Source organism: Anser brachyrhynchus (assembly GCF_964034855.1).
Source record: "Anser brachyrhynchus genome assembly, chromosome: 1".
NCBI lineage: Eukaryota > Metazoa > Chordata > Aves > Anseriformes > Anatidae > Anser > Anser brachyrhynchus.
In genome coordinates, this window is record NC_137694.1 from 156,461,535 (window position 1) to 156,533,332 (window position 71,798).

Consider the following 71,798-nt stretch of genomic DNA (forward strand, 5'->3'; position numbering starts at 1 on the left):
GCATCAGCAGTTTTTGATATATTTGGAGTCAGAAACAACATTTAAAACTGCAAAGCTTCCAGAAATCACAAAGGGGAATAAAAGAGAGTATGAGTTCACATGTTTCAGCAACTCATATTTCATATTTGCAACTCAAACTTTCCCTGACTTTATGACAGAAACAAGAAGAGTGACTACAGTTATGATGGATTTTTTTTATGACAGATTTTAAAATAGATTATTTATTTATTTATTTATTTATTTATTTTGTCATTGACAAGGATTAGGGAAAGAAATAGGAGAAAATGGATGCAAGAGGTGCAGTGCCAGAATATAGCCCAACACAGAGCTGTGATATGCATCTGGCCTGCCACAGGTTTGCCTGAGTCTGGGTTAGCTCTATTACAACTGTACAGCAGCATTGTAACATACAAAAAAAATATTTCATCATAGTTGTTTGCTTTTGAAATGTGAACTTTTAGCAACTTGATTCACTCATGAATCTAATATGAGTTGGTCTGATCTATGTTATGGAACACTTGTCTAACTTACACGTCCACTTAAATGTGCTTTACCTTTCTTAAGGCAGGTTTAATTGACTTTCCTTAAGTCTTTTAAAATTCCTTTTGCTAAATGGAAACAAAGAAAAACTCTATTTTGAGGCAGATTTATTTGGAAAAAAATAATGAGCCAGTGGTATGGGGTATCATTTCTGTAAGGTAGATCATATTGGAAGATGGTACTATTTACAGCCTTAACTAATGCAAAATGCTATTCCAAATACTGCTGAAGTGCAGTGGGTTTTCACAGAAAGTCTGGTAACTATTTATACAAATCTAGCAACAATATGTAATCATTTTATACTTGTCAGAGAGCCAAGGGAATCCCACCAGTGTTTGAAACTGCAGGAGGAATATGCCTATTCCCTATCTCAAATGAATTTGATCCAGAGCACTGAAGTCAACGCAGCTACTCCGGGAGGAAAAATCTAGGCTTTGAAATAAAGAGAAGTCAGGAATTTGAATTTTCTTGCTCTCCAGCTGATTGCTCTCCAAGAGCACTGTACCCTTTCTAAAATCCACATGTGGGACCCAAAAAGTGACAGTGCCTAAAACCTGCCTACATCTCGGTGCTGTCTGAGTTGCAAGATGCTTCTTTCCTGTGGGCTGGTAGTGGTTTTGTTGGCAATGCACAGCAGCAGGCCCAGCCGTGATCAAACGGGAGGTGCAGAGCACTGGAGATCGGGTTGCATTGAGTGATGAAAGCAGAGGCGTGCTACATCAGCAGATACTAATGGAGAAGGGGCACAGCCTTCTCACATCCCCCCAGCCCCCTAACCTCCTGGGAACGTCAGTTGCTGGCCATGAGTTACTAATCATTTTCTAACCAACATTCAGTTTATGAAACAATTTCATACTGTTGCCAATATGGCCTCTATGACATGTATCAGAGATTTTGGGGTTTTATTTTCAATGGTAGACAAAAATATATATATATATATATATATATAACCACTAGGTATCTTTTTAGATAATTAAGAATTGCAAAAAGGGGTAATCTTCTGGTAATTCTCAGCTAGCCCTTTCCAGCCCACGAGTACAGTTTCAAAATGGTCTTGCTGGCTTTGGGGCTTGCTATTTGTCTTGGCTGTCAGCTGCATCCTGGTACCCAGGGTCCATTGGAAAGCGCTGCTTGCCCTAAGTGCTGGTCCCTGTCATTGTCTGCAATCCCGAGAAGTGGGCTGGCAAGCTGTGCATCTCTCATTTGGAGAGGAATTTGGCATGTCTGAACGAGGCTGACCCATCTGAACGCCTACCGCTCTTCATGCAGCCAAAACGATTATTTTACATCCATCTCCTTTTCACTTAAAGCACAAGGTCAGCAGATCCCTATTTATTTTAGAAGCAAGAGAGCTGGTGCAAGCAGCTGATCTTCCCGTAGGGCTGGAAGCTGCCAGCTAGCTCCCTTTACCAGCTTTTAGCAAGGTATGCAATGAAGGCAAACAGCACGGACATCATGTCTCTTCAGGTGTCCTTTTGCTACCCAGGTCCATCAAAGAGCTTTCAGCTGCAGACTTAGGTATCATCTTTAGATGATCGAAGTATTACGTTGGAATCCACAAGTGAGGAAAAATTGAATATGGCTTTCATTAGCAAAAACATAGGGACAATGGTTTTTGGCATGCAGATCTCTGTACTATCTCATTCTGGACTGTTTTACAAAGAATGACCACTGAAAAAAGCTACGTTGGCTAAAACTTTGCCAGTGAACACTCCTGTTGAATTTCTCCTACTACCCTTCACTGTTCATACTTAGCAAGGAGCAACCAAGTAACGTACAAGTACAAAGTGTCAGTTTTCAAGGTCCTAAAATGATTTGACCTGAAATGTGACAACTGAACTGGCAATTAACAATTGGATGAATAACGTCCATGTGGCAACTAGCGATTTCTGTTCAACAGGAACCAAATTGCTACCCTGGTACCCACTAACAGTCCTGATACACAGGAACACCAAATGTCTTAAATCTTTCTGTCTGAGTTGGGAAACTACCTCACCTTTTTTTTCTTTTTTCTTTATTTTTTTCTCCTGATTTCAAAGATTAATGGTTTTGACAGCTTTGATTTTTCAAGGCCAGCATAGTATACTTTATTTCTCTTTTTGTGCAGCTTTTAAACTTAAAGAGAACATTTAAATAAGTGCATGGCTGACAATTGCACCCAGTCAGGGTTGCCTTAGAGGGATAAGACACACAGAGGAATCCCAGGCAATGTCCGGTACCCATTTATTCCTTAATCCCACAATGCAAGTCTGTCTCAGATAGGTACCTGGATGAACACAGATGCTTGTTGACAACCACAAGCTGGTTGACAGTATTCAAAGCACCACAGAAAACTTTAAGAAAAATACAGTACCGATTTTCAGTATTTTTTGAGGAAAAGACTGGATCTGCAGATGAAATTAGGCACTAGAGTGTTCTGTGTTCCTCTGAATACCTAATATAAGATGTTTTAATGTTCATTGCAGATGAAGTGGTATCCAGGCTGCCATTATACCATATAATCACCAAGGAAGCAACTGGCTTCATTTTACAAGGACTGTGTGTAAATTGTAACATCACAAATGACGCATCAAAAGAACCTGCAGTGAAAGCCTGATTAATGGCAACTCTTCGTTAATGGCAAAAAAATATCTTCCTGCTTTGCATTGGAAAGTCATGCATGGACAATCTTTCCAAAAGTCTGCAGAGGTCAGATATTTTAGGAAGCAAATTATAAAAAAGATTTTACAAACTACCATGTGAAAATATTGACTGCCATAAATCTCTTCCAACACCCAGTGTTGTATACCTGCAATGAATAAACTGCATAGTCATTCATGGGCTCCGAGCTGATGTTGTAAAAATGAGTAATGACATAGTAGCTGTGCTATACTTTATATACGATAATGAAACATTAATCTTGGGGAAAACAATCCTTCAAATCTGTAAGCTTTGAAGAAAACCTGCATGCATTGCATTTTTTTTTTTTTAATATTGAATTTACTAAGAAGTCAGTCGGACGCTGCAATGGCATGGGGACAGACAAAACAATTTCTCTTCTGCCAGCTGAAAGGGTTTTATGGGGACATTGCATATATGAACTGCTTTGTTGAACTGTTAGCACTAATGCCAGTTTTAGGTGCACAGAGAGAGGGTGGCTGTTCTTTTTCATGATGTCTGGATAACTTTCATGAAAGAGACACTCCTTAAACAACTATCACGCACAGCATTTAGGATGTAAAATGCTATTTCAGCAGTTAATTTAAATGTGATGTGGTGTCCTACAAATTCAAATGGTTGATTCTGGTTTCCACAAAGGATCTTTGTCAGAATATAAATTATAATGTATCGTACAATATATTTTAATACAATAGTCGATATTCATTGTTCTTCTAAAAACTATCGTGCCCCACCAACATTGTCGTAAAAGCTGCATTACCTCTGAGGTTTGTCAGCCTTTTAAGGTCACCTCTCTTTAAATCTGAAAATGGTTGCTCACATTCAAGTCTTCCTGCCAGGAGGACTCCATTCATTAACTTGCATTTATATGGATGGCTATTTTACTGTTTCTTTAACTGAACTTTTATGTTGGCTGCCTGCTGCGTACTGAGTGCTGTGAGCATTTCAGAAAGTAGGTGCATGCTGTGAAGGCAGCCCTCCCTGTAAATAATGTTCCAATTAATACGATAATTATACAGCACTGCAGTATTTTATTGGTGTGCTCTGTTACTGCAGTGTTGGTCATAGCACAGGAGTTAAGATAGCATCAACGTTTGCTTATAAGCCGTCTCCGTCTCCAGAAGCTCAGAAATTCATACAACTCTGAAAACTTGACATAGCAAAGAAGCAGAAAGTCTTTTTTTTTTTACAGTGCTCTTATAGAAAACGGTTTATAGATTATTTGAGTAAAATTAAAATGAGAAGAGAGGATTTGTTTTAGAGTCTTTTTATATGAAATGCTTTCTACTTTACGAGTAGTAAGAGTAAAAACAGAATGCGAATATATCTTCAGTTACATTTTAAAAGTTTACTATAACTCTCCAAAGGCATTTTAAACTGAAATTTCAGAGGTCATTAGTCTGTTATATAAATGGGTCCTGGAACCACTGTAGAAGGAAGTGTGTAAGGTCCAGACACAACCCATAAAGACCTGGGCAGGGTTTAGCTGCCTGACACAGAAGATCCTGCACACCCCCTGCTGCACTGTTATGTACCCCTGAGGTATAGGCACTTTTAATTTTCTAGTTTAAAATTCCCCGAGAGCCTAGGTTTGTGCTTCTGGACCCAGATATTGTTTCTGCCTCAACAACTTGGTACCTACCTCGCGTCTTATCCCAAAAGAGCTGCAGGAAGTGATGGGTCCTTTGCCCTCTGGGCCCTGACACTGTAAGGAAGGCTCAGACTGTGTCCTCCCTTGTGATAGTGCACAAAGGGCTAACAAAATCTGCTTTGTTTTACAATATACGAGAAGAAGACAATGTCTGTTTCCAATAAGACAGCTTTCTACTAAAATCATTAGGAAGCTAATGGAAGAGGGAGGATATCCAGGGTGAGGCCAAGAAATAAATGGAAAAAAGAAAGCAGAAAGGACAGATCTTACTGCAAAGTCAGTGGCAAAACCTCTGTCACACAGAGGTGACAGTCCTGGGTCTCTGCATAAAATGCAGAGATGGTTTTCCATCCTATTTCTCTGTAAGTAAGCTAATACATGCATGTATATAGTTAATTAAAATGTTGTGAGAAGCCTATAATGTGTATTTTAGATGTAATCAACATTAAAATTACTATTTTAAATAGTATCAGCATCAGTTTTCTATGCTTCTGCTGCAATTTAACCATTCATTATGAATAGTTTCATTCTGCAGGATGCAGAATGTCTCTTTGCTGTATTTGCACAAATTCCAGAGCAAAGGAGGTTTAATACTTGGTAGGGATCCTTCAGCTCTGTGACAATATTTAATAAGTATCAGTTTCGCTTGTCTTGTGCACATATGTGGTTATGCATTTTTCAGATTATCAGTTTCAAAATCCTGCTCCTTTGTGCTCTTATCAGCTCTCACAGAGTTATTGCAGGTTATTTACCATGGCTTAGTTTTTACAGTATGAAGTACAGAATACAAACTTCAGGGGCTTTTCTAATCTACTTGATGTAAAATCCACTGGAGAAAAAACCTGTCCTCAGCTCCATTTACCCGATAAGGTGAAGCTGTTTTTAAGCCGACCATCAGCTGAAGGACATGAATTTGTGCTACTGTTGCCAAAGGATGGGAAAGGAAAAAAAAAAGTTCTTGTGCCTGCATTCATTTTTTAGGAGCACTCCAAGGACAGTTACTAAAAACAAGCTATGACCTTCACTACAAATTCAATTGGCCTTAGTGTGGCCTTGTGTGAGCTTGGGGGTCCACACCCAAGCTGGGTATCCAGTCTCCCATTATAGCCCAAACTGGCCCAGTTAGTGGTGTTTTAAGCTCAAAACGAAATACTTACCTTAGGATGAGGTGACTGCACACTATGCACCACTGACTGCATTGACCAGCTTTCCATTTCCCATAAGAACAACCTAGATTATCTGTTTAGCTGTACTGAGGTGAAGTCAATCCTGACTTCAGCATTCTTGCTGAATTCAGAGCAAGGGCAGAGTGGAAAGTCATCTTGTGATAGGTGTGTGTTTATGCATTATTTCTTTTTTAAACGGGATCACTATGATAAAATCATAAGGGAAAAAAAAAAAAAGCTCTACATTTATTGCAGATACAAAAAACAAATGAATAAACAAAAACAAAACAAAACAAAAAAAAACAGGGAAGTGGAAGTGTTTGGACAGCGCTCTCAGACATATTGCCTGATTTTGTGTGGTCCTGTGCAAACCCAGGAGTTGAACTCAATGATTCTTGTGGGTCCCTTCCAATCTGGGATACTCTATGACTCTATGGACTAGCAAATGGAAAAAAATCCAGCTACAAACTCCTACTGGGCTGTATGGCAAGGCAAGTCCAGAATAGTGAAAAACATCAACCACGCCTTCTCTGGTTCTTCATATCAGCCAGAGTGAATACCACTTGAGTTAGTCACCTTTCGGTATCTGGATGCCCAGCTCAGGATATCAGTGCTGCAGCACAGGCAGGCTGTGCTATACATACCTGCAGGTTCATAGCAGTACTTCGGTCTGAATAAGGAGTTTACATCACTCATCTTCCAGAGATGCCAGCACATGGTCCTGGCACAGCACAAATAAGAGTATAAGCAGAAGCAGAAACGGTTTTCATTGTCTGTGCAGAACAGCAACGCTAAGCACACCACAGCTAATCTGCATGCAGGGTATTTCATGTGCTGCCTTTTGTCCCTCTGTTTTCACAGGGCTGTTGTCAGAGCAGCACAGAGCCCTCAGCTAGCAGTTATGTCCTTTCTCACTTTAATCTGGTTGACTCAACTGCAGAATAATGTCACATGCATGACAACAATTTTTTGTCAGTTAAAACATTAATTTGTGAGGCTACATATGAAGATCTGTCAATGGAGAGTGGGAAACACTAGCATGAGACTAAGAGAAATCAGGGACCATTTACAAATTGCTGATAATGAGTTTAGTGTACCAATGCATGCAAAATATAAACAAAGATTTTTATTAGGCTTTTTGGGGGGGATGCAGATGTTCCCTCTGCTGGGCACCCTGCGTAGTGCACTGGTCTCAGTGGTTTCACTAGGGCATGGACCAGAGGAAAGGCAATTGTGGGGTTAAGAAACAGAGGAAACATAATGCAGCAGGAGACAAATAGACCTCAATGACGTGATCTTCCTCCAGTGGAAACATTTCTCACCCTATTACATTGCCTCTTCTAATAACACTGCTGTTGGTGGTTCTGGCAGAAGCCGGGTTTCCCTTGATCACGGTTGTGAGAAGGTGTGGAGGAAAGGGAGTGGGAGCATTTCCATGTGTGCATGGCCATGGGGAAGAGGGCAGTGGGGATGGAGCCAGGAGCCAGGGTGTCCTGCAGGCTGTTAGGAGAGACAAATGTCCTTCCTCTGGCATTCAGGTGAAAAAATATTGCAACAGAGAAAGTAGGGATGGATGAATGAGCCAAGCTTCCAGCACCAACCAGGAGTCTGTGGAGAGCAAAGACTGCTCTGTCCTTGTCACACCAAAAACCCGGCTGTCCTGCAGTCAGGGCACTAATGACTAACAAGGGTTATCCCTGGCAGCTGGGACTCAAACACTATTTTGGGTGCCAACCAACCATCACATCATGAAACAATTTTACGGAGGGGTGTCACGCACAGATCCCACTGCCTGTTATGGAGATTGATGTGGCTGGGAGCATTGAGCAGAACGGCTATTTTTGTGCTGTTCCTCTTACACAGACGAACAGCTGGCTCTGCACTCCGACAACCACCAAGGAATTTCCCGCATGGTTTAGGAGCGAGGCATCATTTGCACAAGAGAAATGCTGCGTGGGTTATTGTGATGCCCTGATCAGGTTGTCAAGATCCGTAAATTTGTTTTGGTAGTGGAGAAGCAACAGCACCAGGAGAAACAGTAAGAGAACCAAGAGTTGTATATCTATCTTATAAATACATAGATATTAAATGTCATATTGTTAGGTTTCACCAAGCACCTTGCTTTGTCTGTTGCATTATTTTTCCATTTCAGTGTTACAGCATTATTCTGGAAGCACTTACTACGAAATCTATATGCTCACAGTAAAGTTTTTAAGGAAATCCCAGTCTTCTGATGAGCTTTGTGAAGAGAAACTCTTCTATTAGGTCATAAATGGTTATTCTCCAGTGCTTTCCTTTGCACAGACTTTTCTGTGAGCCAAAGGCTTTCCCAAGAAAGTGGGCGTAAATGAGAGTGAAGAGTGATCACCATAACGCTATTCATAATGACCATAAAATTAAGTCTTGTCAAGTGACAGCATTACCTCACGGTAAGACAAATTCTTTGTTCGGAAAAAAATAATTTGTATATGAAAAATTGAGACTAACAACTGAAGCACAATGGCTGATAGGAAAGAGATGACTTGCTTTACAAGGTTTAGAGCATTTATCGCAGCTCTGAAAGCTCAGTAGGACCATTTGTGTGCCTAACCAGTGGCCCAAAACATAAGATGTTTGCAAACCTCGTAATGTTTTTAGCAGTTCCATTTCAGGCTGTTGAAAACCATTAGTAATGCACCACTATAACTAGTTAAAAGAAAAACATGCTGTTCAAACAAATCCCCATTAAACTGTCATCTTTTTTTTTATACTTCTTTTATTGCTATTATGGGGATTTGTGTGTGTGTGTTGTTTTTTTTTTATCATCATTATTTTCTCCATTTTTTCCATTAGCAAGAGGTAGAAAGCGACTGCACAAGTGGACTTTTTTCATGATCTGAATTGTGTACAAGTCGAGCACTGTGCACAGAACATGGAAATAATGCATAGCAGTGCCTTTTTTGTTTGCAATTAAGCAACACAGAGTTGTAAAGCAGTTCGGCTCCAGCTCATGCAACTATCAAAATGACAGCTTATGCCTGCTTCTTGCTTATAGGCAAGTAACCTTCACCTGGGCCAAATAAAGTACAGCGATTAAAGCCCATGCATTAACAGCAAATAAATGTCAAGGTGGAAGACTATGAAGTTTGTTAGATTGAGATAATGAATGGCGTCATAATGAAGCTTTTCATATTTAAACCATAAATGCAAACAAAACGACACAAAAATGCTGAGCAGGCTGCCAGAGCAGTAACTTTAAAAGTGGGGAACGGAGACTTTACTTTCCTCCCCTGTGGTGACAACCTCCCTGGGGTCCCCAGATACCTCCTCTCCACAGGACAGGGGACGAGGTGTATGGGCTTCCCCACCGTAAAAAAAACAAGCAGGACGCACAGAAGGGATGACTGTAGGGTGAGGATGGCTTGGGCTGTACTGCCCAGAGGGAAGGCAGAGTTTGGCAGGAGAGCGAGGGAGGAAATCCAACCCTTCTCCCAGGTGCCCAGCAAAGGACAAGAAGTGACATGGCCACCGGTGGCTGCAAGGAAAAAAATCTCCATAAAGGTGGCTAAGCATTGAAGCTGCCCAGGGATGTGGTGAATCCCTGGAAATTTCCAAAATTAGATTTGGACTACAGTGGTGTACAGTATTCCAGTTTTCCCTACAAAGTAAGGGACACCAGCTGCACCTTGGTCTTTTGTGCTATCCTTGCATCTGGCAGTGCTAGTATGAAAAAGATGATGATTAAAAATACTGTGCCTTACAGCGACGTGACACTTGCAAATATTTCTGGTGCTGAGCTGGCCTCAGCTACCCAGTCCTCCACGGTGCCTACTGACAAGCTGGAGTATGAAGGTCAGAATATCCCATAATATCCCATGCACCACGCAGTATACACCCTGCATTTTAGCTTCTGCCAAGTCACTTGCTCGTGACTGCAGGGGGAAGCAAATGAGTGCCCTTGGCAGCTATTTGGCTTTTGCTGTGATGCAGTTCTTAATCACATGCTAGACATATCATCTGATACAACAAGCTTTTCTTAAGCCAATCTTTTTTTTTTTTTTTTTTGGCGGGGGGGGGTAGATTTCTATTTTGTGGTTCTCCCAGTCTTAACAGTCATTTCAGTGCTTATCTCACTTCAGGGAATCTTTAGCACAGTGTTAGCTCTACCTTTTGAATTTTTGCCTTAATACAATTGACTAAGGTTTTAACAGATAAATTATTTGTATAATAGTAACAGCTCACAGTTACTTTTTTTAGTATGTCCTTTTCACCGGAGCAAAAATGTCTAGGACAGTTTTTCACCAGAAGCACCCTCCTGAAAAAGTTTCGTGTGTAAGCCAGAGTTTGGCAAACAAGGCTAGTGATTAAAACCAATATTTTTGGATATAATCTGAAGATATCTTTTTGGTAAACACTGTTTTTACCTTGAAAATATTAAAGTTTAAGAAATCCACTGACAATTATTGTTAAGACATGATACTTAAAGCTCACACAGTACAAGAAAGAAATTAAACCCTTATGTCAGGAACATCAACTTCCACTGAAATGTATAAAGCTGGTCAACAATTTCATCAGTGATTTGAAAACACTGTTTAAAAATAATCAATTTCAGCATTAAAAGATCATCTACTCCTGAAAAGAAAGCAAATAAACAAAGTACTTTCCATCTGTAATTGTGCAGGGGGAATACAGGACAAAATACCTTTCTGTCATAAGTATATACTTACACATATACATGCACATACACACCTGGTTGACTTTTCTAAACTACCATTTAGGTAAAGTGATTGGGGAAAGATACAGAAATTCGGCCAGTCTATAGCCCAAGAGAGGTCCTTTTGGCATGCCGATGCATACTCTTTTACTTCATAGTTATGATCCTTCAAAAATCGTGTTATTTTCACTACAATACATACATATGTATTGCTTTGTACAGCCTAGCCATGCATTGACCGTGAGGGGCTGAAGTGCACAGGCATGTAGCTAACAGTATAGCTTACTTCTCCTTCAGCTGTCACTCTCCCAGCAAGGTACAGAGCAGACTTGTGTAGATGACAGCAGGTAGGGCAAGACTGATTACAAACATCAGGGTAAGCATCCACATTCATATCTGTAGGAGCACAGACAGCTGCAATGAGAGGGGGGAAAAGACTCTTCAGCAGTGACTTTAATGTCCACATTTACAGTTTGGGAAGCTTTCTCTTTGAGGTCCTTGCAAGGAATGAAGATACAACGTGAATTATTATTTCTAGATTTGGGTAATATTTTCTGAGAAAACAGTTAACAAAAATAGTGGGTTTGTTATTCCCAAACCCGTACCAATTTTGCCCTGTTCTTCTGTCTGCAATCAGGACCAGGGGTGGAACTGGGGGCTGTGTTCATAAAACCTGTGGATAATTTTTCACCAGCCCCTGTCTTGGTGTCTCTCCCTTGGGAAGTGGGGAAGCTGGGTTTAACTTCTGGGTTTTAAACCTGAATATCCTGCACCTCAGGAGCATTCTTTGCCAACCTTTTAATTAGGTACAGAGAAGTGAGCAAGGGAAATGCTCTCAAACCCTTTGCTGATGGTCCTTGACCTCGAGTAATTGGGCATCCAGTGGAGCAAGGAAAAGACTCGATTACCCCTGTTCCCAGGTGAGCAGCCAGACCTCCCAAGCGAGCAGCTGCAATCATTCTTGCTTGGTTTCCCAAAGACTTTTTAACAACATGGAGCTGTGCCATGGGAGAGACTGACAAACAGCCAACCTTAGAAAATCCCACGTTCTGCAGATTAGCGTCTGCCCTGAGCAGCGTGGTTTCAAATATTGTTCAGATAGCTGGGGGAAATGAATATAACTCTTCCTTGGGACGTGCAACTCTGCTGCATCAGCCATTGGGTAAAAGCTAGCAAGAGCAGGACAGCTTTTGGTGGGGCCTTTTGGTGCTATAACATTTACTTTTTTTCTGTTCAAGGGACTGATCTTCTTAGAAAGTTTTTAAAATATGTTTTATTAATGTATCTTATGTATTAATTAATTATACTATATATTAATTTTAACCACGTCATTATTTTATATAATAATTCATTACATTATATATTATCTATTTTATTTGTATGTTAATATATTTTTTATTAACGGTGAATTTTTTGTTTGGATGTTTTTTTGTTGTTGTTTGGGTTTTGATGATGTTTAATCTGTTTTCTGTGTTCAGTGCTGAAGACAAAGTGAAGACAAGAAGTACCTGTTCTGGGATGGAGCTGGTGATACTAGAACCAGGTCTTCAGCAGGTTAATGGCAGGATCTTTTCCAGGGGTGATGGAAGGGCCTGCAGCGTCCCATCTCCTCTCAGGAAAAGTCATGATCTTTACCTTAGTACCTCAGCCATTCAGCAGTTGAGGATGAGCTTCACTGGAGCATCCTGAAAGTAAGGACAGATATTCTTACTGTGAACTGCTGCAGAGTGGAAAGTCATTGTAAATGGGAGATGGCAAGGACAAGGAATTTGCAATAGTCTGAGGAGCTGCTTTATGCTCTATATTAACATCCTAAAAGGGAGCATGCATTTGTCAGGAATATTACCCTCTGGCATGATAAATATTACTGGATGGTGTTCATAGAGGCATTACACAGTGTAATGTAAAATACTTCACAAAATAAGAAATATAAAGGAAAAGCCTGGGATGATGTTTTATAATCAGATGTTTGATCCAAAGTATGCCTACAAAGACCAACCGTTAACCTAGCAATGCCAAGCCCACCATTAAACCATGTCACTAAGCACTACATCTACACATTTTTTGAAGACCTTCAGGGATGGTGACTCAACTACTTCCCTGGGCAGCCTGTTCCAATACCTCACAACACAGTGAAGAAAGTTTTCCTAATATCCAACCTAAACCTCCCCAGCACAACTTGAGGCCGTTTCCTCTTGTGCTATCACTTTTTTCTTGGGAGAAGAGACCGAGCAACCAACCTGACTTTGTGCTGGCCGTCCTGGGCCATCAATGACCTCCCTGCTAGGAAGGGATGGTGAGACCTTGTGACCATAGCACCCGGGGCAGCAAAGAAGTGGGTGCCTCAGATAATCACATAGGGTTAAGCTGTCATCTTGCTGGTTCTTAAATAAACCCCTATAGTGCACTGTAGGCTGTTGTTTACTGTGTGTCACCTGTGACAGCTTCTTATTTTCACATAATAGTTTTCAGCCAAATAAAATTCCCAGATAACATAAGTGGATGGATCCCTGAGGTTTCCCTTTGTGTTACGCGAGCCTCTTGGTTTAATTAGACTTGTACACTTGCCAACAATTTATTTTCTCCTGATGCACTACTGTCTTCTTGCAGAACCTCTGGGGTGGATGCGACTTGCTGTTATGAAAGAAGCTGTGCATTGAATTCCTCTGGAGAAATTACAGAACTGCCAAACTGACATACATCCTTACATCCTCTTCACTACGATTATTAATAATGCTGCCAATGTGATTAATCTTATATTTTCAAAGATCCTTTTAAAAACAAGCATTTAACGCTTGACTGAAATCAACAGAGACCTCAGAGTGGGTACAGGGTGGGATTCAGTATGTGCCAGATGTGCAACAGTGAAATGTCTTGCCTTCAGTATCTCCCTCAAGTGATGTCCCAGTTGTGTAACTCCCCCATCCTCAACAGACATTAATAATAATAATAAAAAAATGGTTTCTCCTTCTGTAAACACCTTCTGGTCCTGTACAGTTCAACTGAGCTTCTAGGGACCCAGACACAACTGGAAGAATGTACATAGCTGGTATATCAAAACATTTTTTTTGTCTTTTTTTTTTCCTCTGGGAAAATCCCTTATGCTATGTGAAAATTCTTTAAAAATGGTCACTATTTAAGAGAGCATGATTTTTGTAAGAGACCACCAGCCCAAACTCCAATAGATGTCAGCTGTTACTGTGATTTCCACACATCTCTAAAAAGTGTTATTTTCTGTGAGGTACACCAAGAGCTGTCTCCCCTGTGAGAGCATCTGATATTTTTGTTCAGGGAACTTGGTTTGTACTCACTTAGGAAAAAAAAAAAAAAGAGAGAAAAAAAGACAAAATAGCACGTGCTCACATAGTTTACAACTTTACAGACATTTTACTCCTGTCTGGGCACAGGTCCAGTCTCCCAGTACACTAAAGGGGACTCTGAACAAGTTATTCAAAAATAAGTCATGCATAGCAACACACACGACTGTAGTATGAATTCCTCTGTAGCTTTTGAAAAGCTACACACCTTGGTGCTTGGGAGATAAGTGCAATAAGTGGTTGCACAGCTGCCAGGTGAGTCTTGAGAGCTCCTGAGCAGAGAGGAGTGTGGAATTTGCCCTCACAGCCCAGGCTGGCAACCTTTCATTGCAAGACAATACACTGTCAAAGATAGCAGGGCAGTTTTGACTTGCTCTTCGTATGTAACAGGGATGGCAAAGAATTTCTCCTCCAGCCTTGCAGTACCCAAATTTATCAAGTTCTCACTGGCTTCTGTATCAAGACGGCAAGAAGAAGAATTGTGGTTCTGCACAACTCAACAGTCCCCAAACACACATTTCAAAGATTGTGCTCAAGGAAAATAATAAATAAAAAAGTGTAACAACAACAAAAAACCCACAGGAATATACCTTTCTTTAGAGATCCAGAACAAAGTGTGAGTACAACAGAAAACCATAGGGTTTTCTATGTAGATATCTTCTTACCTGAAAATAAAGCTTTCAGGTGCAGCTAAAGGTTTCAGCTTTATGAGCAGCAGGCACTTTTTTCCCTCCCCATACACACTTTCATAAAGGATTCTTCCTTCCAGCGGAGAAACAGATCTCTATATGTTAGGCAAGAGTGACATCTGCTGTTCATCACGAAGAGCAGAGCTGATGTACAGCTGTCCCACTGACCACCTCCTGGTTTTTAAGGATGAGTGCAAGTAGACTCTACATTTCTGCTCTCAGGTCTTCAGTCCACATTGCCAATTACAACGAGTGAGAGTCAGTATTTTAGTAAATACCAGTAAATCACCCACACTTCAGATTGTTGAACAGAAATGACATCTGGAGCTGTTAGTACCAAAGTTAGGAGGTTTACGTATAAAGAACACTTCTAGCAACTCAAAATCAACAAAGCAAGAAGGCGGAAGCTCTCTGGAGCTGGGGATACATAACCAGCCAGCCCAATCCTCCTTCATTTTGAGACGGAGTCCACAGAGGGTGGGAAACTGGGCTGAGAAATCAAACTCAAGTCAAAAACACAATTTGCACAGTGAGGCATTTTGATACTGAAGACAGAATATGACCTAATCTGTGAACACAGGTGTCAAAGCTGCCCCACCAGGACATTTGTGTGCTCCTAGCCTTGTGCCACAATGCAATAAGAAAAAGGAAGGCCTCAAAGAAAGCATTCTTGGTGAACAGAAGCTTGATAAAAGTTTATCAGAAATTAAATGAAACATTAGAAAAATGTTTCAAACCACAAAGTCAAATGAATAATTTTGTGACACAAATTTCTGTTAAAATCCAGGCTGAGTTCTGCATGTGAATAGTAGGGGTATCCAAGTATGCATGTATGTACGCAGCCATACATGTCTAAGTCGTAAGTATAAAAAAGGACTATAAAGGTCTGCACTATCTTGAGAACTGATAAAACTGAAGAATTAAGCAATTTCACATAACTTCATCTCTGCAGTCACGATGACTCCTGGCAAATAAGGATTGTACAGACGAGCCTGGTTGGTAAACAGGGCTCCCTAGCTGTGGGAAAGGGTTGGCTAAGGTCTAGAATAGTTTTGCTGTATCGTGATTTGTCTTCCTTGCAACAACAAGAAACTGCTTGCTCTTGAAGTTTTGGGTCTTTGATCTTACCCTTGATTTTTACAGCTTGCGGTCTTCATAGGATCGTAAGATTCTAGAATCCATCACGTTGGAAGGGACTTCAGAAGGTCTCTAGTGCAATTCCCTGCCCAGAGAAGGGTCAGCGCTGATTTCTGGCCAGATTGCTCAGAGTCAAGCCGTGACTTGAAAATGTCCAAGGGTGACACCTGCACATCCTTGGAGGGCAGACTCTCTAGTGCCTGCCTGTCTTTAAGGAGAAAAGGTTTTTCATTATATTCTCTCACTGTGCTCTGCAAATTCTTCTTCCCACAGAGTTTGACTGGATGACATTTTTGGTTTTAAACTGCATGAAGTCAGCAACAGAGGGAATAAGGGAAAACACAGCCCTTTGTGAACACCAGCAACATGCCCGTGGGCCAGCCAAGCATGCAATCTGCAGATGCCAGCACACTGTCTCAGGCACTAAGAAATGCTTGACAAGAGGTGACCACCACGCCTAGACCTTTACCAACATTTGCTCTTTGCTTAGCGTGCTTGATGTTTGGGTAATTGGTTTCTGTGCTGGACAAGTGCATCATATGCAAGAGTTTCATTCCTGTCCTCCTGCTAGAGGATATAAGGGCAAATGTGATCCATAGCAATATTGCCCTCCTTCCTGGAGCTAGTCTCACACAGCAAGAGATTATGTGGGCTTCCTGAGCCTCATCTTCCTCACTTCCCAGCCAGCTCCATGCCTCAGTTCCCTGCCCCTCTACTGGCCACCACCCTCTCCTTCTTGCCCTGGTCTTGTTTTGCCTAAACAGGACTTCTGCAGCTAAAGAAAAGCAGCAGGGTGCTTCCCTAACTACCAAGAACTGTGCATGTAAGCAACTCACACCACAACCCAATAAAGGGAAGGGTAATGAGGAAATAACTGCAGTGAGCTGCAGAATGATCTGCCAGTAACACCCACCCTGAAAGATAAGAGAAATCCTCAGCAGGGTGTAGCACAAACAGTGAAGGAGAGGGAATTCCTCAATGCTATACCAGACATGGGTTGAAAAAAAAAAAAAAATCAAACTCTTGAAAACTGAAATGAAAGAAGAGAATTAAACTCAGAAGCATGAACTTTTAGTTAAGATACACTCAGTGCCCAAGTGGGATATATGAGATAACCCATCCCTGAAATAAGTTCTGCAGTAGTCACCTAATTTGCCATAGCACTACAATCCCGCTGAACTTAAATAAAGAAAAAGTGCTACAAATAAAACATACCAAAGACTAATGTACCAATTACTCATCCTGTTGTGCAAGCTTCCACAGGTATTTCTGGCATTTTATTTATTTATTTTCACTCCAGTAAACAGCTACAAAACACATGGGAAAATTGCTTGAGAAGGGGCGTACATTTTTGGAGTACATGCCTGGCTCACAAAGCTGCTATGCCCAGGAAGGGTGTGGATCCATCCAGCATGCATCCATCTGCCCTGCTATGTCCTGCAGGCACACCACTTCTCCCGTGGGGGAAAACATGTCATACCAAGAGAAAAAGAGAGGCACTGGCATCGAATTTTGGCAGTCTGGTGTTCCACTGAGTGCAGGAAGGAAGTATTCAGTGGACGAAAGGGGAATGAATGGCCAGAAGATTGAGTGGTGTAGGTGCTGTAGTGGCAAAAATTGCCACAGAGCAGCTTTCAGCAGAGCTTTTACAAGAGAGACAAAATCTGGGAATTTTATGCAGAGCCAAAGGAAAAGGAAAGTTTTTCCCAAGGGAAAAGCTGTGGGTGTGAACAAAAATTTACAAGTGTGTTGGGCATGTTTTTAAATCACCTTGATGACAAAATCAATGAACACATTTTAGTGGAAGGCCTTTAAAATGTCTCCAATGAAAGCATGAAAACTTTTTTGTTGGAAAAAGAGACAGAGGGGGCCAACGCAGGAGGAAGGAAGCATGCAGCCAGCGAAGCCAGGAGAAGAGATTTATTAGAGGAATCAAGGGCAATTACTAACCAACCCCTACTGAAGTCCATAACACTTTTGAAAGTTTCCCTCTCGGTCAATCTGAAACCTGGCAAAGATAGTTAAATAACATCTGTGAAATCTTTAGATATAAGGACACCCTGCCCCACCCCCAGTAAATAAATAAATAAATAATCATGGTTATTTCAAAGTAATTTAAAGTTCTTATAACCAGATAAAAATGGTTCATAACTGTATGTAGGGAAATTGTACATTGGATCATGTGAAACTCATGTAAAAATATATGCTAAAGAACACCTAAATTTAAGGAAAGGATCCAAGCTAACTAAATTATTTAAGAAAAACTTTTCACAGAGAAACAATTAGATTTTCCTGGGAGAGACAGCAGGGTGGTCCCTGACATTTTACGGGAGCAGGAGGCAATGGATGATGACTGGATCACCTTAAGCTATTTCACCATGACATATTTTGGACGCAAGATGAAGACAATGTAGCTCAGCATACATACCTGAAAAGCAGGAGAGATGCTTTGACAAGGCCTATGTTATGGGGCCTTTCCTCACTGGCATTGCATGACAGGGGTTGCAATGCTACATGATTTCACTGCTCTGTAAGATAAAAGTGGGCAGAATAATTCATTCCTCGCTGTTGCTGATGCAGCGGCACAATAATTTTTTTGATCCTTTGACTCCATTCATTGTGATCTGTCTTCCCTCTGCCTTTCTCACCCTTGGCAGTGGTTTCCTAACACAGGACAGCTATTTGCATTCCTGTCTTTCCACCATGGCATTGGACAGAAAGATTTTCTCCATTTCTGGGATTTTTGAGAGGACAGGCATACAATGATTGTCTCTCCTTTCCTCCCTCTCCCTCTGGCAGGATGCCTACAGTCACCACTTGGCGCTCTAGTCATAGAAAGAAGAAATATGTATGAGATCAGTGGATGAAGGGACAGAGAGCCCCCAAAACGTGATTTCCTGACTGCTGCAGGAGCACACCGGGGCTTGTGGGGTCAAGAGAGCAGAAGAGGCCACCTCCAGTACCCCTCTGCAGTATCCTATGGGGTAGCTTGGGCAGAGCTGACTTGTGCTTGCACACCAGGGATGCCTGGGATTTCTGGAAGTCTGGTACCACAGGCAGAGACATGGCTGCAACCACATTGCCCTGAATGCAGATGGAGGTCAGAGGACCTCATGTTCTACCTAATAAAGCTGATGTGGAAAAAAAAAAAAAAAGAATAGGCTGGAGAAGCTCAGGTGTATGGTGGAATGATCTAAAGCTACCTAATAAGGAAGATATATGAAAAATGATTGGATTACAATGTTTATATCCTTTAACAAAAACAATGCAGCCATTGCTAAATGGCCTACTTCTTACAGCAGAGATAGGCATGAAGGTAAAAGTCTGAAAGCAGAAGCTAGACAGAGTCATATAAAAATCTAAGCACTTGATTTCAACTGTAGGCATGACCCACCTTTAGAACAATCTATCAAAAGAATAAGAGGATTTTTCTTCTCTCTCCAAATCAAGATTGCCTTTTACTAAAAACGAACAAATAAACAAAAATCAACAAAAAAGAAACAAGCAAACACCCACACTGCCAAACAGAAGTTACTGGGAATTCAGAGCAAAAACTCATGGCAATGGGTATATACAAGAATCAAACTGAGTTTTCTAGAGTTTCTTCTGTCCTCTGAAACCTGTGAAAGTCTCCCATGAATTTGCATGATGGTATCATCTCACCCTGCTCTGCGACTGTACCAATATTTATGCAAGAAACTCTTGGTGTTGATTTAAAAATTCTAATAATTGAAGAATCTACCATATTACTAAGAGGATTTGTTTTAGTAGCTACCCACCCTCGTGAAGAAACACTTGTGCTTTGCTGTCAGCCTGGATTGGCACTGCTCTAGCTATGCTGATGCCAGGAGTCTCTTCCCATGGATGTAAGCATGGCTGTCATCCATTCCTGTTTAAACCTGCTTTTGAATAAACCAACCAGAGCAAATCCCTAAAGCCTCGAAAGTCTCTCTAGATATGCCACATCTCCCACTCATTCCCAAAGCTCTTTTCCAGCTCCTCACAATTTTTCAAAATCTCTCTGAAGTACAAACACTAAGCTCAAAACACAGTATTCAAGAAATGATCCAGCTGAATATAGTTTGAAATATAATGCTACAGCAATTCCCACTCTTACTCAAGTATACCATACAAGAACAGACAAAATAGCAAAAATCAAAATATCAAACAATTAATTAAAAAATAAAAATACTGAGCAATGAACTTGACTTCCTTTATCTATTATATAGATTAAAATACATATATAGATACATTTATAAAGCACTGAAAGTCCTTTATCTGTATGTGTGGGGAAACAGAGAGCATTCCTGGGAACATTCAGCTGCATGCCCCTGGTGTCTCCCTGAGTCCCCATGTGCCCTTTGCAAAGGGCATATTTGCATTTTGCAGAATAGTTTTCATGATGTATAGTAACAAAATTAGTACCATGGAGCAGCTAGTTGTAGAGTAAAAAGTGGTTTCAACTCTTTCTATAATAGAAGAAAAATGGTGGTTCACACCAACTATTATTTAGAGATATGTTGAAAGCTGACAGTTTATTTCTGAACGTTTGTTTTTAGGAATCCAAAATTAACATCCACATTCAGGACTGATGTGGCCAGACTTACACTAGAAAGAATAACGTAGAACAGGATGTGTATGACCAGTAAGTTGAAAGTCATTCATGTGAAGATATCATATACTGAAAACACTGTATAAAAGTAAAGAAACAGGACAATTATGCAACCATTCAAAATGTAGTATTTGCTAAGTAATTTGAGCCCTGATTCACCATTACATTATGCAGTACTTAATTGCTTGTGCTTCCAAGTTCACATCTCTTATCATCATGAGAAAGTAAATAATAGCTTCAAATAAGCAATGCTTCCAGATCTGAAATTAAGCTCAGTGTTGGAAAACATTCAAGTTCTTTTCAGCCTCATCTAAACATTTCCCTCTCAAGATAATAACTTTCCTACCTGTTCACATAAGTTTGCAAATATTTAATTCAAAATCAAATCTGGAATGCTTAGGCTTTTGAAAGTGTTTTCTTCTTCATGGAAAGGGAAAAAGAGAGAGAGAAACTTGAAACTAGAGCAATGATCACTGATTTGAAACAAGATGACAGTCAACGGAGCCCAATTATCCCAAGTAACAAAAACAATTGTAAAGGAAGGGGAAGGAGACCAAGCAAAATGTGTAACTACTGACTCTGCAGGAAATGTCATAGTCTCAGGTAGCACCACACCAGAAAGCTAAGTCATCCCATAAAAACTTTAACTATCTCCTCCCACACTGTAATTAACCTGGCACTTCTGGGCAAGCCCATGTTCCTTGCAGTTCAACGTGCAAGGGAAGTAAAACATTTGTCCTTGGGTGCCCTAGAAGTTGTCTTTGCTCTTCCTCCCTCTTGAAAGTAAGAGGATATTTCTGCTAGCCCCTTCTTGAGGGTTGGCCACTATGTTAAAGGAAATACACATCTTTCTTCTGCTTTATTGCCTGGATAGTTGGGACCTTTAAAATGCTCCAGATCTCACAGCAGGCTGGGTATTTTTGCAAACAATATGAGACTTTGACTTCCTTCCTAGGCTTCTTCATTCCTCTGATGACCCTCTGGACAAGTCCTGCCAGCAGAAATGTCTATTACCCCTGTGGCATGGTTCTGGCAGGACAGTTGTCTGCCAGTCCTGCAATCCCTTTCTCCAGCAAAGCCCTCCTCCAGCTGGGTTGCCCCCACAAGCATACCAGGAGCAACTGCACGTGGTCTTGGACACCTCTCCCAGCTGCAAGATCCTGCATGTGCCCAGCTTGCAGAATCCCTGCCATCTCTCAGGTCCCTCTCTGCAGGAGAGGCAGCTGATCCCACTGAGCTCCCAGTTTGGGGAGCAAGGGCAGCTTCACCCTTTTTGAAAGGCCAGGGCTTGGTCCTGCTCTCAGCGTCCACCAAAACCCCTGCAGGGCAGCTCCTGCCAGCTCAAACCCCTGCTCTCACTCCTTCTCCCCCCACACCTTCCACCTCCCCTATTCTGGGACCAGGGGAGCAGATACTCCGTCATGTGGGCTTAGCAGGAGCGTTCCTTCTCTCCACCCAGACTGCCTCCCTCCAAGAGGTCTGGAAGCACCCGAAACAAACCGCTCCAGCCACACCGGACAGGTTACAGGCAGTCCCAACTGATGTGATCATAGGCTCCCTGCATCCTGTGCAGGCGGCAGAGGACAGCCGACACGGGGACGTGACAGCCAGCCTGCAAATAGGCGTGAGGGGTCAGAGCTGCCCATGCTGCCTTCACCTGGCAGAGACCTGCGAACGGAGGCCAAGCCTCCCCACAACCCACCCCTTAGCCACGGGGATTTACTGCAGCCCTGCAGACAGCCCCACTGCACCAGACCGATGCATTTACAGGCATTCTCTGCCAGCTGGAGTAGGATATTTAAGGATCCAGCTATGAAGAGAAGAAGAGATTGTGCCGAGGATTTACAGGTAAAACATGCATTTTGATTTAAAAGTGTGAACTTGGACAGAGGACAGAGCAGGGGGAAACAAGCAAAGGGTTAGAGGGTGATGAAAGCATGGAACAAATTAAACTTATCTGGAATGCATCCAAAGCTCAAGTAAAATCCACATACTCTTTCCATGTGGAGATACCTCACTGAATTATACAGACTAAGGGAAGGAGGACTCACATCTTCATCCTTAAATATGTAATTTGTGACTTTTAGATCCCAGCCGGTAGAAGAATCAAACAGTGTGAGCCAAATCCCATTTAATTTATTCAGCAACACATCTGTGTGAAATATAGTCCAATTACAGGCATTAGGTTACTTTGCCATGGCTGCAGCCATTTGGCTTTTATTTCCAGCAGGCTCTAATTAAATTATCACAATGCAGGAGCAGACAAGTTTCCCTTATACGTGACTGCAATTAAAGACATGCAATCACAACATTTTTTAAAGTGACTCCAATCAATTGGTTACAGTAAAGAGTACTATGTAATGGAGCAGTGGCTCCACTGTTAGGACTGAGAGAGTTTCTATTTCAATAATCTAGTTCCCTTTTATTTTGAGTTCTGCTCTTGGATAATTTATTTAAAGTTCATTATGTGTCTACAGCATATATCATTTGCCCTCAGCTTAGGCTGCAGAAGTCCCATTACAGCCAATTACTTAGTGTGATAAAATCTGCCACAGCACAAACTGCTGCTTAATTAGATTTAAGTTTTGTCTAAATTCTATTTGTAATTCAGACAGCGAAATAATAAGGCCAACAGCAAAGACTCACTGTCTCCTCTCACTGGTCACTAGCGACCTGTTGTGTTGGGTGTAATCTCAGCACAGTTCGGAAATGATCTCCTGCAGTGCTTTTCTTGTAATATTTGTCCCCACCTTGGGTGTCCCTAGCCAGCCTGGGGGTGGCCTGGACTGTGGCCCAAACCTTTTCCTGTCAGATACCTCAGCCACAGCGAAAGGGATGGCTCTGAAAACTTCTGGGAAAGTGGTCATTAGGGACTGCAGCGGCTGAGTGCTGCGATCGTGCCCTTTGGTGGTCGTAGGTATTTGCCCTACGGTCCTTATGCATTTGCAGCAGCAGCACACCGGTAGGCAGGGAAAAAAGCTGCTGACAAAATGTTAATCCTACAAATCCGCAAAGAAAGCACAATGTTGGATGTTGCAGGGAGCAGCACCCGGCCATGCCCTTCAGCTCGGTTAATAGCTGTGCACTGTAAACACCGCATGGTGTACAGGGCTCATGCTTCCTGGGGAGACAGCGCGCCGCAGCCTGCTGCTGCGGGATGGGGCCTTTACTGCTAATCTGGTTAAACATTAGCCATACCAGCTTCAGCCTGGTTTGGGGACAATGGTGTCACTGCATTTCTTCTAACTGGCTTTCTTTTACACATTACCCTCGCCTTCCCCTACACAAAGTGCATCTCTCTGCTCGGGGTGTAACAGGGGCTCACAGACAGCACTGGCTTTGCTCAGGCTGTCTTGTTCTTCTCACATGGCTGGATGGGACTGGGATGCCAGCCTGGAAAGCACTAGCGTGGAAATTGCTGCAAACCTGAATTTGAGCCACGAATTTACCCAAACCTTCCCCTGCACTATCCCCTGCCATGAAAGGAGGTTTGAAGCTGCTCTGTTCTTTATAAACAAATGCCAATGTTTGGTATGCATCTCCTCAAGCCCCAGCTTCAGTTTTTAAAGAATTTTAAATGCATTTGAACCAAATGTTCCACACAAATTTGGATTAAACTCCTGCAATCTGTCTCTGTGAGATCTCACAAATGAATGAGGGTAGAAGTAACATAAAGAAAATTCAGAGTGGAACCAGAAATGGAAGTTATGATTAAGTAGGATCCCTTTTAATAGACAAAGGCCAGAGTAATTTTAGGATGGGCACCATCCCATAACAGGTTGACTACCTCAGGAAATAATTACAGTAGAGATTTATTCAATTTTCTCCCATCTAAACAGCTTTACAATAAAACAGGCATTCACACAAGTACATTTACTGGGCACAATATTAGCAGTTATTTCCTAGGTGCTTCAGTGGCCCTGTATTTTCTACTGGACTGATATTATGTACTGACTATTTTTACATCCCTTGAATCCTGCACAGGTCCCAGAATGTATCTTGAGAATGACTGCTTTGCAAGGTTGGATGTGTTTATTCTGATGTTTCAGAAAAATACTAAGACTACCGTCTAAGAAACACACCATTTATATTTTTTTTATTATTATTATTTTTTAGGAATAGACATAGCAGCTAATGAAAAGCCTAAAAATATTGCAATTTCTTTGAGATATTAATCTTGTTAATGAAATAATAATAATAATAATAAAAAGAAATATTTCTGTATCAGTTATTTTCAAGAAGTGGAAAGAAAAACATCACTTAACTACAGAGTCAAAAAGAATACACAAACATTTCAACATCTGCTCTGTTTTCCAGTTAATTAGCAAGGATGTGAATAGCTTTTATGGAGCAGTAACATTCTGGACATTCCTCTCTATACTTCTGGTCAGTGGCGCACCACAAGCAGTCTTTCCTTCTGCTGCACTTGACCCCGAATAAGAGCAGAAGGTGAACCCAGTGTACTGGGGAACACAAGTCACACACTGTGGTGCTGGGAGTCCCTTACACTATAGCTATATTGTGCTTGTGCAGAGCCTACCCTGAGAATACATATTTTAAAATCAAAATTTTATCTCTCTCTAAATAACTAGGAATAAAAGGCCTATATATAAAGATCATTTCTCACCAAAGAAGCAAGACCATTCTATATTCAATAAAGGTGCTTGAACAGTGGCAGTGATGGCAACTTGAAAGGAAAGACCTGGCTATTTGTTGGTTTTAACAGGCTGGTAGAGGGTATTATCCATCAGTGAACACTAACCAGTTCTCTCTTCTTTAAGCATTAAGGAAAAAACATGAACACAACGGGTGAAAATTTAGCCATCCCCACTTCCTGGCAGCCCACTAAAGGTGATTTTCCCAACTGCACTGATGTGGAAGCTAGTCTGAAGACTTTGTACCTCCCCATTATGTACAGCATCATCTTCCTGGTGGGCTTCCCAGGAAATGTCATTGCCATCTGTGTTTACAGCTTCAAGATGAGGCCTTGGAAGAGCAGCACCATCATCATGATGAACCTGGCACTCACAGACCTGCTGTACCTAACCAGCCTCCCCTTCCTCATACACTACTACGCCAGCGGGGAGCACTGGATCTTTGGTGAATTCATGTGCAAGTTCATCCGCTTCGGCTTCCACTTCAACCTGTACAGCAGCATCCTCTTCCTCACATGCTTCAGCATCTTCCGCTACATGGTGATTGTCCACCCGATGAAGTTCTTCCACGTCCAAAGGAAGCGTTGGACAGCGGTGGCTTGCGCAGCCATTTGGATGATCTCACTGGCAGTTGTCAGCCCCGTCAACTTCTTGATCTCCTCTAAAGAGGAGGAAAACAAGTCCTTATGCCTTGACCTCACCAGCTCTGAAAACCTGGGCACAATCCGGTGGTATAACTGGCTGCTGACCAGCCTAGCCTTCTTCTTGCCCCTGCTGACGGTGACTCTGTGCTATGTGTTCATTATTTGCACCTTGGCCACTGGGCTCCAGGCATGGGCTGGCTACAAACAGAAGGCTCGCAGACTCACCATCATCCTCTTGGTGGTCTTTTACGTGTGCTTCCTCCCCTTCCATGTTTTTCGGATAGCTCGGCTTGAACTGCGGTTTTGTACGGCCAACTGCCACATGGAGAAGCAAATCCACGCCGCCTATATCATCTCCCGGCCACTGGCTGCTCTCAACACGTGTGGTAACCTTCTCCTTTACGTCGTGATCGGAGGTGCCTTCCAGCAGGCCGTCCTCTCCCTCTCAAGGTGCAAGTGGAGAAAATACATCCAGCGGCCCAGGAGCAACAATTACACGAACAAGTCGGAAATCAACTTAAGGTTATGAAAGACTCCCTTGGTGAGAATTCCAGCAAACCTGGGATGGCTTCAGTGCCATAATGCCCTGCATAGGCAGCTGTGCTGATAACGCAGTGAGAATTGCAGCTGGCTACTCATTCCCTCTGCAGTAGAGTGTTTGCCAAAAAAAAGGTGTCTCAGGAGCAGGTTGATACTTACCTCTCTTAGCAACCAGAGAAAAGGGAGTGAAAAGATCTTAAGACTCCTCGAAGGTAGAATTTTAAATTACCCCACAGGACTGTTTCTAAAGTTATTTGGGAAATGCAGGATTCTCTTGCTTCACACTTTGTGGCTGGTTAGAGAAACACAGGGAGCTTAGTTTGGACAAGAGAACAACTTCCATTGATGTCAGTGCCGTCACTGGTGTAGTGTTTGCTTTGTTTATTAGAGCTGGAGTGAGATGCAGTGAACTGTCATGGTTGCTGAAACCACTGAATTACATAGTTAGAAAGCACCTAGATAATCATATGTTTTCAAATTAGATGGACCTGACGAACTTCAGCACGGGCCACTGAAGAACTGAATCACAAAATCTCAGTTGGCCCAGGGAAGGATGAGAGAGAAGTACCAAAGGAGGAAACACGGTGAATATAAGAAAAGATATACAAGGAGACACATATATGGAGAAAATGGAGGAACAAGGAACTAAAAAAAAAACAACTCAGTCATGTTAATATCCACCTCAGAAAAATACTAGAACAAACGATCAGATGATAAGTCTACAGAAGATGAGTACATTTGACTACCAGCCAGTATGAGTCTATCAGGTATGTACAAAACCATATTACTCTGATTTCCTACTACAACACATTAGGAAAAGAAACGTGTCATAAACCTTGACTCCAGAAAGAGTTTTGACATTGTCTGAGGTGATACTCCTCTGTGCAAGCTAAGGAAAACAGTCTAGAGGATATTAGTAACTACTTTTGCTGGTTACAGAGCTGTGCTCAGAGTGGTTTACTATCAAAGTAGAGGGGGCCTCTTGGTGGGGATTTGACCAGTCTGTCCTAGGTTTAGTGATATTTAGTGTTTTCATTAGCAAGTTGGATGATGAAATAAGGTCTGTTTATCATACTTGCAGATGACATGAAGCTGAGAGGACAAAATTATGTTGACAAATTGCAACGGTGGTCTGGAAAAGCGCTACAAGGCAGTGACAGGTGCAATGTACTGCATTTAAGTAGAAATAATGAATTGTACAAACACAAAAGGAGTAAAAACTACTTAGGTAACGGTTCGGTAGAGAAAGTCCAACTGTTGCAGAGAATCCCAGGAGCTGACAGTTTCAGTGGGCTGACAGTGTTTTGCTGTTTTTCTGTTTTTCTGTTCTAAAAGAGGCAGATGCCATGCTGGGATGCATAAATAAGAATATAACGTGCAAGACATGTGAAGAAGCCCTTACGCCCTCCTCAGCATTTTTAACCTCTCATCTGGAGCACTGGGTCTGGCCTTGGAGGCTGCCCTTCAGGGAAGACCAGACGAGTGGAACATGTAAAGGGCACCCAGAGGAATGACCAAAGAGGAAAGGAATTGGATGGAAAACCAAATGGTCTGAAAACACTCCAAGGGGGGAATATCAGGAAGGGCTTTCTCTTGGGGCAGGTTGATGAAGAGCTAGAAAGGACAAAAGGAGCCTGTGCTGCCAGGTGTCTGAAGGATCAGGCTATCAAGGCATTTAGCAAGAGGAACACAAAACCACCTGACCTCTGGATGTCCCTTTTGGCCTCTAAGCTCTGCAATTAGGTGTACATTACTGGTAGCATCAGTGTTAGTGAAACAAGTCATGCCAGGGGACATCCCTGGCACTGAAGGTTGTCCCACCACCCTGCCATGGCATGGGTGAGCCTGGGACATGTGTCTGGCCAGCAGCAGCCACCACATTCCCTGGCAAAGCCTGGTACCCCCCGTGGGTTAGTACCATTCCCTACAGGCAGCCTGCACACAGGCAGCGCTGTGTGGGTACCACACGTAAGTAGGTCAAAAAATGGCATTGTAATGTTTTTACATGCCTTGTGGATACTTAAAACACTTGATTTGGTAAAGACACGACCATCAGATACATCTTTTAGAAACAGTGCAACAGGCCTTTTGACATGTTTTCTGTTTTGGATCGTCCTTTTCTCTACTCAGAAATGTTGTCAGTCTGATTTTTACAGGTTGCCACTAGGTGGTGAGCATTCGCGGTCAAGCTACCTGGTTTCACACATGCATGGCTGATTCAAAACCACAGCTTACACAAATATACAAGATGATTCACATGAGATAAGTCTTTTTTGACATAGATTCGTAGCATCCTACCTCTCCAGCATGGACAAAAAGTACAAACACACTGCATAAATTCTCTTCTCTTTCACATAAGTGAAAGCACAAGATGTGTCTGCTACTTACACATACACATCTGAAGCCTCTAAATGGGTTAAAAATATATTTCTTCATCTCCAAGCAAGGACCATCATTGTATTTTTAGTTTTTGTTCTCAGAAGCTCTTCCTTCTCAAGCCCAAGCTGAGCTTATCACACACGGGCAGAAGATTTTAAGTAAAATTACACGTACAACATAAAACAGGGTGGCTAAAGGTAAAAAGTGTGAAATGGAAGTGTTCAAGGCTTTTCATCTCTGCCAGCAACAAGAGTGACAGTCCCCCAGTTTCAGTGGCTTGGAGACGAGCTGCTTCTCCACCTCCTCCTCATCTCTTTCCTTAACGTTGCTGTAAGTTGGTTGCCTTTTACCTGTCACACCTGCTCACCCACTGCCTTTCTTCATTCAATTTGGGCTAAACTACCTGATTTTAAAGTGCTGAAGCAGATTAGGGAATGCTCCTGGGAGCCATGGTTCATCCGTGGGGCAATAATATCCACTAGGAGAGCAGCTTGGCTCCATTACCTTGGCTGAATTTAAAAAAGGACAAAAGCTCAACCTTAGTGCAGGCGTTTTTAATAAATTCAAGGTCTGCTCAGGTGCTCTGTGGGACTGAGAGATCATTATCTCATGTGACTCATTCATTTTGCTTACTGTGGAGGATGAGATCTCAATAGCTTCTAATTTTAGTAGCTGTAAGTTTACTGCTGAAACAAGGATAAGTGCTTCAATTGCAGTAAACAGGAGACACTTTCCAAACTCTATATGCAGTGTGACAACAAAGCTACATAAATTAATATGCTATTGCAGGCTAATTCATGGCATAGTTATGCTCCAGTAACCAGGTTTCTGTTAGAAATCTCTAGCATGTTTGTCTGCAAAGACAGTCGTGTCAACTCAAGTACATGCCAGCCAGCTACCCTCTGCCTGGGACTGCAGAGTCCAAAAAAGAAACTTTGCAAGGTAAACTAGGTTCACACCTCTCAAAGAGATGTCGGCTCTGATGATGCTAACGAAGAAGTTATGGAATTGCTGACTGCTTTTGTAGACATGTCAAACCTTATTCTTCACAGTGACTCATTTAGTGTCAGAGACTGAAGCAGAGTAATTTTCTACCATTAATTGCCAGGAAAGGCAAACAGCATTTTTTACCTTTTCTGCCCACATATTGTGTTCCCGTAAGAAGTGGAAGCAAAACTCAAACTCAGCTCATACTCAGACCTCCAAGATAGAAAAAATACCGACTGGAACATTCTACATAACAAACAAACACAACAATAACTTGCAAAACATGTCTGTGTCTTAATCCAGCTGCTTTTCAAGAGATTCCAGTGCTCTGTGTCTGACTGAATGCCTAAAAAGAGAGTAGAGTATACTGCATATGTTATCAGAATGAATAACCTGGTTAACAGCTAGTAGAGCAAAAAGCTCCCGTAACTTGATAATGGTTGACTATTGCAAGGTCTGTGTTGGATGTTGATGTGAGACAAGGCTGCAGTTTTATCCCCGTGTAATGGTATGTGCGGTTGGGCTGCTGTGATGTTAACTGTACAGTTTAACTCTACAGCAGCAATCCACCACGTGAAGGGAAGGTAATGCCAGCCCCACCACTGAGTCATTTCGACCTCAGACAGATGTTGTCATTTTGCTGATGAGGCTAAGCTGGCAGAATAAACTTGGAATGACTGCTTCCCTCTGTCACTGTTTCGTACTCTGACAATGCAGGTTGAATGAACCTAAACTTTGAAACTACAAACAAGAGATTGTATTCAGTTGCTACCAGCCCCAAAATGCATTTGCCTTTCCCTGCCGGCAGAATATGAGAAGAGATGTAAAAAAAATACTTGTTCTGTTCCCTTATCTTTCCTTCTTTCCTTGTGAAAGTAGAGGCATTTGGTGGCGTCAGCAAATGCCACTTTGATGCAAAGGCCACACAGTTAAGTCTAGGAGGAACAGAAGTTTGCCCTAAAGAAAGTGTATTGCAATGCTTGTTATCTGACTGGTGACTGGAAAAGATCAGTGTTTTTAACTAATATATCTTTGTTGGTGCTCAAGACTCTTGTGTGCTGTAGTAGAGAGCAGAGCCAGAGAGACAGCTTCTAACGCAGGAGAAAAAACGCATTCCTGCTTTAAGTCAGAGCTGTACTCTGGGACCCAGAGGGAGAAGAAGGAAAGTCGGTAAACACTGTGCTGACTGTCTTCCCAAAATAAAATTTAAAACTCAAATGCTGATTTTTTAAAACACACAGAGGGAACATGATTTTTCTGGGTTGCTGCAGGCAAGTATAATGCAGAGTATATTTGGTTCATCATTTCTAGAATTGTAGAAGGTATTTAAACTAGAAGGTATTTTATCTCCTAAGATCTCTCCTCAGTTTCTCTGCTCCCACAATGGATGGTATCACTGATATCTAAACCAAAAGAGAGGTGATTGCCTGGAAGCTTCAGTAACAGTGATGCTCTCTGCTTTTACAAGTAAAACCCATCCTTTGCAGGTGGACCTGTGGCGACATATTTTGTTATTACCACAAGAGCACCCCGTGATATACTCAACACTTTCCCCCTCTTTTCAGAGTCTTTCATGTCTTTTCACCACCATGCAAAGCGATGCCCTGGACCTGCAGCTGACAGGGCTCAAAAACACCTTCTCGTGAGGGCCTTTAAAGGGCACCCAAGGTACCTTGACAAACAGCACTTACACATCCTGTACTGGGGCTATATCGGTAAACTAAGCTGGGCAAGAAGGAGGTGGTTTGGCACAAAGCAGGGAAGTGTTATGGGTGGATTTATTTCCAGCCCCAAATGGTCCCGAAGGGGCAATTTTCCACTGAGTGAACCAGGCCGGTCCAATTGTTTATGGTCTCAGCAATAATAAAGAAGACCTAGGAGATAGAGAGATACAAATATACTGTGCAACAATTTAAAGCAATAAATCTTTTTGAAAGTTCCCTTTTCCCTTTGCTTCATAAGGCTTTTTAGCAATAGGAAGTTATCTCAACAGACAAGGCAGCAGCAGCTGCCCACAGGAGTTTTCTCACACTTACTTGTCTGTTGGTAAGCTGCACTGAGATATTTATACATCACCCCGATTTTACAGGTGATGAAACTGAGGCACAGTGGAGTTAAAGCAACTCACCTCTGGTCACAAAGCAAATTAGCAGCCAGGCAGGGAAGAAATCAGTTCCCAGCCCAGAGCTTTTACAAAGTGCATTAAAGGCTTAGGGTAAGGTTTTTAAGGGAGTCTTGATTGCTCAGTTGCGGCATGTCAGGAATAAAAGCTGAGTTAGACTAGCATCTGCTCTGCTCAGCCCCCAGTTCACCCTCAGGGCCGCACTCTGCATCTGTGAAAGGAGCTCCCCTCACTTCTGTTTTCCCTTAGAGAAGGTTTTGGGAATCTAGCTCACCAGAAGTATTTGGCTACCACTGTGTGTCATCTCAGCCAGGAGCCAGTAGTTAGCTGTGTTCATCCCATTCACCAGTTTGTATCAAGGAGGTCTTAATTTGAGGGTTAACGTGAAACATTAGCAGCAGTATAGGGGACCCTTTCACAGTGGCATGTGCACGTCACACCACAGGCCAGGAAGTTTTTTGCCCCTTGGTGCAAAATTCGGTGATAAACAGCATAAATATCGAGCTGCCTTCACCCAAGGAGCAGGGTCCCACTGCTCACCCTGTGCATGCACTGATGCCGGGAGAGCACATGGGTTCAGGGAGCACAGCCCAGAGCTGAGCAGAGATGGGTCCAGGACCCTACCCAGCACACCCTGATTCACATCTCTCTGCTGTGTTCTGCCTTCAGATACTGGTGACAGCACTCTCCTTGTTCTTGAAGAAGAGCAAATGGGGTTAAGATGACGCTTTTTCATACATCTTCTAAATATCCCTTCTCATTACCTCTCAATATGATTAATACCACAATACTTATCCTAGCTAAGGATGTGGCTGACAAATGTCAGTGAAAACCCTCTCTACCAGAACAAAATCCTGCTGAGCATATCCCTTGTACTTTTTCCAAAAATGTAAACCTGAATTCCACTGAGGAACAGCGAGAACAGGAACGGGGCATCGTATTGTGCTGGATGCACCATGAAAACCAGTTACTGCAGTAATTCCTGGGTCTGCATTAGGGGCTTCAGCCTCCTGTCCTCCATCAGCAAGGCTCTGCTGGTGCTATAATTCAAATTCCCACTAGAGGGTAGACAAAACATTTCTAGTAAAAGGATCACCTTGGGGAAAAAAAAAAAAAAAAAAAAAACAAGTATGCGGGAAACCAGCGCGTGATTTGGAAAAGGAGGTCTGGGCTGGAGAAGCAGCAGGGCACAGAAAAAGGAAGACCAAAATGCTGTTTATACCATCCACAAGAGCACGGTGGGAGCATTGTTCCAGCTTTTTCCAAAGAAACACAATCTGTGGCTTATACTTTTAAATCAAGTACAGCTAGCGTGGCTATGTGGTTATAAACATGTAAATTACCATAGATCAAATACAGCTGATATTGTCCCCATGGATGTTATCTTACAAGCAGTGATAGGGACCATTTAAGCACAGCAAATGGTTAGAAAGGATAAATACAGGGAGTTAGCTTATCCACTTCAGGGCAGCAGCGAATTCATCCCCTCCTGACTGCCGAGCCAAACACAACAAATGGTGGATTTCTCTCTTTCTCCCTTATTAGTGGTCACTCTAGAGTTGCAGGTAATAACAGCTTGTGTTTTCTCCTCACACATCTCTCCACCACTGAAGTGCAGGCAGGCAGGCTTCTCTGAAGCTGGCTGCAGGAGGGGAAAGTGTGGCATCAGCACATCTTTCTCTTCTTGCTCTCCCCAGAAGAGCAGATCTCTCCCCAAGTGGTCTCAGGGTCTGCATCGAAGATAAGGGCACTGAGAACAGATCTTTCTCACTGCACACCCTGCATCTCTGAAGCAGGCTTTCACACTGATTCACTATGTCCCAAGCCAGGGAAAACAAATTAATTCGGAGTTTATTTTCTAATTTAGTCCCAGATCTATAAAGATGGCATAAGACCCAGAAGCACCACCTAGGTGAGCTTAATGACATTTGTGAATGCTGAGCAGCTATTTGATTTGAACTTCTTAAATGTAACTTGTTTAGCCATCCCGTTTTCCCAGAAAATGCCTGGTGTTCAAACAGAGGGGCCCAAATCCAGCCCTGCTTCCCCCTGGGTGCAGAGTCAGAGCTCCTGGGGACAGGCACCAAGAAAAGGCCTCCTTCCCTGAAGGTCCTGTGGCTGGGACAGCTCTCACACTGGGATGTGCATTACTTTCATCTCCCCGATGTTAGAGGCCGAATTAATGTCACCTTGGGACAGGCATGGCGGTGTTTCCTACTGCAAGAGCTGCACTCCCATGTCTCATCCCAAAATAAATGTGGGTTTTTGAATTCAAGGGGTGTTGCCCCTCCATTCTGGATGGGCCACACCTGCTGGCACAGTCTTATGGGTGGCCACGGCTCTCCCTCCGGTCAAACAGGTTGACGAAACTGGGAGAGACGTGGCACTACGGGCAGTAGTCTCCGCATTCATCACATCAAAGCTAAATAGGAGGTGTGCCTGGAGATGGGTTACGTTGGTGGCCCTAATGAGCCACGGAGAGGAGCCCTTCAGGCAGCAGCGTGCGTTTTCACTGCACTGAGACACGTAAATCCATTGCAACGAGGTTTTCACAGCACGTCATTGGGAGGGGAGGAATAAGCATTAATCCTGAAATGCGGTCCTGACAAATGAGGTTAAATTATATATTCTCTGTCTGACTCTTGGTGTAAGGTTTGGATGGTAGTTCTGCTTGATACCAGCAATGGCTAGGGAGAGGTATCTGGAATTCAGTACAGGGCTGTATCTGGTGTCCACTAGACCATTTCAAGAGATCCGATTTCTCTACTCTGAGGTTGTCAATGCCTCTTATCACCTGTCCTTGCCGTGATAACTGTGAGAACTACTTCAAGTGAGGTAGTTCCCATGCAAAAATCTCCTTCATCATTCCTAAGGAAAAGTTATGTATCACTGAAGAAAAAGTTTTTGTTCTACAAAAGTCTGTGCCAGTGGGTGGAAACTAGCAAATTTATCTTGCAGGGAGTCAAGAAAGTGACTTTGGTAAGGACCAGATGGATGTCAGCAGGTGTTCTTTCACCACGTTTTTACCTCAGGGGAGCATTTGATTTTAGATTTTATACAAATTTTCCTTTTCTTGCATTATCTAAAAAATATCGTAATACAAAGAGATGACCTTTAGTCTGGACACTTTTATGTATTCATTTTTGAGGCCTCCTGCAGAAATTCAAGGCTGGTCCACTGGTTTAACAAAGCTTAAACCATGCGTCCGGCTTCAGCTGTACAGTAGGTCCTACTTGTTGCTGTCTTTCTGTGGTTGATGAAATGTATCATCTCTTCCACACAAGTTTCCACTGTAAACCTTTCTGCTCCTAGGCGGACCACGGAGGTTTTTGTACTTCTGCTTTGTGAGCCAGAGATACTGCAGGGAGAAAAGCCACATTAAGCAGCTTCTGAACCGGGTCTTCGAAGAAATAATAAACTGTATCACTGCTGAACCTCTCTTTCTATTGTTTGCACAGGCCTCTATATTAGGCAGTTTATTTTCCCCCACCCTTGCATTCAGAGCCCATATGGTATTCTACTGCCTTGCAAAGACATCAGCAATTTACCCTTGCTGTCCAGGAGACATCAGCTCAATCCAGCTGCTACCATGTTAATGGTGAGGGTTATCTGTGCACACCAAACACTGAGGGTGAGAATTAGGAAAAAATTACCCTGTCCAAGATGAGTGATCCATTTTCTCTCAGAATTAGGGCTGGTTTCTCTGTACTTAGTTTATTTGGGAAGAAATCAGACATTCTGATTTCAGATGATAAAAAAATTTCCAGTGGAATGCCTTGCCCTCAGGAAATGCTGAGTCAACAGAATCAAAACGCTTCACGTGAATGTCTTGACTCTATCAAAAATGTTGACAGAAAGCAGGTAGGCAGCATCCAGGATAGCTACCCAGCCAGAGAAGCAGTCCCACATGGAGAATGGGAGAGATGACAATGGTGGGATGGAGAAGGCTGCTGGCCACAGAAGCTGCTTAGTCCAGCATGGTCCAGCTCCTCTCACGGGGCAGAACAGGTTTCTCTCTGAAGTGCTCCACCAGCATGGGAGGGGGACACAAGAAATACTATATATAATAATTTGCCGCTTCTCTCAGATTTTACACAAAAGCCTGTGCTGCTGGGCTCTGTGGTTGAGCTTTTACGCCAGACATAAATAACGCTGTCAGGAGTTTCTAGGGGAGAGGTGCAAGGCCCAGCTCCAGGATGTTTAGCATCACAAAAATTTCCATCCAAGCCCAGATTATGCAGTGAGCTCACCCTTATTATATTCACTAGTGATTTGAGCAATGGAGTAGAAAGTATACCCTTTAAGCATGCAGATGACAAGATGACTGCCGGCATGCTGGAGTACAGCATTCGATTCAAAGCAATTTACAGAAATTGGAGAAATGGTCTGAAAAAACAGGATGCAATTCAGTGAGGACAAATGAAAAATTTATGTTTGTGGGAAAATAACCAAAACTGCACAAATCAGGACTATCTGCTTAGGCAGCAGTACTGCGGTAAAGAATCGAAGGTCTATGCAGATCACAAGCTGAATATGAGTCAAATATGCTGTGAAAAGGGCAAACAGCAGAGTGGGATGTGGAAATAAGTAACCCTTATTGAGTAACCCTTCTGCTTTGGTAACGTGTCTTGTGTGGTGGTGCACATGGTCTGACTCTGCACTTCAAGAAGGGAGGGGATGGGGTGGACAGAGGTTCAAAGCAAAGCCAACAAAAAGGAAAAGTTTGTGGGACTGGGATTTGTTCAATGTAGAAGAAGCAGCACTGGAGGAAAGAAGACAGAAACCTTCATAATTGTAGCCAAAGAGCAGAATGCCCCCAGCTGGGACTAGCTTGGGAAGATGTCAAACATGAGGCAACACGTGCTGTGGGCACAGGAGTGGTTTGGTAGAGAGAAGATTTGAGAAGAGGTTGGAAAAAACATCTGATGGGACTGCCAAGGATACGACCTTATCTGGGGCAGCAGACAGGCTCCTGAGGAGTTTCCTTCCACCCCACGTCCTGCAATGCCAGCAGGCAAAACCCCTTTGAATCGGGACACAGGATTTCAGGAGAGACAGGCAACTCGCTGCACGCACCAAGATAATCCTGCAGAGGGGAGGTGTCTGCGCTTGGCTTGCTGCACTGACAGAGCCATGAAAGCCAGTGGATTACAGGGCCAGATGCTCTGCTGATGTGAATTAACTTGGCTCCAAAGATGGTGGCAATACACCAGTTTACACCTCCTTAGAAAATTATGTGCAAAATCTGATGCAAAGGCCCCGTTAGCAATTCCCTCGTCAGGTTCTAGCAGGCCATCAGTCATGCCAACATGCAGCAGGAGGATTGTATGTTAGGAAAATGCAGTATAGTAGCTACAACACTTCCCCTGACCCCGAGCAGCTTGCATATGCATGGCACGATTTTTTTGATATCCTTTAGCATATTATATCATTCATTTTAATGACAACAATCAAACAGTGCCTTTTGAAAAAGAAAGAAAAAAGAAAGAAAAAAAGTTAGGGTCAAGCACACAGAGCTTCTTCTAATTGTCTTTTATTTTCTATTTTCTTACTTCTCCTGAGAAGTGAAATCTGTCATATGGTGCTGTGATTTCTTCGCTGTCTCCCTACTATGGCAAACATTAATAGGTACCTTCACAGTATTTATAATAGGCAGTGCCAGCTTTGAGAGCAATGACAAAAATACACTGCATAATTATTCTGTACCATGGAGTACACACAGAGCTTGCTTGTGAAGGTAGGCGGGGGAACTGTTTTCTGCCAACTCTCTGCTTGGGTTGAGAGAGCACGGGGCACACCCTCATCTATTTGCTAGCTACTTTCTTTCAAAGATTCTGCTCCAGCAGGAGCCAGTCCCACCGCAGACCGGCAGCAAAGTGTAACTTTCTGAGTTACATGACTCTGATTTTCCTGTGCTCCACGGTTTTTCCATTTGGCCTATGTAAACCAGCACAGCTGGTCCACCGTTCTTGTCTTCAAAAGGACAGAATGACACTCACATGCTGAAGTGCTGGTGTTTTAGCTGAAACTTTTTCCCTGATGGAGACAAACAGAATACATCAGCTTACGGCAGAGATCTCCAGCTGACCAGGCATGGCAGATAAGCCTGGTGCTTTGTTTGTTCAAGTCCTGCAAATCTCAAGAGTAGGAGTAGGAGATCTGACCAAAGCCCAGGATTGGCCCCAAAGCTCTGGGTGAAAGCTAGCATGGAAAGGCAAAGCAAGAGAAAGCTTCTGCAGAAAAAAAAAAAAAAAAAAAGAAAGAAAAGTGTATCCCTTTTGTTTATTTGATTTAGATGAACCCAAAAGAGTCAGAGGAAAAAGGCTAGATTTAAAATAAAAATGAAGAAGTGAAAGCATTAATTCCACAGGCTCAGCTTGTAGGAATTATCTCCTCGAAGGCTATTTCAACAATCCACGCCTCCACCCAGCCTGAATTGTTGGAGAGCCATTTATTTGCTCAAGGATAATAATGCTTAGCACGTAAGCATCATTTAAAGAGCACGAGACTCTTCCAAAGGCAGGGCAGATTCTTGTTGAGTGACTCTCAGGGGGACACCAGCAGAGCACCCTGAAAGCAGGGGAACAAAGGGAGCTGCCTTCAGAAATGGCATGTGAGGGTGCACATGGTGTGGTCCATGGTGGGCTGAGGGCAAGAAAGTCCCTGAAACTTGGTTTATCAGCCTTAGGGGCAACAGAATGCTCCGAGAAGGTAAGCATCTTCAGCAGCTTTGGGTTGCCTTGCTCTAACTGGTACAGTGGTGGTCTGAGAAGCCATCGCAACCAGAAATCCAAAGAACATGATCAAATGTTATCTCCAGAGAGGTGGTGGGTGCAGGAAGGAGCAAGCTGAGGTATGTTGGTAGCAGGGCTGCAGAGATCAGCATGGGAACACGGTAATGCAGGGGTCTTCTGCACAGCTAAGGGCTTGTGTTAGCTGAGGGATGAGCACCTGGCTAATTGTAAAACTGATTTCTGTGTGCATTAAATTCACATGTAGATGGTTGTGATGGTGCAAGTCATCTGAAGACAAAGTTTTATTAGAGTGGCATAAAGCAAAGGGCAGACTTCCCTTCACTTGCCATAGCACCCTGGAAACAAATTACAGCAGCAATGGCAAGAGAATATATCTTCAATGACTACAAACTTGCTTGGACACTGGAGGCCACATTGCTAGCACCCTTTGCTGAATCCTGTACTGACATGTCACCGGAAGTCAAATATGCACATCTCATCTCATAAGAGTTTATAGACTGCTCTGTCTTTGAATTAAAAACCAGAATAACAAGGCAGCAAATCGGTCCTCTCTGTTTTCAGAGCAGCTAAGCTGGGTCATTTTCAGGAAATGCCCCATTACCTAAAACAATTACAACCCTTGACACGTCTTCGATGAATTTAGTTTGTGTTTTAATGTCTGCTGGGAAAACTTTACCCAGCACAGCTGCTATGTAAGACTGCTTCATAGCTGGGTGCTCCCGCAGCATTTTTTATTCACCAGTTTATGGTCTTGCCCAAGCTGTACCAAGGTACCTGAGCACATATGCTGGCTTTAAGCAAGCAAATTGTCCCATTGCCTTTCTTCTCTCTGCTCCCCATGGCTCAACTCATTGCCTGAAAGTTCAGTGCTCATCTAAGGGCTTCAGTGGATTTTGTGTTCTTCTGTGCCCTGTAGTCAATGAGTACCAATTCACTTCAAGGACTAGTGTTAGCCATAAAATTGTGCCTCAGATCCATATAGGCTATTTTTGGAACTGTATTGAGCTACTTCTGTTCAGCTGATGTGGCAGCACTGCTTATATTCCAGATTATACATGCAATTTTCTGAAGGTAAAATATTCTCTTCCAGAAGTTTTCATTAGCAGTCTCTATTACCTACATAATTGGATGGCAGCATTTAGAAGTGATTAATTTAGACTTAACATGCATTTAGGGATTAAAAAATGCTGCCCTTACCAGTCTGTCTCAGGGGAGAAATGTGAAGGGAGAGCTGGAGTTGGTTTTCCTGTGTGATGAAGATGCACAGTATCATTCTCAACAGAATTGAGCATCTCTTGATGGTGGTCTGATACCAACTGTAATTAGGTGTTCAATCACATACAGAGTAAGATCAGCCAAACATATGCGTCTCTGCTAAGGGAAATAGCCCGTGGAAAGATTATACATTTGCTGAACCAAAAGTAAAATGTATAATGAAAGCTCATAACGCTCCGGAGCCTAGCACTTGCCCAACAAACTGTCTATTTTCCTACACTGCAATTAATCAGAGTTATCCTTGCTATTCCCGCTGCGCCACACCGTGTGCTGCCATGTCTGAATGTCTGACCCAAAGCCCAGGGTCACCGTCAGGAGCCTTTTACTTACACCCGTTGATTTTAGATCAGATTTTTTTGAGATGGGAATGGCCCCTGAGGTGAAGGAGCAGCTTGTCAGCCCTCACACCTGCAAGTCCTAATTACAGCCAAGTCCAGCAGTGATGTTGAGATATCACAAAAAGCCCTGCTATGACCTCTTCTGCCCCAATGCCTGCAGAAGCTAACAGCCAGCCCATGCAAAGGAAAGAGTCATTGTTTGCAACCAGCCACGTGTGATTTAACAGAACAAAGCAAAATAAAGGCATTGGACTTTGTTCTCCACTTCTGTATTCTAGATCGCAAGTTTTTGAAGCAGACTGTGTGCTCCCGGTACTCGAACTCATCTCTTGCCCTGTGTGTCCTCTTTACCCTGCCATCACAGAAGGAAAAATACAACATGTGTTGTACTCTCTCTGATAGCTGACCCAGCCTATACTGTAATGTTTTAGGAGGAAATATCTACTTAATAATCCTGCTACCAAATCATGCCTGTTTCCTTTCTATACAGTGACCAAGGGCAACAGTTATATACGCATGTAAACTCTGCAGGATTTTGTAATGGTTGTTTCAGGGAAGGTGCAAATAGCTTCCTTGTTGCTGTTGGCTGGTCTTTGCAATTCTTTTCAATGGTCATCAAGTTTGGGAAAATGGCAGCACATCTGACAAATCAACCCTCCACGCAACCTCACTGCCGGCACGAGCTGGTCTGCTCCTGCTGTCCTCCTCTTGCCCCTGGCCAGTCCCCATTGCTGGAGCCAAAGCATTCACAGGAGAAGCCACAGCCACTCACCAGCGCACCAGAAAGAGAACCCAGGAATAAGAAAACTGGTTTGTTTTCCCTCAGCTCACTGAGCCAACACATCCCATGATTGCACCACTGAAATATTTATTTTTTTTTCTTTAAGACGAGAGGAGAGAGGTAGTGCTGCCAATGCTTTTGACAGCAGCCTGAAATTAGGGCCACTGAAGCCAGCTGTGAAACTACAGGATGTAGTTTCTCTCCGCGGCATGGAGAGGGGAGCTGGGCAAGGATAGCCTTAAAGCATGAAAAGGTCCCTGCTTTTGGTAAGAATCAGACTGGTCTACCTGTAGGCAGACTTAAAAGATCCACGAAAATGAGGTGGGGAGACTACTGGTAAGGAAGAAAGACCCCAGGCTGAAGAGCAGAAAGTCACGTTGGAGTGTCAGCCTTCATTCACAGAGATCCTGCACAACGCCAGGCAAGTGATGTTCAGACATTCACAAGTGGATGTGAATTGTTCGTTTGTACAAAGCTTCCCAAGTGCCTGACACAAGGGCCTGGCCCAATCAACGGCTGCAAATCAAGCCAATGTTTCCGAAGGTCCATGCTCAGGGAGGAGATGATGAAGCTCTGGGGAAGGGTCAAGCGAGGTCTGGGGCAGGTAGGAGGCAACACAGTCCCTTTAGGCATGAATGAGACAAGATTTGGGTAGGCTAAAATGCACAGCTTGGTCTCCATGCAGAGCTGCTCTGAATGACCTCACAGTAGTGCCCCTTTCTTGGAGCTGGTCTGAAAATAGAGTTTTTTTTCTCTTTTCCCACCCATGGAGGTGACCCCAGAGCCTGTTCAAAACCCCATAGCCCTGGATCCCTGGCAGTTATGGCCATGGTGCTGGGAAAGCCCACTTCTGTTTCATGTCCACCGCCACCACCAAGGTGGGATAAATACCAGCCCCTGCTGCACGGGGGTATAATGGATTAAGTATGGACACATTAAATGATCCCTAGCTATAATTAGCTCCCTCTGTGCTTATTAGGCCACAGCCTCATACCAATGATTTCTAATGACACATGCAGTGTCTAGGAACAGGGTAATAGCTATTTAAAAAGTTGCTGATCCCCCAGCTGGTACATGACAATGTATTTTACAATTATGGAGAAACTTCAGACATTTTTTTAAAGCACTCTAGGCATTGACCTAGAGAAAAGCTTGGTCAAATGAGAACAGAATAATAGTAACAGATAGATAATGTTCTAGCTGTCAGACTGCTGCTCCAGTCTTAACTGTGCTCACTACCGCTCTTTCCCTACAATATGACTATCAAAATAAATAATATTCTCCCAACTCAGGCTGATGGTGCAGGCACGCGAGAGAGTCAAGATGGCCTTCCTAAAAATATTCTTATCTATATGGTTCTCCGTAACTGCACTAACAAGCCTACTCTTTAGAGGTGAAATCTGGATCATACACCTCATCATTGAGTAGGACCTATGAGATGTACCAGGGCTACCAGGCTGCACAAGGATGGGCAGCTGGAGCCTTTTTGTAAGTACCAGGCTGCAAGAACAGGGATTGAAACCTACAGTTTCAAAATGCAAGATACTACGATTTTTCTTTTCTTTTTGTCTTTTTTTTTTTTTTTTTTAATAATCTCTTTTGATCTTGTTCCTCAAGCTAAGGTTGGTAATGAGATTTTTATTCAAGAAGAGTCTTTTGGTTCAAGAAACATGGATGATTGTAGCTCTTGAGAATCATGAAGCAAAGGCTCAAAAGAAAATAAGTTTTCAACTTCAGCCATCTCAGTAGTAACTGGTCAGCATTAACTATATAATCTATTCACCAAAAACAAGCAGAAAGTATGACACAGGTCCTGAAAAGCACATCATGCCAAAACTTCATTTCTTGCATGAGGTGAAAATTAGACTTTGTTAGACATTTGTTTTTAATGCAGAAACAGTATGTCATAATATTTTTCACCTAACCTTGAAATGGCAACACGCCTTATTCAGTTTGGTGATCAGGTTTCGCTTCACAGGAACCAGAGAATAAATTTAATTTTCTCATTTACAAACACATGGACGCATGCATACACGCTAATTTAAATGTGATCTGCTGCTATTTGAATACTACAGGGCTACCTCAGCACACAGAACTGCTGCCAGAAAAGCGTGATCTGTCCTCAGAAGGCAAGACAGCATGAGGGACAGAGGGCAAAAGATATCTCCTGCAACCACCCAGGTCTAAAAGCTGATATCTAAGCCAGTGGCTGATGTTTTATACCATTCTCCTAATTTACTGCCACACGGAGTCTCGGTCTGCCAGGGAGCGAGTGTATATGATTGCAAAGCAATACTAAGTCCTGTTTCACTGTAAGGAAGACATAAATACATTTCATTTGTAGTGCTCTTTGCTCACAGCAATGAAAGAGAGAAGCAGAATTGCAGGTTTTCAGGTAAGCAATATTTCTCCATTTTCAGTTTGGAGGGTTCAAGGTTGCAGAGAAGAACAGATCAGCAGTACAAGGAAACTAAACTTGGGATGAATCAAATATTATAGAAGATTTTGTCTAGCTTTATTTAAAATATATCAGTTAAAGATATAAATGTGGGTGACAGTGGTGTCACCAAGCAGCAGAAAAGAGATAAAATGTGTATATCCCTAGCTTTTGTCTGAACATTAATCTGAATTTGTGTAGAGCAAGCCTCAGCTTTTGCCAAATACATCTTATAGCAAAGCTGCTATACCTGAGCTAATGTTTGTGTTAAAAAGTATTACTCTGTTAACTAAGTTATGGGGACACTGTTCAAATTTCTCCCAGCAGTGGTCCTGAATAACAAAATGATATCCATCTTTCTGACTGGTTAGGATGAGATCGTTCCTGTTGTGTTACAGCCTTAATGACTAGCTTTGTCAGAGAAAATCTGTATGTTCTATCAGTCTTTGGGATAATGCAGAAACTGCCATAGAGGCAATACGCTAAATGTTGCTAAATGAATCACGTCAAAAACTAATTCTATACAGAGGACTTCCAGGACAGCAATAAGGTACAATTCTGATTTTTTAAAATTAGTTTTTTAAATGCAATGTCTTCATCTTGGTTGTTCAGTGTAATACTGATTTAACATAAAGGCTGTCTTTCTGAGACAAGAGAGGGGAATTTGGGCTTGACAGTACCGTGTCTTGCACTTTATTAAGCCACTTAAAACTGTTTTCTCAGATGGACTAGTTCAGGTTCTGTAGGAGTGGTTCTCACCTGAGACGCTGAAGACCCACGCTTTTGCCTCACTTGAGATATGTAAAGGCTAGACATCCAATTCCATCTCCTTGGGCTGCTTTTGTCATCAATGGAGACAAATATGTATACCAAAAGAGTAAATCATTTATCTTAGAAACTTCTCTTATGGGAAGATATATTATGCCCTGGAGGAACCTAGATCTCTCTCTCGATGATAAAGGGGGGCTTAGGATGACTGGCTCCAGTTTAAATGTCTAACTTTTACGAGTCTGAAGTTAGATGAGATAATTTCATCCTTGGTTACCATTCCCTCAGGTTAAAACAGTACCCAGAGAGGTTATGTCCTGAACTCACTGTGGAGAGATCCAAATTGGCCATGGCAGATCAGAAACCATTTCAGAGACAAGTCTATCTAGTTGCAATTCACATGAAATGGGAGGCAAGAGCAATGCCTTTAGTCAGTATCTGCGCTTTCCACCTTTCTTGTGCTCTTTGAGAAATACTTTTTAGTCATTAAAGTCAGTTTTACGCCACTATATCACTAACAAGCCCAAACTTTCTCTAATTTCCTAAAAGTCTTCTTTCTGCTCTTGTAGGTTTGTGGATAAGCAGCATCTTCAGTTGTCACCTTCCTTGCAGGAGATTAAATAAAGCAAAGGTAAAATTAATCATCATCAAAATTAAAGGAGGGGTGGAGGGGGAGGAGGGGGAAATTAAATTTGGAGTGGGGGGATCTAGGTAAAAGCTGTGTATGTTAACATATCCTTGTTCTTTCCCCCTATTATACTTTGTTTAACATATGACATTTGCTCCAACAACAGAAGATTTAATTGAATTCATTTGTTCTAACAAATCAGTTAAAATTGAATGTCTGATTTTTGTAAAGCTTTACGAGGATTTCTTCAAACATGGCACCTGAAGGCACAGACAATTTTACTGCTCTGCCAGGCCACGCAGACCCTTTGACAAGTTGCAAAGATGAAGATTTCTTACAGGTGAAATCGTACCTCTCTGTCCTTTACAGCCTAATCTTCCTGGTGTGCTTCCCAGGGAACATTGTGGCCATTTTTGTTTATTTTGTCAAGATGAGGCCCTGGAAAAGCAGCACCATCATTATGCTAAACCTGGCTATCACTGACCTATTGTATGTAGCTACTCTTCCTTTCTTTATACACTACTCTGCTAATGGAAATAACTGGATTTTTGGAGACTTCATGTGCAAGTTTATTCACTTTGGTTTCTACTTCAACATGTACAGTGGTATTATCTTCCTTAGCTGCTTCAGCATCTTCCGCTTTTTTGTAGTCGTCCACCCAATTAGATGCGTTTTTGTTCAAAAACGGAGGTGGGCAGTGGTGACCTGCATAGTAGTTTGGATGATTTCCCTGGCAGCCATCAGCCCCTTGGGCATCTTGATTGCCACGAAGCACACGGAGAACAGGACCATCTGCCCAGACCTGTCTTCTGCTGAGGACTTTGACACTAGTTGGTGGTATAACTGGCTGCTGACAGTGTTTGGTTTCTTCTTGCCCCTGCTGACAGTGACTCTGTGCTATGTGCTCATTATTTACACCTTGGCTACGGGGCCCCACACACAGACTTGCTACAAACAGAAGGCTCGCAGACTCGCCATCGTCCTCTTGGTGGTCTTCTACGTGTGTTTCCTCCCCTTCCACATCTTTCGGGGGATTCGGATCGAGCTCCGAGGACAAGCAGCTAGCTGCCACTTCAAGAACACTATCCTTTTTATGCTCATTCTAGCTAAACCTTTAGCAGCACTAAATACGTTTGGAAACTTACTGCTCTATGTAGTGACAGGAGACAATTTCCAGCAGGCGATCCTCTCACTCCTCAAGTTTTGGACACACAAGAACCTGAAATAGAAGAGACTGATGCCATAAAAGGCATGCCATAAAAAGCTATGGAGGAAAGGTCCAAAGCTGCCCATAACCATCTCTCTGCCGTCACAGCACACAACTTAACTTTGCTGATGCCAAAACAGAATTTATCTACTCTGTGTTTTAGATTTACACATTTATTGTCATCAAAACCAACCAACCAACCAAACAAACAAACAAAAAACACTTCAAATGTAAAACAAAACTTTAAATAAAACTCTACAGAAAAAAAAAATTCATCAAATATTTCACTGGATTTATTTCTTGAATTCTTGGTGTTTCTTTCGGAGAATCCTAAAATCATAGAATGGCCAACAGCTCCAGCAAAACATCAAAATTAAAAAAAAAAAAAAAAAGTTGCTTATTAGTAGCAGATTCACATTCAGGATAGGATTAATTTAATTTAATTTTAGTAACTCAGACATTAAGTGTCCCATCTAAGCTAGGTGCCTGCCTTTGACTTTCATTACTAGGTTAAAGGTTGGAGTAGATGATATTAGAGGTTTTTTCAACCTAAATCACAGAATCATAGAATCATTAAGGTTGGAATGATTCTACTATTCTATGACTTCTTTTCTAATCAAAGAAGAGGGGTAGGATGCTCCAGAGGGCAATTCATCACACCAGTCTTAGACCTGCAGGAGGGTTCATCTCACATCCCTGGAGACCTTGACAAGATAGGTGTCTATATATAAGCTAATCACCTTGGCCTCCATTTATAATTTTCCACTATAGAGGAGAGAAATGAGCAGTTTTAGAGCGTGATTCACCTAATTATTCTTGATGCCTGCATTTAGACAAGATGAATCATGACCTAGAGTGCCTGTTTCTCAACGTTGGCCATAAAAGGTAAGCAATCAGACACAGACCCAAATGTAGATGGGTTACTTTTATATAGTACAGAGTGGGATGTATTACTCTCCAGAGGCGGCTAAGAGGGGAGCTTACACAACAAGACCCTATTCAGTGCCTTCAGAGATCTCTTGAAGATTAATGGTGCAATAATACAAAACTGCTTAGATTAGGATTTAGATTTGGTTTAGATCAGACATTAGGAAGAAGTTCTTTACTATGAGGGTGGTAAGGCCCTGGCACAGGCTGCCCAGAGAAGCTGTGGATGCCCCATCCCTGGAGGTGCTCAAGGCCAGGCTGGATGGGGCTTTGGGCAGCCTGGTCTGGTGGGAGGTGTCCCTGCCCATGGCAGGGGGTTGGGACTGGATGGTCTTTAAGGTCCCTTCCAACCCAAATCATTCTGTGGTTCTGTGATAAGTGGATGGATGCATAAATGGCCCAAATCCATGGACCTTTGCCAGTTTCTTTACTCAATGGATCTCTGCTTCATCACACCAGACAGTTGGACTTGATGATCCTGAAGGTCTTTCCCAATCTAGATGATTCTATGATTCTAAGGAACAGCTTTGGGTAATAACGTACCTGATGAGCAAAATGGGCCATTTCACAGGAAAAAAAAAATAATAGACTCACAGGAAAATACAAGTCTAATACTTGCAGGCACCAGCTGAGGAACCCCAGACAACAGCAGTACAGAGCTGTTATCAGCATAATATTTAGAGCCCAAAAGTATGACAACAGAGTGATTCATCTATCAAGTATTTCAACACCCATATTTCAAGTTTCATTACTTTTGCTCTTCACTCCAAAATGTTCAGTAATCAATGGCAACCCACACTGCTGCAAGGCTTTCATGAGACCCTTCTGGTTGTGCAGTCCTTCTATGTGTGGCCTTGTCTTTAAGCAACCACCAGACCATTTTTCCCATTACACGCGTGCCCGAGTGACTGGCGAATAGTCAGTGACTCATCTGTGGCATGGGGAGCCCATTCATTGCTCCTCTCAGTGCCAGCAGCATCAGCACCTAGGGGAGAACAGCAAGCAACAGACACAGCAGGGAAAGGAAAGAATATGAGAAACCATCCCTGGCATGCTAAGAGAGATGGGGAAAGGAAGAACAGTGTTTATCCAGGTTAGAGTAGAAAATGGGCTGTGAAGGAAGGGTTCTGTCAGGAAATGGAGGAGGAAGCCATTTCTGCAGAAATAGCCCCTGTGACTTTCATTCACCCCTAGCTATTAGTCAAGGCAAATTTTAAAATGTCTGCAGGGTGCAGCATGGCTGTGACCACTACCCATTCTCAAACTGTGGATAAGAACCTTAGGTGAAGAGGGTAAATCACCTAAAGCAGGCCTGAAGAGATGTTACATGTGGCAAACATCTGCTGAACATGGCATCTTACCTGCTTTTTTTTTTCAGTTTACAGTATCCTATGCAAAAAAAATAAATATATATATATATAGAGAGAGAAAGAACAAGATGATACATCATGTTTTAAGCCTCTGTTTCATATAAATTGAAGTGTTTTTATTAACTCAATTGCACCTTACTTAAAAATCTACATTGTGTAGATTGGTTCTTCTGAAGTTTGAGGTAGAAAAGGAACTGCCTCTGTTTTTGCAGGAATGATAGGAGCAGTTTTTGCTTTTAACTTTAAATGAAGCTCTGCATTAGTACCTTTCAGCTTTACCTGATATTTTCCAGAAAAAAAATTATTCAGCACACTCATTTGTTCTTACATCCAGGCTATGCACTCTTTTAAAATGCAAAATGCCTCGAACATCTTCAGTACTAGCATCATTGCCTGGAATGATTTGGGCAGATATCATCCTGAGCTGGCAAGGGGATGAACCAAATCTTGTTTTCTGTACAGTCAGTGAAGAACAGATATATAAATTAATTGATTGAAAATGGTACTGTTACAATTTCAGTAGTAGTCACAAAAAAAAAAAAAAAAAAGAGAGAAAAGGAGATGTATACGAGAGTCCTGCCTGCCCCCTGCCCCACCAGTCAGTTCTGGCCTTCAGCTTCTAGGAAGAAAAGGGAAAGACTAAAACAATGCTATCAAGAAACTGCTAGCAGCTGACATGAATGTCAGGTCCAACAGCAGAACATAATCCCAATATTTTAAGATTTTCATCACCACGGATAGGGAGAACAGTTTAGCTATATTAATATTTTATTAATTTCTGATTTGACATCCGTATGGATTTCATGTTCTTTTAGCTTTAATTTTTAACATTCTCATAATTTGTCAGAATTGCTACAATGAAAAGGCTTGAGATTTCTTCTAACAACCTCTAATACTTTTGCAATGGGGGACAAGAAGATTTAAGTTAACCAAGTTCAAGAAAAAAAAGGCAGGCCTGTAAACTCAGTCTGCTAAGGACTGGGTAACAGTCCTTAAATAAGTATCATAGTACAGTCATTTACTGCTTATGTTTGTGATGCTCTCACAAGTCTGGAGCATAACTACATTCACATAGTAAACCACAGAGATACAGAGTCAAAATAAATATATTTCTGTCCTCAACAAAGGCCCAGATCCAGACTTTCTAACCTGCTTGTGAAAACGTGCAGAAGGAAGCAAGGTACCAGAAGAGGACAAGGCTGACTTTTTTTTTCAGTAAGTACAGAGTTTCTATGTTGTCTGATTCCCAGCAATAATTAAAACAGAAATGGTAGCTTATAATATGATTCCTTACATAACCAGCAGCAATCACTCTTGTAAAGCAAATGGTAAGTCTTGGGAATATCACTGTGTGTATACCACGTTGGCCATTTTGTTCTGCTCTCATCTTTGGACTGACCCTGGGGATGTTTGCAGGGGCCCTGCTCCCGTGGGGATTTTCCACTGGCCTGTTTAAGGCAACAGATCCACCTCTGGAAGTGCAGGAGGCAGCGTTTTAACCCCTTGGGCAGATCCACCAGCCCCATCTCCATTAAGAGGCCTAACTACCAGAAAGCAGGAGCAGAGGGAGGAGGCTGTAGCCTCAAGGAAACATCAGAGAGCGAAACATGTTCTCCACCTGTCTCTACCAAGTCACTTTCCATTGGGAAGGAAAACAGTGAGAAATCTTTTTACACAGGCGTAGGAGAAACCCAGCTGGCGCCAGCAGCACGACAGTGGCAGATTGTCAAGCCTCTCCCCCACAGCTGCCTGTTAGCAACGTGGGACTCGGGGACTCAGCCACCATGCCAATGAAGGAGGGGACAAGGCGAGTCTCACCAGGTGTATGACATATGCACCTCATTTGTCCCCTATCTCTTAGGAAATAGTAATATCTCTATTTTTAGGATGCTTAAAGAGCCCAGCAGACTGTCCAACCCTACCCCAGCAAGTACCCTGGACTGACTCCAGACCCATAAACGTGCATGGGAGTGTCTGAGGGACAGTGAAATGGGGAGGGGAGAAAAACCTGTCTCCACTCTGCTGAGACTCTAACCTTCTCCGAATAAACATGAGCCCCTTCCCTTTTCCTTTTCTAATGCTGTTTTCTCTCTTCTCTGGCAGCCCATGCTCTGGGATACCTCTGCAGACCCCACAGGGAGCAGGAGGTATGGCTCCACATGCCCAGCACAGCTGTGAGGAGGAATGGCACTGCACACACCAGTGTCTGATTTGGGATAGCAGCCCACAAACCCACAAAGTAAGCTGATCATGTGGTTTAAGTGTAACCACACAAAGATGGACGTATAAAATGATCTTTGCTCTTGCAGCAGCAGCGGGAGAAAAGAAGCTTCTGCTAATTCATCAACTCTCTCTATTCCCAAGGAGTAAACCTGAGCCTCAATTAAACATATCATTATTTAAGCACTGTATTTAAAAACTATGACCGTCAGTAACCTTTCTTTTGGTACATGTACAAATCCTATGCAAATAGCCATTAAGCATATCCCAACAGATCCCTCCACAGATTTCCACTTCATGAAACCACCTACCCAAACATTAACCTCAGTGGCTGTTCATCAGTTTGCACATGCAAACCCTGAGGAACAGTGACAAGGATGACTTAACTTAAAGACACATGCACTAGTCTGAGAGCCTGAAACAGGAGTTCGGGCATTAGCCATAAATTATGGTGAAGAGTTGAACCTGTTCTTTAAAACCTTCCTGAATTCCCGTGGCATCTTGGGCCAGCATCACAGGGATGATGGCAACAGCAACATAAATCATGGGGTTGTACAGTGGAAGGAAATGAAAGCATTAGGTGGGTATGAATTTCACCTGGATCTGCCAATGGAAGGGTAATGGGAAACCACAGATCTTTGCAGCCTTTGTTCTCATTCCTGCCTGCCACAACCACTGCAGAAGGTTTAGCTCCTGCAGCTCTTCACCTGTGTCTGGGGTGTGATTTCTAGCAAGTGTGCACACGGAAACCCAGGGCTGATTTATGCCACTGGGGGTTTTCTCTGGGGAGGGAACAATGCCACGGTATGGCTTGGCCAAGTCATCTACCAGCAGAAGAGCGAGGATCAGTCTGGCCAGGAGCACAGCATTAAGCCGAGCTGGTGTGACTGACTCACGGGTAAATCAGTGCTGCGTGAGCTTGAAAGCTGTCTGGTCCTAGAGCTGACCGACCCTCCTGTCTACCAGCAGAGAGTCACTTTATCTCCCCTTAATTATTTCCCCTGCCACATTTTATCCGCTTAAAGTTATAAGCTCTTTGGGGCAGATGTCTTAGAGAGCATTTGCACAGCAGGATCAGAATTCCAAATGGGCCCTCCTGGCATTATGAAAATTCAATCAAGGGCTTATGCCATAAAAATGTAAACGATGTAGCTACTTCTCATTTGTGCGTATAGAGACACATAAACACACATGCAGATACAGACACACGGGGAAGGAGCACCTGATGCAAAAATATAATTCTTTTAAAATAACAGTGCTATGTTATGCTTAAGCTCCTTCCTTTAGATATGAATACACATTTTACTTGTGCCTTTTCTCTCCTGTACAAAACCAGCATGGCACTGGGGACAGAGGTTGCCTGAACAGAAATTACCTTTCAGGACAAAAACCAATTACCACAAAATAATTGTAGCAATGGGCAAAATCTTCTGAAGCAGTTTTCAAAACAATATGGCGATGTACTGGGTTAAACAAACATTAACAGTTCCCAGATATAATTTTCTGTCATGTACAAATTAATGAGGTTTTACTACTGATTCTAAGACCAAACTCTAACTATTCTGTCTTGTTTACATTTAATATTGGTAGCACCTGGCCATTTAGCTTCTTTTTTGTGCCATGGAAACAAGCAGTATTTGCCCATGTGATAAATGATAATGTTCTGTACTAAAATGGATTTGGCTGTGTATCCAGGGGGAGGTCATTCAAGTGTGGGGTATTTGCTTGTGTAAATTTTGATATAAATTTTGCTGTTGAGATGTTGATATTTCAAGACGATTGTGTGGCTCATTTCTGCACTGCAAAATAGAGTGTGTCTCACTGTCCAAGCAGTTTAGGTTTACTCATGTACTTAGAATACAAAGAGCATCCTTATCTGACCTGTTTCAAATGCACAACTTACATTACATCACCCTCTTAGGGTGACTATTTTTGCTTTCTGTAAAGGAACTACTTCTTTTTCCTCTGAAGAAAATGGAAGTGTCCCTATGACATCCCTTTTTGTTCTAATTTAAGTTTCCTTTTTTTTTTTCTTAGTCATCCTAGGTAAAATTCCATCAACTGACTTAGATAAGACGCGGCCCTAGTTTGAGGTAGCTGTCATGGGTGGTTTTACAGTCAGCAGGAAGATGTGGCAGCCTGGGGAGTCCAGTCCATCCCTCCTACAGTGGACCTGATGAAATGTGCCTCCAAAATGCCTGCACAGGCAGTTAGCAGTGTCCATGTTTCTGACTTCAGTGCCCAGGCTTTGACATGATGAATCTGGTCCACTGTGTCTGTGGAAATATAGGCGCAGGTTCCGATGTTAGGACAATTTTTAAAGTATATCATGAATTTTTACAATGCCTTCTGGGTAATCAGTACCTTCAGTTAAACTAGTTTAGGAGGTCTGTTTTATATCAGTTTGCCTTGCAAAAGGAGAGGCTGCAGTTATGTGAAAAAGAATATAGAATGTCCTATGTGCATTCTCTGTGTGTGTTCTACAGAGAAAAAGAGTATATAAAGGAACATGTGGAATTGTGAAGAAATAATAAAATAAAAAAAAAGGTATACAAGCATTTAAAGACAACAGCCAGCTCAAACATTTGGTTCGTGAGAGTCAGGACAACCCAGGCTCTTCCCCTATGCCCAGTCCTCCCATCAAGTAGCGTCCCAACCTCCCTGCACACACCTGAGGGGGAATACACCCAATTTAAGAGGTTTTTTCATTGTGCTTGCTATTCATCTGTGTGAATGGGACCCTGCTGTGTGGGAGACTGCAGGGCAAGATAAGGTAGGGAGGGAGGGTGTTGACTACTGCGCAGATTTGTGCTTAGATTTGGGTTTGGGCTCTGGAAAGTAGTGGGAAGGGAGTAGAAAATGATGGCAGAAGCCCTCTGTAGCATTAGAAAGAACCCGTGAGTTGCAAGAAAAAGCAAAAACTAAGAGAGAATTTGAGCTTTCAGGATTAAGAAAAAGTATGAAAAGCTATGAGCAAAACACAAATAAAATAAACCGTGAGCGAGCCATCTCAAGGGAAGAAGGACCTCAGGGTAAACACAGGTGCAGGTACACACACACATGGGGTTAAGAGCCTGAAAAGCTGTTCAGAAGGGTTGCTTATTGTGTCCAAGTCCTGGCTGTGCATATTTGAAATATCACCGCTCTGCACCTCTGCAAACTCCCTGACTTTGCAGGAGAGCTTTTCTGAATGGTCCTAAGAGGAGCTCGTGAGAAAGGGACTTTTCATTAGACCCCTTTAATTTGGCGTAGCACTGAGATGGGACACGCTCTGACTGACACCCTAGATGGGATATAAAACATATTAAGGAAATTCAGAGGTATAATTTATGGGAAATTCCTTCCTGTAATGTAACTAAACTATTAAATTTCTTCATGAGACTTCTGAAGCACATAATTGTCGGCAGCAAAATCGAGGGGCTGCCAAGTGCCTGAGAAATATAGGTGCCGGGGAGATTAAAATGAGTGGCAGCCTGCAGGGTGACAGCTGCTGGAGAGATATCTTCACCACCTGTGGAACCTGCTCCTGAACTGACAAATGTTAATGCTCATTCCTAATACTTGGTAATCTCTGAGCTACACGTCTAGTTACAAACTGACACAGCTGAAAATTTGTCTCGGTTGCACCCAAGCAACACCCACATCAGAGCATGCAATACAAAAATAGCTCCCATTTACACAAAGGTAGTGCAACATAACGGCTGAGACAAACACTGTAAGAACACAGAGGAGAGAGCTGCAGAGGCATGTATGTGACTTATTCCTCATGTTATACAGCCTTTGCTGTGTTGTGTTGATCCAGCTGTTTTTACACTGTCCATCCAATATTAACCTCCAATATTAACAATATAGACCTTGTGCTCATCCCAGACTCATCGTTCAGCCTCATGGGGCCACGTGCACTTCAGCCTGAGTATCCCTTGCAAACAGCATAGCTCACAGTCCAGGCATGAGGACGGGGTCTGCAGCATCACCCTGACGTTCCCAGCTGCTGTGACACCCACCAGCCTGCCCCCCATTGCCTCTCCACCTCTCCAGAATTCACACGGGGGACCTCTTCCTTTTTCCTGGAGCCAGGAAACCATTTTCTGGTTTACCTTTACGGTTCTCTCTCCATGTGATCCCCTTAACTTCTATTTTAAGATGAAGATTTGCTTATTATTCAGTTCTCATTTCTGAGGCAGCAGTCATTTGTCACAAAGTATGTATCTCTATAAATATTACCGCATGGCTGTCACCCTGACATGTCTGGTAGACAGTTTTCTGGCACAGACTAACCACACCGGGGCTGGCTAGGGCCACCACTGCCAGCTCTTGCCTTCCACTTAGGCAGCACATCTGAGCAAAAGTACTGATTCAGTGGCAAGGTCAGTGGAAAAAGGACCAGCGTAATGACAAATACCACATCAGGACAAACCCCAGCTCATGCAAACATCTTTTGTCCCTTCAAACAGCTTGACCAGGTCTTTCTCCTCACGCATGCTTTGCAGTCATCAGCAGTACCCGTTATCAGATGTGCTTCTCAGACTTGTGAAAGCCAAAAGCACCCCTTGGAGTGGGAGAAAATATTTCTATTATTCTAGGTGGAAAAATGTTTTGTTAAGTCCGGCTGCAGCTGTCATAGAATAATGAAGGTATGTATCTTCTGTCCATTACTATTATTTGAATAAGCACCTGTGTCTGCACCCAAAACTGCACATCAGTTGCATAGATTTGTCATCAAGAGAGAAATGAATTCTATCTTTAAAATAATGTTTCAAGTCATGATTCATGTGCTACCTTGGAAAACCAAATGTTCAGTTCAGTTAGCTCCTGGTTTAATTGCTTAATTTCAAAAAAAAAAAAAAAAAGAGAGAAGCCAAAATTCCTCTGAAGTGTTCCTAGCCAAGCATTTGGAAGAGTGCTGCTTGGCTGAAAGGTCCTAGTGAGCCACCAGCAGAAGATGCAGTTGGCAGCAGACCTGGTGCCCATGCACGCAGTCTCTCTCCCACACAAAGCCAAAGCACCATGGCCAGGCTGGGCTGCTTGCTGCTGCAGGGACACCAAAAAGTTCTTCTTTCAATAAGAAACTGAATTTGGGGATTGACACAGAGGGTCACAACAAACACATGAGGGCAAACTAATATTCAGTTTGCTGGTAGGGACTGAAACATTTAGGCAAGTATGAGAGAGCGGAGTAATACTGCCCAAACAAGAAAATCTGTTGTCTAAACAGAGTCCACAACTAATCTGAAATAAATATGGAAGGCAGCTGATATTTAAGCCTGTTTTTATTCCCACTGTCAGTGAGATTTATTTAAATGCTTTACAGGATTGGGATTTAGGTAAGTACCTCCATATATAATACATAGGTAAGAATTTTAATGTGGAGCTTTTTCAGGCAGTAATGTTTTTCAGATTGATAAATCTGATAAATGCTATTAAATAATGACTAAAAAATAAAGACAGTATATTTATTGAATGTTTTTTTTTCAGATCAACCCCAACAGGACCTAAGAACTGTCAGGGCTTAGTGAGCCTGAACACTTTAGTAGTCCAAGGAAAAAGGAGGCCAAATTCACGTCTACATGCTCTAACCAGGAGTGGGTATCTAAGTGCACTTGAAGATGTAATAGTTATCTATTATTGTAGTTAATTGTAATTTTACATAGTATTTCAGTGTTTTGCAAACTCACTAAATGGAGTCCTGCTCACTGCATGCACTTTTTGTGGAGTTGGGAATCTCAGGTGACAGACGCAGATTTTCTTCCTTCTGACCTCAGCCTTCCTTTGGGCTAAAATGTGAGCAGTGTCTCTCTCTGCGGTGGCTAGAGGAGACACACACACACATACACACACAGTCAGAACCCATCTGACTCCAGGAGACAGGGCTGAGAAGCCACCAACCAACTTTGGCTTCCCACCATCCGCAGGCTCTTCCAGGGCTACCACAAACATTGCCAATGGAGACGTGCAAAGCCTCATATTGAGACAAGAAGCGTAACAGTTCTCGGTGGTGCATTTCTTGCAGTCTATGACATTCATTAACAGACAGAGAGAGTCAGTGAATGCACATGAACACTGCAAAGTGTGCAAATTGAACTTTACAGACCTGAACACGATTGGGTTGCGTAGGGTGCAAGTACCACCCCAGTCCTGAGCTGCACCCTATGCACCCCAACAGTGCGGAGGTCTGCACAGTTCACCTTGCACACACAACCTCTAGGTGTGCACTTTCTTTCTGCATGTTGTGTAGTGTACAACACGTGTGTTTAGACCAAAACCTTATGCGAAACAATAAAATCCATTCTAGATCCCTTCCAACTCCAAGCACGAAGCAAAGCACAGCAGAGAAAAATGCAGAGCTGCACTGTCCCACGCTGTGTGCAAGGAGCCCTGAGCCTGCTCAGTGCAAGAGCTGCGGATATTTGTATTCCACGGGGATGTTCAGCCGCAGATTGGACTCTGAAAGTTGTGAATAACCTTCACCTCTCAGCTCTTTGGGACCGCGCAAATTATTTAGCTGGCATCTCACCTAGGTCTTTAGCTCAAGGTGCAGTCCTTGTCTGAAAGATGGGAAATATCCTCAAGGAATTACTGAAATAATTGAGAAGCAAACAGTGAAATACCCCAGCTTCAGCCCCTTCTGCCAGACTGCTCCTCGTGGTCATCCCCATCCTCTCCCTGTGCTCTTCCTTGTCGTTTCTTTCTTTGAATACTTTGAACATTTATTTAGCACAAATACCGAGGAATTGGAGCATAACTACATGAGCAGGAACACCACCATTTTTCTGGTCAATAATTCAGTTCCTTGGATTGTCAGGATAAACTGCGTGGCCTTGGAGAGTATTCATCCACTTGGGAATTGGATTACAGCCTCATAAAGCAGCACAGCACTCCTATTATCGCCCGAATAAAGCTGCCATCATGCTGGAACAAATAGGTGGAAGTAGGCAGCCACCGAGTAGCCGCGGCTGAAGCGAGGAATAATAAACTGACATACAGTTCTCAAGAAATTCTTCACAAGGAGGCAGATTTAGTGCCCTGAAAGCTTACGCACACAAAAACACACACTCATCTTTTTTTATCGCCGCCTTATCGAAAGCACCGGGCGCTCTGTAAAGGCAGGATCCAGGTGCAATGCTCTCTGAATAGCTGGTGATTACAGCGCGTACACAACATTATCCTCTGTCACAAGAGGATGCCCAAGAAGTTTCTCAGAGCTCACAAGCCAGAAAAGAAGCTGGTTTTGTTGTAGCTGCCCACGGTTGTACCTGGCTCAGTGTAAAACCCTGGCTGACTAAAAACAGCTCACCGCAGGTTTCTGCTGCTCCCAAGCCTGTATCTCCAGCATCTAAGAGCCTAGGAAGGGGTGGGCTTCCCTCACAAGGACAAGCCTGGCCCATGGACAGACACCAAGAGGGAGCACATCTGCTCCTGCCTCTCCTCTTCCCTCTGTCTGCCCCCAGCCCTTTGCTCCTACTGCTTGCTTTGTGCCAGTGAGCATAGGACCCTCTGCCAGCAACTTTCCTGCACATAATTGCAGCAAACAAACTGAGAAGAAGTCTCAGCCTCTGCAGTTTTCTGCTGTTGTAGTCAATTGTAGCAGCTCAGCCAGGAGTCTGAAAAAGAGCTGAGCCTGCACAAGCTGGTAGGGAGCACAGAGACAGGAGGGGAAGGAGGGAAATGCCTGAAGCCTCCTCCCATCAGCATCAAAAAGCAACGAGGATGCATGAAATTGGGCCGTCTGCCTGCAGAGCGGGATGGGAGGGAGCTTGGACAGTCCCTGGGCAAAGAATGGGAATCTGTGCAGCACACAAAAAGGTGCTGTCACTCCTGCAAAAGTGTTGTTGGGATCGGTACCAGACAGGGATATCCACTGGAGATGCTCACACTTCATACGAGTGTTTAATGCAGGTTGCAAAACATGGTTACAGGAGTGAGCACACTGAGAAGCCCCTGAAGTTCAACCTGTTTGGCTTAACAGAGCAGAGGTTGGGTTGGGTTTGTCCCATTTTAGGTGTAACTTCCCGAAGAAATCACTGCTAATAGAAATTTATTTAATCCGGAAAACAAATGCATAACAAGCACAGCCTCTGGGCAGGAAACAGAAGCCAAAGTAATCGAGATTCAAAATGAGGTGCAGCCGATTCCCCAGTACTGGGAGGGCTTAAATCAAGGAGGGATGTCTTTGTACAGGCTATGCAGCAGCTTGCTAAGTTAAAGGTTTGATGCAGCAATCTCTTGGTACAATTTTATGGACTGTAATGCACAGTCCCTGCTTGCCTTTAAAATCCTGGGAGGACCAAAATTGGCAATGAAAGGTGGTTCGTGTTGTTGCATTGGTGTTTCCCCTGCGTTGCACTGGGTTCCTACAAGCCAGCCACACTTGTGCCGCTGTACACATGTTCTGCAGCAGGGTGAGGGAATTAAATACTCTTTAAGCTGCTAAAGCTAAGGGGCTGCCTGGACAGCCATGGGTGCTGGTGCTGCAATGTGTAACACAGGCACAGCGGGGGCCAGACCTGGCTGCCCTGGTCTCGGTGGGCATTGCGTGCCCCAGGCCAGCACCCTGCTCCTCCCTCTTCTCTGCACCCCTGCCTCTTGTTGGTTTTGCTGCCCTCACTTAGGGCCTTTTTGGTTTTCAGCTACAAAAGAAATCACTGCCTATAGTCTGGACTGTCTGGTTGGCATACGTGAGGTTGGAACCTATTCTTTTTGACGTTAAAGACATATTTTACGTGCTTGAGCAAGCAGATGAGGTTAGCAGGACAGGAGGACATGGCTGCCACATGCTGTAAGGTGTAAGTGGCATCTTGGTACAAGTCACTGGCTGCCTGTCCCCATATGCCAGAGGGGACACAGGAGAGATGCAGTAGTCCTGGGGAGCAGCCAACAGACCCCAATGGGGTGCCCCATTCAACACACAGCTTCCTCATCCCCACGGCAAATGGGGGTCCACAGCAGGTACCCCACAAAACAAGAGCCCACATGGATTTTTTTTTGTATTACTCCAGACCTCTAATCACACTTCCCTAGGCTTATCGCCACCCTATTTCTGCAGCAGAGCACCAATGTGCCCTGCAAATGCACGGGTGCACAGCAGCCTGCTCAGCAGCCCCAGGACTCGGCCTCAAGGCACCCGGTCCCAGGCAGCATCAGCAAAGCAGGAACCAGTGCAGCTCCCTGATGGAACAACTGGAGCAACTGGCCTCAGCAGCTTGCACTGTGAATTCTGGGGAAGGCACCGATGCTTTACTGAGCGTAAATGCAAGAGCGCAATTAAAGAGCTAATTCAGGAGCAATGACAGAGCCGATCGGGATATATTTCATTTTCCCCAAGGACAGCTACTGATATAACCACAATTATTACTCACTCTCTTTTCCCGGGTGAACTGTTCTTTCAGAGCCTGCGAGGTGGTGGTTGCTTTCTTGAGCGCTGAATTCACTCCACTCCCACTCATGTCAGCAGCCTGACTTGCAGCTGATTCGAAGTGTTTTAGCCAAAATTGCCTTTTTTTTTCACCTCGCAAGTGCTCTCACTAGGGAGCCTTCCTGAAAAGCACAGTAAGAGCGAGATTGCTCAGGTCTACACAAATTGGGGGAAAATGGACTAGGAGCAACAAGGCAGCTGCTCCCGGTCGAGTATTGCAGTGAGGACCTGCCTGCCCCGAGACCTGACTTTCTCGACTCCTTGAGATAATGGGATCTTCAAAAGCCTCTTCCTGGAACTGAAATAATAATTCTGCAGTCATCAGCCTCAGAGTATGGTCTTTGGTTTTTACACGTGTTTCATTAAAAGACAGATACTGACGAACAATGTAATTTTACAAGGAGCTGATAAAATACCCAAAGACAAAGCTTTAATTTAAATAGAAGTCCCAAATTTTGGCACAAAGCTAGTACTCCTCTGTGCTACCAGAACAGTGCTATGAAGTTATCACTTCTGTATGTCCATATACCACATGTCTGTGTGGCTCATCACTGAGCCCAGGCTATTGTTTTCTTTTTTAATCTCACTGGCTGTGTGTACTTGACCCTCACCGACTCAGAGATGATCCTGGAGAAGGGCACAGCTCCGAGGGTCAGCACTGGATCCTCTGGGATCTGATCTTCTTACAGGGGTTCCCTTAGCCTGGTGTGCCCAGCTGCTTCCCCAGTGGCTCAGCAGCAGCCACATCGAGGAGCCAGAGGATGAGGGGAGTGTAAGAGGACTGGAAACCGCTTCTACTTTCCCATTTTAATCTGTGATTGCAAAGCTGTCAGGCTCTAATCCCAACGTAGGCGGCCTGGCTCCCACCTTTAACAAGAGGAGGCGAGGAATGCCTTCCTAAACCGCCTCGCATCTCTGTCTGACTGCGGGCGCTGCACTGCAAAGTTAACAAAGCGATTAACAAAGCGATTAACAAAGTTAACAAAGCTAACAGCGATTCATGCTGATGGCATGGATACTGCCCTGTGAAATCTGGGAGCAGGGGCTGGACCACGGAAAGCTGAGGGGCCCGAGAGGCTGTCCAGGTGTAGTTACCCCTTCCTCCTCTTGCTGCAAGGACCTACCTTCTTCTTCAGCACAACCAACGTGCTCCTTCAGGCTCCGTGGTGCAGCCCAGGGAGCAGCCTTTGCACACTTAGGCACAGCTCAGAGGATCTTTAAGCGCTTCTGTGCCCCTCTGCCACCAGTGGCTGCCTCCCAGCTGGGGCATGGGGCCTGGCTGGCTGCTAACGTGGGCACAGCAATTAGAGGCTGAGAGCTCTTCTGGGCCAGCTTCCAGCCACGATGTGCGGTGGGGGCACAGCGAGAGCTGCCTTCCTGGCACTTGGGGTGAAAAAAAAGACATTTGCCGGTGAAAACACCCGATTAAATTTTATAACCTTGATTTCCATCAAGGAAACGGCCCTTGTTTGGGGTAGCACAGCGGTACGGCCCCAGAGCTGTGCCCGGCCCCTGGTGCACCAGAAATACAGCACGAACAACTGCGAGTCACCTCCCCTGCAGCCGGCACCTGAGCATCTCCGGGTGAAGCCCCAGGAGCATGGCAGGGGAGCAGCTCAGGATGGGCAGGGACCTCGGGGTCCCCTCCTTGCAGGCAGCAGCATCCCCTCCATGCGGGTGTGCTTAGAAGATATCTCTTGAGCTAATTTGCTTGTGGCATATTATCTTCCCCTATAATGACATGCCTGTTTATCAAAAACATAAACTGTTTTCTAAATCCTTCCTAGCTCACTGCAAACAGCTTCACCTGATATTTCAGCTCTTCACCCACCAGCTGCATGCGATTTTTTCCCAGCTTCTAGCCAGCTCCCCCAGAGGATATAAGGGCTTGGTTTTTTTCTTTTCTTTCTTTTTTTTAATTTTTTCCATTTAAGCAAGCTTTTGCTAAGAAGAGGTATCTGAAGCATGCATATACTGTTCTTTAATCCCTTACCTCCCACACTTCCCTCTTTTCTTAAACCAAACTGTTAATAAGAATGCAGATTACTGTAGCCAGAATTTATAGCAAAAATTTGCAGTAGCCAGATATAAATTTAAAGAAAAAATGGTAGCAGCATGATCAAACCACAGCTCTGCTCATAAACATTTCTACAGTATATATTTTCCACAGTTTACCTATCACAGGTTATAGCCAAAGATACACCTTTAAATGAGTAGAGCTGTTTTGAAGGATTTCCTTTGTTGCAGGCATCAGAGGCAGCATCTCAGTGTCTTTAAATCTATTCTAACTGAGAGGTCCCAATGTGATTATCAAATGTAAAAGGCAAAAAAAGTGTGAATTGCCCCACAAGTCATGCTGAAACTGGAGAACGCAAGTTCATCTGTGTATAGCTGCAGCTTGGGGAGGAACTGAGCAACTGTGCATCCCCCTGAAATGGCAAGCACGATATGGAGAGGCAGAAGAAGGGCCTTTTCTTCTCCCACGCTTTCTTGTGTCCCTTCTTGCTCCTGACACCTCTGTCAGCTGCAGCCCTCTCTGCAGGCTTTCCTGTGTGTAATGCACAGCCCTCCCTCATCCTCACAGGCACCACACTCCCTAGAGGGAATGCAGTCAAGAAGAAAAGTTTGGTCCAGGTTTGGAAAACGTGCTCTAATTGCCTTTGCCTGGCTGGGGTGCCCAGCACATTTCTGGCAGCTGGGAAATTGGTGGTTTCCCCTTTGAAGATGATGCTGTTGTCATAATTTCAGCAGACCGAGAAGCTGGGAAACAGTTGTGTGTTGAGGTGGGGAGAGCCTTGTTTGTGCGCACAGTACAGGTACCGAACTCTGTAGACAGCATGAGGCCACATCACATTTAGGGGACTGAGCTGGTAGCGGGACAAGCCTTTATTTACCTATGTGTGACATAAGGACAGAACTACCTTTTCTCCCTGTGACAAAGCTGCCTCCCAGCTGCAGGTTTTTAGCAGTTGCTGCTGGATCTCTTCATGGCTCAGCCAAAAGGGTGCGTCTGTCTTCTCTTGTATGAAGCTGTACTGAAGGTTTGTGTGCATTTTTCATAGAATCTCAGAATGGTTTGGGTTGGAAGGGACCTTAAAGATCATCCAGTCCCAACCCCCTGCCATGGGCAGGGACAACTCCCACCAGACCAGGTCACCCAAAGCCCCATCCAGCCTGGCCTCGAACACCTCCAGGGAGGGGGCATCCACAGCTTCTCTGGGCAACCTGTGCCAGGGCCTCACCACCTTCTGAGTGAAGCATTTATTCTTAAACCTCTCTTAGTTTTCTAAAACATTTTTTTTCTTTCTTTCTTTCTTTTTTCCTTGCAAATATTTTGTGGTTTGGACCCAGCGTAAAAACGCACAATTAGAAACACTTTAAAGGCATAGTTGAGCCTAAGTGCATTTGTCTCGGTCGAGTGCAATGCCACTTCTTCAAAAAGCAGTAACCCATCACCGAAAAGGCTTCTCCATTAGTAGCACTTACGTTACTTGTGCATATGTAACACAAAATTGCCAGCAAGTAAAATGGCCATTACAACTCTCAATTAAATTGACATATGCACATTATGCAGCTCTCACATCACCTCTGTGCCCTCCTTCACTGCTCACTCTAAACCTCAGCAGCACAGAGCTTCTCCAAGCAGCTTTCCCTGCAAGAGATGATGGGGAAGGACACCCCAATACCTCCCAGCACCAAGAGTGCATTTTTGTGGCATTTAGTATGCATGCCCCTGCTCGGACTGGGAGAGTCGTGGCCAATGGAAGTGACATCAAATGAAAGTAAAAGCTTATTAGCCATGTTTCTGAGTTTTATATTGTTACATTCTCACACTTCATAGCTAAAAAAGCACAAGACGTGACAGTGCATTCATTATTTAAAGACCCACTTCAGTGAGAGGATGACAAAGCCTGTAAAGGCATGGAAGATAAAGCACGTTACATTTTTTTAGTTCACTGCCAGGAGCACAGATCACAATATTTAGACAGCCCATGACAGGAAAAATCAATAGCCTGCCAATGGCTTTTCCGATGCACCCTCCAGCTTCTCTGGATGGGGGACAGGGGAGATAGGTCTTAGCAGGAAAGTCCTCAGACAGCACATATGGGTGGGAGGGTCAGTCTCTTGAGAACAGAAGAAGAGGGTGTCCAACAAGAGAAAAACAGCTCTGCTGAGGGTCTTGCGACCACAAACACTTTTCAGCTTTTCTGCTTTATCAACTCGCTCTAAGAAAATGTGAACTGCTGAAACGCAGCATCCCTGGTATGTTGCAGGCAAACTAATTTTGCTGTTTGTCAGAGAAATGTCTGGCAGCTGAAGGTGTCTGGCTGCACTCTCTCATTCCTTATCAAACTCTTTTAGGAGGCTCTGACCCAGACTCCTCAATAACTGCTGCTCTTTGTGCCTGTTGATAGGGTATAACTCCAGAAACTCCAGGACAGAATGGACATCTTTGCCCTCAAACGCTGACCTCAGCAGAACAGGCAGCCGCTAGATGTGATGAACAGCCCTAGGTGCTGCTCCCAGGCACAGGTCAGACCCCTCTGACCTCCTTTCTCCCAGACCCTGCCTGGGGGCTGCTTGAGGGCTGGCAAAATCCAGGGACAGAGACTGAAAAGCTGCACAGGCAAAGCCAGTGTGGTGGGAACTGTGTCTGACCACGTCCTGCTGCAAGGGAGTCCCAACCAGCAGAGCTGGGGCCTACCTTTACCAAACTGCGCCTGCCCTTCCCATGTTTAATGGTGGTGGCAATTCCTGGTCACACTATAAATTCGGGCAGCAGCCAGGGCTTTGCAGGACAAATTTCAGTGCACTCCCACAGAGCGGCTGCTGCAGACCCAGCAAGTGAATCATCCCCAAAATGACATTTTGCTATAGCATGCTGGAGAGCTTGTGACACCGTGCGCATGAGGCACATTCAAGATCTGGCCACAGAGAAAGATCTATGAGCAACAACGGGTGGATAACTACTGTGCAAATGAAAACTGTAATAGCCTGTTTCTGTGCCTTGAGCATTTTGAACTACCTCTCAGACAAAATGCTTTCATCAGACAAAAAGTACATCAAGCCCCAAGCCCTGAGTTTGAAGCTTGGATAAGTAGCAGTGTTCCTGGGAAGGGAGAGCATCTTCTCTCTCACCTTGTCAGGAACCATCAGCAGAAAACACCGCGGTGTTCATTTGCTGTCAGTTATTCCAGCAGCGGGCTAACAAACCAAACAGCTAAGGCAGGCATCATCACACGCTGGGCTCAGGCTCTAGGAAAGGTCTTTCTAGCTCTTGGGAGACATCTATTCAACAACGGTGTTGTCTGTGTGTGTTTGTGCTGGGCCACAACACACTGACCACTTAATGACACAAAAGGCAGGACATCATACATTTTAGCTTGATGTTCTCTTGCTGTCCCCTGCAGGGTCCTCTTCCAAAGGGCATTCATGTCCTCAGGCTTCTGCTCCCTAAAAACATGATGTTTATTATTTCTTAAGACAAGCCGTATCAGTTATAGTAGCTAAAGAATTCCACTTGCCATAGTTTTCCTGGAAACCTCCTTGGTATTCATTACCTGCTTGGCAGATTGCATGAATTTGAATGCTGATTTACAGAATAGAGTTTAAAACCAGTGTGATATATCTAGCCAGTTGGAGGACAGGGCATGGGGCCTCATTTCCAGTTTTATTGAAGGGAAATATTAAATGTTCTGTTTTATTACAGCAGTTCTGATTAGAGACGTGTTATGCTAAATAACAGCTTCTGGATTAACACATATATAGGTTCAGGAGGTCCTGAACCTAATGTGACTTTCACTTTTAACAAAACGGAAACTGAAGGAAGCTATGCAGATTTTAAAAACGTACATCTTACTTTAACTTCCTCTCCTGATCCCCACAACCTTCTCTGTTTCCCGCATTCAAACTCATCCAAATGCTAAATTTTTTCTTCCCACATAGTCCTCCTGCCAAGTACCCTGTCAGCAGTTGTTAGAAGCAGGACCTCTCCAAGCAGGAGTTTCAGTGCCATTGTATTGGACCTCCCTGGCCAAGACCAGCTCTTGACCTTTCTCAGTGCCATTAATGGACTCGTGTCTTCCCTCAAAGTCATTATTTAGCTGGTGGCTTAGGTTAAACCACCAGCAGGTTTCATAGCTGCGCTCTCATTTGTGTTTTCTGTGCCTCAGCAGGGACCCCAGAGATGGGGACTACAGCAGATGTTTCCATGTAGTAAATCAGCACCAAGGGTATAGTTTGCAAACAAGACAAATTGATCCAGATCTTAATGTTTGGTAGGGGAGGGGGAATCAAGCCTCTTCATATTTAAGCCAATCCTCATGGAAAAGAATAGTAATGATTTCCCTGCCACTTTTGAGGTCTATCTCATGTAGATTAACCCAGCCACAGGCCTGGATCTTGTATTTGCTAGCGCAAGGGTATTAGTTCATCCATGGAGATGGGGTGAGCTCTCCAAAACAACGCTGAAGAGCAAGAGCCACATACCAAACACTCACCTTGAAACAGCAGCTCACATGTAAGAAAGTATGTCTCTTTTTGCTGTATAATTAAGATCTTTGCTGGAAAAAGAATATAAGGTTAGAACAAACAAACAAACAAAACAACAAAAAACAACCAACCAACCAACCAAAACAACAATGACAAGAACAAAACACCCTTTCCACGTGGATAAGAATTGAAGAGAACAATCCAAACAAACCCATAGGCCTCAGCCAACCACTCTCCATAGGAAACACGGGTATCCAAAATTCTTTGTTGAGATGAACATCTAAGAGCCACCATCATGCAGAGCTCAGCCAACAACATATCTGTTCAGCCAGCTAACCTGACCAGCAAAATGCAGCAGTGCACCATCCACCAGCATCACTAATGTGAGCCAGGTAGGTCCACTGGTAGGGTTGTGTCCCTGCTGGTAAGAGCATGGGCAAAAGCCTGCTCTCTAGCAGGGTTTGTCTAAAGGGGAAGGTGTTTCTTGTGTAAGTTTTCCCATAAACTTCTACCAGTATGGCTCCAATGACAAATGCAGCCTGGTGGCCTTCTCTATACTGGATTAATTTGCCTCCCGTGTGAGATACTGTGGCAATGCTGCCCTGAGTTACATCATCTGTTGTAACCATTCCCAAGTGGGAGATGTCCCACGCACGTCCCACCAGCCCACTGCGTGGCTGAGGGGATGTCAATGCTGGAGAGTCTCCTCCACCTACACAGCTGCAAAGCATTATCATTACCCAAACAGAAAAGATGAACTGGGAGTTTGCCAAAGACTTAAACAATTAATAAGCTAAATTTCTTTCCCTCCTCACTGAAATCCCAGTGTTGTCAGAAGGGCATCAAGGATTTCTCTTTGTTTATTGGAATTAATTTACTTCTTCCCCCAAATGACAACTGCAGCTCGTTTAAAGTAGTCAGTCTCACACTAATTTCTTTGTTCAATGAGTGCCATTCAGCTCCCCACAGAAGTTACCAAATTAAAAATTGTCAACTTCTGTAATGGCCTGACCTTTTCAAGCTGAAAAAGTTCAAAGTCTGGCCCACTGGGTCTGAAAGGAAAGCAGCCAAGAGCTGCTGCCTGCACTGGAGCATCAACGTGAATGCTCCAACAGGTAAATAGTCACTCAGAGAGCTTGGAAAAATATCTCACGAGTTGAGCAAGTAGACAAGGTGCCATGTGTAGAGAAAATTAAAAAGGAAATAGTGTTTTGGTGATATACCCTAGGGAACAGACGGAGCTTGGGTATCTATCTAATCAAACCTAGATGCTAGAAGTTTATGTATTTCAGTACTCTGAATTCAAAAAAAATAAAAATAAAATAAATAAAATAGGAATAACCAAAAATCCAAGCTTGCTTGTTCAAAAACTTTTAACCTTCTCTTACTTCCTTTTCCTTTTTAATTAGTGTGCTTGTTTGCTAATCATCTCTAGCAACTTTAGGTTTCGGTAGCACTCAGAGCCATTGCCCTGTGCTCAATACAAGTGTACACTTGGAGCCTGGCAGTGCTTCTGCTTGCTCTGATCTTACTGCAAGATGCTGCTGAAGGAGATGACCCCAATAAAGCCCCCTCCCCCTGCTTCTGTGATATCAAATCAGGCATGTGAGCACCCACAGAGGGAGGAGGGGGGCAGCCTGAACCTCTTTTCCAGGCCTTCCCATGGATGTCACCCACCTCGTGGCCATGCAATCACTGGCTCTGGTCTGGGGAAAGCCGTGGGCTTGGGGCGGGCAGGCAAGGGAGAACAAACCTCTCTGAAGCAGCCCCCTGCTAGAGGAGATCCAGCACCATACAAAACTACAACCTTTTGCCCTGGTTCTGTTCAACCCGGTGTACGTGAGCCTCCCTGCTCAGAGCCAGGGCCAGGCCACGCATCCGTGATCCTGCTCAGGGGTGGAATTAGGGACAGTTTACTGCACAGATGAAATAAATTAATGCAGGGAAAGGAGGGGAGTAGCAAAAGTAGTGTATTAGGATGCAGACTGTGGGCTGTTTGCTGTCGCTTGCTCTAACGTGGGTTTGCTGGAAGGGTTTGGGATTTTGTTCTGTTTGTTTGTAGTCCTTGGAAGCGCTGCGTGGGACTCCTGTGACTCCCACAGACAGATGACTTCTGATGTAAACTTACTGACACATTACAGTGTGTAATTTGCTAATGATCTTCCCACTAATGATGCAGATTAAAAATGACAGCTGACAAATCCTTGCCCAGAGGAAAGGTTGCAGGGAGCAGGGCACAGGGAGCAAATCTGAGGGAGGAATCCCGCCTCCCATATGGCTGATAATACATACAGCTCCTTGGGATTTATCCCACATCTTTGTTGAGAAGTGGGATAGAGGCAGGTCTCTTTTGACTTTTTAGTTTCTCTTAAGTTTCTCAGGGACTACAGATTTTCTTCTGGCTTCCTGGCATGGAAGTTACCCAGAGTTTAAATGGTAATTGCTCCATGGGTTGCTCTCTGCATTGACAAAGATCAAGTGTGGTGTCATGGCTTTGGCTGAGATAGAGATGATTTTCTTCATAGAGGCTCAAAGATGCTGTGGTTTGGATTTTTGGTAATAGCACTCTGATGTTTTTTGTTGCACAGCAATGCTTGCACAGAGCCAAGGACTCTTTTGCTTCTCACGCTGCCCTGCCAGTGGAGGAGCTGGGGGTGCACCAGGAGCTGGGAGGGGGCACAGCCAGGCCAGCTGGCCCAGGCTGCCCAGAGGCATGTCCCATGCCTTGTGGTGTCATGCTCAGCAATAAAACCAGGGTAAAAAAGGAGGAAAGAGGGAACATTCAGGGTGATGGCATTTGTCTTCCCAAGAAACTGTTACGCGCGATGAGCCTTGCTTTCCTGGAAGTGGCTGAGCACCTGCCTGCCCATGGGAAGCAGAGAATGGATTCCTTGTTTGGCTTTTCTTGCATATGTGGCTTTTGCTTTACCTGTTAAACTGTCTTTATCTCAGCCCATGAGTTCTCGCACTTTTACCTTTCCAATTCTCTCCCCCATCCACCTGGGGAGAGTGAGTGAGCAGATGTGTGATACTGAATTGCCTGCCGGGGCTAAACCACAACATGCAGCCTCTTGGATTTTATTATGGTTTTTTATCAAAGATTAAGCCATTTTACTAATATCTAAGAGGCAAAGTTGAAAGCCACGGGGCCATGCACACTAATTACACTGTTTCTGATAACAGTGGGGATCTTTGGAGATTTAACTATTTGAACAAAGGCTTTGTTTTTTTTTTATTTTTTATTTTTTATTCTTTGCCAGAAAAGGGAGGGCATTGAGAAGGGAGAATCAGCATGAGCTTGCTGATAATTACAGCCTAAAGAACACCATTCCTAGTCCCTAAAACTACTCTGTTTTGATTACTGCACTTCAGGACTGTATCTTGGGCTCTACAGACCTCTCTGAATACATTTTTTCCAGTGGAATTAGGAAGTCGTTAATTGATGTCACCAGGCCTTCAGCAATTCCTGCTGCCTACCCAGACTTTTTACTCCACATGGCTGAAAGTACAGAGTCGGGTCAGCTTTTGCTAACTGTGAATGCATTCTTCACAGAGAGCCTGAATTTGTCTCCTGAGCATCTGGCCTGGTGTCTAGCTCCTTGCTGACTTCTGTTGCTGGAACTTCCTCCCCAAAATCGTGTCCAGACCCTTTCAGATCCTTCCTCTGAACCTGCTTCTGTGTTATAAACTATAAAGTCAAACTATTAGTTGGGTATCTTGCTAGGAAAGTCCATTATAATTTCATGCATGGATCTTTATGATGAATGACACATGGTCTAGACAAGTTTTTAGTATACAGGTAAGGGCATGGAAGAATGTACCTGCAACACACCTTTCCTCCCATCAGTGAAGTTACATGGGGATAATGTTGACTGTTGTGGTCTCATGAAGTTTTCTTTTAGTTCTGAATTTCTGAATGACACTTTGTAGTGTACTTCAAAAACAAACAAGGGAGTCCCTTGGTGGGCAGTGCGCACAGTACTCCTGATGTTAGGTTTGTCCATGCTGCATCCCTTACCCGCTGTACCAATACCTCCCTTTAGAGGGCTGAGAAGGTACTCTGGGTTTCAGGAATCGTAAATCATGGAATGGTTTGGGTTGGAAGGGACCTTAAAGACCATCCAGTCCCAGCCCCCTGCCATGGGCAGGGACACCTCCCACCAGACCAGGTTGCCCAAAGCCCCATCCAGCCTGGCCTTGAACACCTCCAGGGATGGGGCAGCCACAGCTTCTCTGGGCAGCCTGTGCCAGTGCCTCACCACCCTCAGAATAAATAATTTGCTCCTTATATCTGATCTAAACCTATGCTCTTTTAGTTTAAACCCTTTTTCTATCACTACGCTCCCTGACAAATTGTCCATCTCCTGCTTTCTTGTAGGTCTCCTTTAGGTACTATTAATCAACTGTCTTGAATTAACTCTCCACTCAGAACTGAAGTCAGATGTATCATTGCAGACCTTAAAACTACTGCCAGCTTGAGGTTTCTCCCCTGAGCTTTTGGTAAGAGCCGAACACTAGACGTGCCAGTGCACTGAATGTGTGAGGTGACCAGATACCCAGATTCCCACCTGTCAGAAGGACTTCTTCACCCCCTCCAACCTACTCCAGAGTCACCCCATGCCTGTGGGCAGGCAGCTTTTCCTGCCTGCTTTAACAGACAGTATATCATTATTCACTATTTATTTACAGCCTTGGCATGGAAATGCATCTCCTCATACTGCTGTATTATTTATAGGCTAAGGCAAACACTGGGATATTGACATGAGGCTACAAGACGTTTTCAAATTCAGAAGCAGCTCATAAATAAAGAGTTAAGTCTTATATTTTAAGAAGAAATGCTAAGGTTCTTGTCTTTAAACTTTATTGGGAAAAGCTGAAGAAAATAGTCTCCACAATACTGCCAAAATCTATTAACCTGATTCTTCTCCAGCTCACTTCTGCTGTAAGCCAGCCTGATCCTGCGGCCATCCTGCCAGCAGAGGGGAACCAGGGGACTGCTGCCTCTGTGGTGAGAAGACCAAAGCAAGAGGGATGGTTTCACCCAATAAGTCTCCCTACACCCTCCATAACAGCTCCTATTTCTGGTCACCTCTTGCTCATCTCTATTTCCTACCACTCTCCAGCAACTCACCTAGAGGAGAAAGATGTCCATGTAACTTTCAGCTGCTATTTTCTCCTCCTAATCCTGGGATATTTGGGGGACTTGTTTATTAATATGTCTTTTGATCATGATAAAGACTAGCGTGCTTCCAAGAAGTCAGGAATCAGGGTTATTTACCTCAAAATGTCATTGGTATCCTTGGGCACCAACCCTGGCTCATCTGCACTCTCCTGGAGAAGATAACCACAAACACAGACTGAGCTGTTAAAAGGTGCATTGTCAAATCCTACTTTCCAT

General features: G+C 43.5%; 2 protein-coding genes and 1 long non-coding RNA gene across 10 annotated transcripts; 2 read left to right on the forward strand and 1 right to left on the reverse strand.

Annotated features, from left to right (window-relative positions):
• Positions 1-8,029: 8,029 nt before the first annotated feature.
• Positions 8,030-23,013, reverse strand: LOC308184645. Of its 3 annotated transcripts, none has more exons than XR_013942755.1 (3): positions 22,477-23,013; positions 12,217-12,393; positions 8,030-11,122 (listed from the first exon to the last, which is right to left on the reverse strand). It is a non-coding gene; the product is annotated as an uncharacterized lncRNA (long non-coding RNA). The 3 variants fall into 3 exon arrangements; XR_013942756.1 differs by having other exon boundaries at positions 22,515-22,574; XR_013942757.1 differs by lacking the exon at positions 22,477-23,013 and adding an exon at positions 20,459-21,545.
• LOC308184635 (2-oxoglutarate receptor 1-like) lies at positions 21,585-31,840 on the forward strand. 5 transcript variants are annotated; one of them, XR_013942730.1, is made up of 4 exons: positions 21,585-22,311; positions 25,245-25,314; positions 25,436-27,069; positions 27,638-31,840. XR_013942730.1 is itself a non-coding variant. In XM_080571888.1 (2 exons), the coding sequence occupies exon 2, from the start codon at positions 25,260-25,262 to the stop codon at positions 26,289-26,291; it is 1,032 nt and encodes a 343-aa protein (XP_080428014.1). In that variant the 5' UTR covers positions 21,585-22,311; positions 25,245-25,259; the 3' UTR covers positions 26,292-27,345. The 5 variants fall into 5 exon arrangements, 1 of the variants encoding a protein (XP_080428014.1); XR_013942728.1 differs by having other exon boundaries at positions 25,245-27,069; positions 27,384-31,840; XR_013942729.1 differs by having other exon boundaries at positions 25,245-27,069.
• A 6,499-nt stretch (positions 31,841-38,339) lies between these two features.
• LOC308188007 (2-oxoglutarate receptor 1-like) lies at positions 38,340-46,250 on the forward strand. 2 transcript variants are annotated; one of them, XM_080576530.1, is made up of 2 exons: positions 38,340-38,403; positions 44,975-46,250. In XM_080576530.1, exon 2 carries the CDS (start codon positions 45,026-45,028, stop codon positions 45,998-46,000), a length of 975 nt encoding a protein of 324 aa, XP_080432656.1. In that variant the 5' UTR covers positions 38,340-38,403; positions 44,975-45,025; the 3' UTR covers positions 46,001-46,250. The 2 variants fall into 2 exon arrangements, with proteins under 2 accessions (XP_080432656.1, XP_080432657.1); XM_080576531.1 differs by lacking the exon at positions 38,340-38,403 and adding an exon at positions 44,712-44,775 and having other exon boundaries at positions 45,004-46,250.
• The last annotated feature ends 25,548 nt before the right edge of the window (positions 46,251-71,798 follow it).

Coding starts and splice junctions, on each gene's coding strand:
- LOC308184635 (XM_080571888.1), top strand. CDS start 25,260: ATGAACACAACGGGTGAAAATTTAGCCATCCCCACTTCCTGGCAGCCC.
- LOC308188007 (XM_080576530.1), top strand. CDS start 45,026: ATGGCACCTGAAGGCACAGACAATTTTACTGCTCTGCCAGGCCACGCA.